At 40.8% G+C, this 65,378-nt stretch overlaps 2 protein-coding genes across 3 annotated transcripts; one reads left to right on the plus strand and one right to left on the minus strand.

Annotated features, from left to right (window-relative positions):
• Positions 1–17,513: 17,513 nt before the first annotated feature.
• On the minus strand, positions 17,514–19,618 carry LOC307039174 (nuclear factor 7, brain-like). Its single transcript, XM_079681020.1, has 2 exons — positions 19,452–19,618; positions 17,514–19,354 (listed from the first exon to the last, which is right to left on the minus strand). Exon 2 carries the CDS (start codon positions 19,335–19,337, stop codon positions 17,955–17,957), a length of 1,383 nt encoding a protein of 460 aa, XP_079537146.1. The 5' UTR covers positions 19,338–19,354; positions 19,452–19,618; the 3' UTR covers positions 17,514–17,954.
• Positions 19,619–34,822: 15,204 nt separating this feature from the next.
• On the plus strand, positions 34,823–60,609 carry sdc4 (syndecan 4). 2 transcript variants are annotated; one of them, XM_079681022.1, is made up of 5 exons: positions 34,823–35,070; positions 54,779–55,037; positions 55,367–55,410; positions 56,244–56,430; positions 57,549–60,609. In XM_079681022.1, the coding sequence occupies exons 1-5, from the start codon at positions 35,017–35,019 to the stop codon at positions 57,698–57,700; spliced, it is 696 nt and encodes a 231-aa protein (XP_079537148.1). In that variant the 5' UTR covers positions 34,823–35,016; the 3' UTR covers positions 57,701–60,609. The 2 variants fall into 2 exon arrangements, with proteins under 2 accessions (XP_079537148.1, XP_079537149.1); XM_079681023.1 differs by having other exon boundaries at positions 34,825–35,070; positions 54,782–55,037.
• Positions 60,610–65,378: the final 4,769 nt, after the last annotated feature.

Raw genomic sequence — 65,378 nt, forward strand, 5'->3', positions numbered from 1 at the left:
AGCTACAGGGGGCGTGGTCAGCTGCAGCTCACAGAATCACCCCCCTGCAAAAACAGGGCTGGAAAGAGCATATAGAGCGAAATGAGGCATGGCTAAAAAGTTATATAGGACATAGAACAAATAAAACAGATAAAATAGTGCAAGATAATGTTTTGAGATGTGCAAGTAAATACAATTAGTGCAAGAAAAGTCTATTTACAAGTAAATGGAATATGACACATTAGATAAATAATGGCTGGGCAAAGAAAAGGTCAGATTTAGAGAAACGATCGCCAACCGTAACTATGATGGTTTTACTTTGAGATAGTGGTAGGCCAGTATCGAAGTCCAGAGTGATGTGGGACGAGGGTCAACATGGAACAGGAAGTGGCTGGAGCGAGTCAGCCTTGTTCTGGGAACAGATGGTACAGGCGGACAAACTCCTGGGATGGTTTTCCAAGCTAGAGCAATGGGACCATTGAAGCACCTCAGATCGGACTGAGTTGGGGACGAACAGATAGTTGGGAGGATTATTGCCAGGGTTAGGGTTAGCAGACTGGGCTCTGGTTTCAGACAGACCGAGAGGTGCTGCAGCACAGGCTGTATGAGAAGAAGAGTTTTTCTAACAATAAAGTATGGAGACATGACCAAGTAGAGACACTACATACTGATATACACCTGAACATCAGCAGTAGAGGACTCTTTAAAGTAGAGACACTACATACTGATATACACCTGACCATCAGCAGGAGAGGACTCTTTAAAGTAGAGACACTACATACTGATATACACCTGAACATCAGCAGGAGAGAACTCTTTAAAGTAGAGACACTACATACTGATATACACCTGAACATCAGCAGGAGAGGACTCTTTAAAGTAGAGACACTACATACTGATATACACCTGACCATCAGCAGGAGAGGACTCTTTAAAGTAGAGACACTACATACTGATATACACCTGAACATCAGCAGGAGAGAACTCTTTAAAGTAGAGACACTACATACTGATATACACCTGAACATCAGCAGGAGAGGACTCTTTAAAGTAGAGACACTACATACTGATATACACCTGAACATCAGCAGGAGAGGACTCTTTAAAGTAGAGACCCTACATACTGATATACACCTGAACATCAGCAGGAGAGGACTCTTTAAAGTAGAGACGCTACATACTGATATACACCTGAACATCAGCAGGAGAGGACTCTTTAAAGTAGAGACACTACATACTGATATACACCTGACCATCAGCAGGAGAGGACTCTTTAAAGTAGAGACACTACATACTGATATACACCTGAACATCAGCAGGAGAGAACTCTTTAAAGTAGAGACACTACATACTGATATACACCTGAACATCAGCAGGAGAGGACTCTTTAAAGTAGAGACACTACATACTGATATACACCTGAACATCAGCAGGAGAGGACTCTTTAAAGTAGAGACACTACATACTGATATACACCTGAACATCAGCAGGAGAGGACTCTTTAAAGTAGAGACACTACATACTGATATACACCTGAACATCAGCAGGAGAGGACTCTTTAAAGTAGAGACACTACATACTGATATACCCCTGAAAATGAGCAGAATAGGGCCTCTTTAAGTAAAAAGTCAATAAATGGTTAACTCTCTCTGTCTGCCATGCATTGACAGTAATAACTCAGAGAGGAAGGCGGGTGTGGAGGCTGCTGATATTTAGACAGACAGGGGTGAGAGACGCTGGTAAAACCGCACAGCGAGACAGCGTCTGCCGTGAGGTTAGACCAATAAAATAAAGAGTCAATTTGTTCCCAGTCACCCTGCTTCCATAACGATGAGCCGGTGCTTGGAGACGCGTCCTGTTGTCGCTGTGGAAATCTGCTGCTGTGTTTATAAAAACATCTCAGCGTAGGGGAAAGAGAGCGTGTTTAGATGACAGGAAGGAAATATAGAATATTCACGGTTAGGCTGGACAGATGTGTTGGTGGGCCGATTTCAGTCCTGTATTTTATAATTGGAAATATTAGTCACATTATCCGCTAATATAATGGTTGCACTATAATTAGTTTTGGTTAACGGGTGTGAATGTGTTTAAATACATTTATATGTTTCTGATATTTGCTCATGTACAGACATCTTCCACTGGCAGTTTAATTGATTTATTGATACAGTGGTGCAGGGATGACGTATTTTTGAAGGCTGACCCTGAAGGCAGCATCTCCCCGGTTCAATGGAATTTCTCTATGTGATTTTGGATTATTGCAGAAAATAATCTCTGTGTCAAACCAACATTTGGTCCAGCAGGATAATCTCCACATATTAACACCACTTTATGATTTCTGATGTAAAAAGCTAATGTTGGGCTATAAAGGAAATACAGCACGGTCACATGACTTCACGTCACCACCGCTAAGCTAAAGGAGGCTAATGTTGGGCTTTAAAGGAACTACAGCACGGTCACATGACTTCACGTCACCACCGCTAAGCTAAAGGAGGCTAATGTTGGGCTATAAAGGAACTACAGCACGGTCACATGACTTCACGTCACCACCGCTAAGCTAAAGGAGGCTAATGTTGGGCTATAAAGGAACTACAGCACGGTCACATGACTTCACGTCACCACCGCTAAGCTAAAGGAGGCTAATGTTGGGCTATAAAGGAACTACAGCACGGTCACATGAAAGTTGTTAAAAGTAGCTCCACCTGTAGCACGTACAATAACATGTTGCATACTTGCATATTTGTTTTAACTACAGTAAAGTACTTACAGTACATTACTTCATTAGGAGTCCTTTGACTTCAGTAAAGGGCCTGAATACTTCTCCTACCACTGCTTCTTCCATATCGTCCGTGATTTCTCTCTTTTCTGCGGGTATTCAACATGAAATGAGCCCCCCACTTGGAAACGTTTTGAGTTCTTAAATCTTTCATTGTGCCCAGCTCTCTGACTTGTGTTTTTTTCACGGGCCTCTGTAGTCAGAATCAGAATCGAGTTTATTGCCAGCTACGTTCACTCATACAACGAATACCCATATCATTCATCTGGCTGCTACTTAGAAATTATTTATCTAATATATTGTAACATTCACAGATGGAGTCGGAAACAGGCTTTTATTAGGCTTTAATAACTCTTATTTCTTAGGATCACAGATTCAGGAACAGGTACAGCTTGGGGTTTCCACCTTACACAACTATAACTCCCACACACACACCTATATATACCCGTGTCTACGTCACAACCTCCCCGCCCTCCCCCGTCCGCTCCCCCAACCACAGGACCGCACTAGACCAGCATCCTGTGCAGCTCTGTGATTGGCCAAGAGACGGGGGATACCTGAGTGACACCCTCAGCCTCCTATACAGGGTCGCTACACTATCATATTCCAATCACTTGTATATAGGCTCTTATTGCACTATTTGACTTTTTTTCTTTTTGTATTTACCTGCACTACTTTGTTCTGTTTTTCTGTTTTATTGTGTTGCACTATTGGAGGAGCCTTCGACCTAAGAGTTTCATCGTCATAACTACACTGTAGCTATGTACGAATGACAATAAAAGCCTTGAACCTTGAACCTTGGTGTATGGTGGTGCAAACGTAAACAACTTGAAGACATAAGTTGTTTACGAGAAGAGGAGTTTTAAGAGAAGATCAAAAATAGAACGATGAAACTATTTTATAAAGGATATAGAAATGGAGTTTAAACTGAACGCCAGCGAGCTGCTGTTTCCATCCCGTCCCACCCAACCCACTCTCACGGCATTTCGTGTTATAGTCCCGATATTTAATCTATTGATTCGTGTTCACCATCACGATTTCCCCTTTTTTTCGTGCCACACAGAACGATTTTTAAAGCAATGTATTTCTATTGGTATGTTTCGTGCCTGCGTCTTTTTGTCCGTTCGGGTCTTGGAAGACCGGAAGCTGTGGGGTTCATAAAAACATCTTCTTACTCAATATCAAGCCATGTCTGACGTTTTTTGTCGTCTGTCAGGAAAATAAATGGGGCTCAGAACCTCAGAATACTGAAATCTGTATTTTTTAAATCTTTTTTTCCTTCTAATTTGTTATTATTTGGTGCAGGCACGAAACCTACCAATAGAAATACATTGCTTTTAAAATCGTTCTGTGTGACACGAAAAAAAGGGGAAAATCGTGTTGGTGAACACGAATCAATAGATTACATTTCGTGACTCTATCACGAAATGCTGTGAGACTGGATGGTCTTCCAGTTCCTTTTAGGATAATCTGGACCAGGGCCTCCTCGTGGAACAAATTGAGAACATGCATGAAGAGGAGGAGGAGGACGAGGAGGAGGACGAGGACGAGGAGGACCAGGACTGAGACTGAGCATGGAAACTGAGGCAGTTTGGATACGTGGAACAGGGTGGCTTTACTCAGGCAGCGCTGGAAACAAAATAAAATAAAAACACAGAGAGAAACAAACGTAAAATCAGAACAACTGCATTCATGTCAGCGCATTTCTTTATTGTTGTTATGAAGGTTATTGTATTTACATTGTTTCCTGGGATGTGTCTGATCTGTGTGTCGGACAGAGTTTCTCTGACCAAAGATATTCCCAGAGACTTCTTGAGAAGAAATGTTTAAGTTCAAAGCCGATGCCATGCAGACGCACATAAACTTGGTTGAAGTTTGTTTGATGTGATTGGAAATACTTCAGAAATATAATAAAATATCCGGAGCTACCTTTATTGATTAAAAAATCACATTATGACAATAATTATCAGTCTTGGTTTTCTTAGCCAACACAATCAGAAATTAAAGGCCTCTATTTTGTGAGGCCGCTTTTTTATTTGCTCGCATTATTAGCCCAGCACAAAACGGACTTATTACGGTGTGAACGCGATCTACTAGGACAGTTCCAGGGGCTAAAGAGTACAGGGGGAATAAGTACCGGGGACTAAGTACCGGGGACAAGTACCGGCTGAGTACTTGGTGTGAAAGCCGCTATTGATTTACAAACGTCTAAGGAACCATTTTCCAGTCATTAACATTAAATGGTGCTAATACAGTATAAATAAGAAACAAAATAAACCATTTTAGAAAAATGTAATCTAAAAAAACACTAACAACAGAGTGAGGGTCAAGTAACATCAATCAATGATATGATAATGAATGAAGTGATTTTACAAAAGTTTCAAGATTTTTTTTTTTTAAATGTTTCATTAAATGTTTTTGTTTTTTTTTAATGTGTATGTTTTGACATTTTTGGTGACATTTTGATCCTTGAATACAAATGTTTTTCGCTGAATTGTGTTCTTTTGGTGAAATGTTGAAATATTTTACTTTTCTTTTTACTTTGTTTTCGATTTTTTTATGTTTTGAAAACATTTCAGGTTTTTATATTCTTGTGAAGGTTGTTATTTAGAATTTGTTGTGTCTTCAATTTTTTTTATAAATGTTTCGAAAAATGTTATATATTTATATTTAATGTTTTGGGAAGATGATGTGTTATGTTACTGTTTAATGTGAGAAAAAAAAAGTGTTTTGAGAAATTAAAAAAAGTGTGTTATTTAAAAAAATATTAGTAAAATGTCGTGCTTATTTTTATGTGTGAAATGTTGTTGTTTGAATTTTGTTTATATTTTATGGGGTGAAATGTTTTTACATTTTTTCATTTCACATTTCTTTATTTGTTTTTGTGAAATGTTATTTTTTAAATGTTTTATAAATGTTTAAATGAAAGTGTGTTTAAAATGTTGTCATGTTTTAATCTGCCACAGCTCATTAAGAACGCCTATTGATTGTTGCTCTTTGTTTTTCTTCTTAATTCGACATCAGAGGGTTCAAGGTCTGTCCCGACTCTGCAGTGAATCACAGCTTTCCCTCTCAAGCTGTGTCAAGTGGCCATGTGCTGAGAGGCTTGATCGTGAGAGAAAGAGCTCCTTCTCTGCGCCCGAGAGGCCTCGCTTTTCCACCTGAGCCACAGGTGTTTTCTTAACGTTCCTGCGGTCGGAGCGGCTGCAGCTCCGACATTTAGCTTCACCCTGGAAATGTTGACTTTTCGCTCTCCTCCTCCCCGCCAGCCCGGGGGAAAAGAAAAACCCCACTCTGGCTCCTGATAAACTGTGTGTGTGTGTAAACATGTGTGTGTGAATGTGTGTTTTATGATGATTATGGTGGTGGTGGTGATTGTAGCCTATCACCTTTCCTTTGACGCACAGTGGAAACGGCTGCAGGCGGGCGGAGCTCAGTAACATGATGATGAAAAATGGCAGCGCGTGTGCAGGTGTTTCTGTGTTTTCACAGCGGAGAGGACTCTGGTGAAGCACACGAAAACTCTCTGCCTAAGTAAGAGCCGGGTCGTCGTTTAAAGGTAGAGTTCGGCAGTTTCGGCACATTTGCTTTCTTGCAGGGAGTTAGACGTGCAGATAAACAGCATTCTGATGTTTGTACAGTAAGTTCGAAAGCTACCTTTGCTAGCTTAGTTTAGCTTAACATAAAAACTGGAAATAGGAAGAAAACCAATCCACCTGAATCTCAATTGTTCCAAAGTATAAAAAAAGAAGAAGAATCCATTAAGTTACTGGACCTTCCAGAGGTAGAGATAACACGCCTGAGTGAAGTCATACAACATAAAATATTTAAACTTTCTAAAAAGGTTTGAAACTTTGATCGGGTAGAAAGTTCTGAAACATTGGATTTTGGATTATTGCTGAAAATAATCACTTTCAGACCCAACATTAGCCTCCTTTAGCTTAGCGGTGGTGACGTGAAGTCATGTGACCGTGCTGTAGTTCCTTTATAGCCCAACATTAGCCTCCTTTAGCTTAGCGGTGGTGACGTGAAGTCATGTGACCGTGCTGTAGTTCCTTTATAGCCCAACATTAGCCTCCTTTAGCTTAGCGGTGGAGACGTGAAGTCATGTGACCGTGCTGTAGTTCCTTTATAGCCCAACATTAGCCTCCTTTAGCTTAGCGGTGGTGACGTGAAGTCATGTGACCGTGCTGTAGTTCCTTTATAGCCCAACATTAGCCACCTTTAGCTTAGCGGTGGTGACGTGAAGTCATGTGACTGTGCTGTAGTTCCTTTATAGCCCAACATTAGCCTCCTTTAGCTTAGCGGTGGTGACGTGAAGTCATGTGACCGTGCTGTAGTTCCTTTATAGCCCAACATTAGCCTCCTTTAGCTTAGCGGTGGTGACGTGAAGTCATGTGACCGTGCTGTAGTTCCTTTATAGCCCAACATTAGCCTCCTTTAGCTTAGCGGTGGTGACGTGAAGTCATGTGACTGTGCTGTAGTTCCTTTATAGCCCAACATTAGCCTCCTTTAGCTTAGCGGTGGTGACGTGAAGTCATGTGACCGTGCTGTAGTTCCTTTATAGCCCAACATTAGCCACCTTTAGCTTAGCGGTGGTGACGTGAAGTCATGTGACCGTGCTGTAGTTCCTTTATAGCCCAACATTAGCCTCCTTTAGCTTAGCGGTGGTGACGTGAAGTCATGTGACCGTGCTGTAGTTCCTTTATAGCCCAACATTAGCCACCTTTAGCTTAGCGGTGGTGACGTGAAGTCATGTGACCGTGCTGTAGTTCCTTTATAGCCCAACATTAGCCGCCTTTAGCTTAGCGGTGGTGACGTGAAGTCATGTGACCGTGCTGTAGTTCCTTTATAGCCCAATATTAGCCTCCTTTAGCTTAGCGGTGGTGACGTGAAGTCATGTGACCGTGCTGTAGTTCCTTTATAGCCCAACATTAGCCTCCTTTAGCTTAGCGGTGGTGACGTGAAGTCATGTGACCGTGCTGTAGTTCCTTTATAGCCCAACCTTAGCCTCCTTTAGCTTAGCGGTGGTGACGTGAAGTTCTTAGCTTTTTACTTTAAAAATCATGAAGTGGTTTGTCTGACAGAGATTATTTTCTGCAATAATTCAAAATCACATGGAGGAATCCCATCGGCTTTTTTTTCTGATGAACCCTTGCAATGCTCACGTCTGGGTCGTCCTACAAAAATACATAATCACCACTATATATTAATGGTCTTTTTGTGCTTTAAATCCTCAATTTCCATCCTCACCCCGTCTTCAATATTTCCTCTCTGATTCAAATCGGTTTCCAAAGCCACGACTCAAATATCACGGAGAGTCAATCAGTGTTATTAGCTTTCACACTAATAGCAGAATTAAAGGTAATATTGTGCTTTTTAATCCTCACCTTTCACCTCTCTCTGTTCTCCTGCTGTCTTTTCCACCCTTCACCTGTGTGACCTCCACCTCCCCCCCCCCCCCCCCCCACCCCGTGTTCCCGTGTTACCTGGCATGCAAACGCAGCCGTTTATTTTCCCGGGGATTCGTTTTTCTGGCAATCTCTGCCAGAGACAATATTATGCTGGAAATATACAGGTATTAACTGTTAAGATTTCAGATGGTCAAATAAACCGGCTGCAACAGAGAGGAGTCTGTGTGTGGACTCTTAATGAAACACGAGGGGGAAGCTGCTCAATCACTAATAATTACTCCCACACCCCCCCTACGTCCACCAGGTGATTTCCAACCCCCTCTCTCATTTATCTTCCCGGCCTTTGATTTCAATGTGACGTTCATTTCACGCTCATTTCCTCCCAGCCGTGTGAAGGCCGGCTTTCATTCGCAGCTCGGAGCCACTAAACAGGCTCTTATGCTCTGACCTTTAGCAGGCGGGACACACAGCGCTCAGCGGGAAGCAAATGATGATGGATCTGTTCTGGCTAACTTCGGGGTTGAGTTACGCCGTTTACATCTGGCTGCATGTGTCTTTACATCCAGGGGCGAGACTGCAGACCTGTTGTTAGGTGGGAAAAGTACTCAGATCTTTATTTGCTATATGTCTTATATATTAAATTACATTTCCTTTAGCTGACCCCTTTATCCAAAGACAATACATGGATTAAATCAGGAAGAAGCCAAATCAAAAGCCATAATCCTGCAGGTACATTTCCTGTCTATAAACCCAACCAGATTTCTATTTGGGAGGCAGACGGTCTGAATCTGTGGTTGGTGTGTGTTCTTGAATCTCTGCAGACGAGACACACTGGCTGCTGATGGTCCAGACAGAAGAGTCTGAGTCTCTCAGAGTGCAGACTGCAGAGAGCCTCTGGAGGTCTCTGACCTCTCTCCAGTAAGAAGGTCTCACTCAGGTTCTTTAAAGGTCGCCTATTATGCAAAATCCACTTCTTCATGTCTCTTCTACATCAACATGTGTCCCCTCTTCTTCATGTCTCTTCTACATCAACATGTGTCCCCTCTTCTTCATGTCTCTTCTACATCAACATGTGTCCCCTCTTCTTCATGTCTCTTCTACATCAACATGTGTCCCCTCTTCCTCATGTCTCTTCTACATCAACATGTGTCCCCTCTTCCTCATGTCTCTTCATCATCAACATGTGTCTCCTCTTCTTCATGTCTCTTCTACATCAACATGTGTCCCCTCTTCTTCATGTCTCTTCTACATCAACATGTGTCCCCTCTTCCTCATGTCTCTTCTACATCAACATGTGTCCCCTCTTCTTCATGTCTCTTCTACATCAACATGTGTCCCCTCTTCCTCATGTCTCTTCTTCATCAAGATGTGTCCCCTCTTCTTCATGTCTCTTCTACATCAACATGTGTCCCCTCTTCCTAATGTCTCTTCTACATCAACATGTGTCCCCTCTTCCTCATGTCTCTTCTACATCAACATGTGTCCCCTCTTCTTCATGTCTCCTCTACATCAACATGTGTCCCCTCTTCCTCATGTCTCTTCAACATCAACATGTGTCCCCTCTTCTTCATGTCTCTTCTACATCAACATGTGTCCCCTCTTCCTCGTGTCTCTTCTACATCAACATGTGTCTTCTCTTCTTCATGTCTCTTCTACATCAACATGTGTCCCCTCTTCTTCATGTCTCTTCTTCATCAACATGTGTCCCCTCTTCCTCATGTCTCTTCTACATCAACATGTGTCCCCTCTTCTTCATGTCTCTACATCAACATGTGTCACCTCTTCTCCATGTCTCTACATCAACATGTGTCCCCTCTTCTTCATGTCTCTACATCAACATGTGTCCCCTCTTCTCCATGTCTCTTCTACATCAACATGTGTCCCCTCTTCCTCATGTCTCTTCTACATCAACATGTGTCCCCTCTTCCTCATGTCTCTTCTACATCAACATGTGTCCCCTCTTCTTCATTTCTCTTCTACATCAACAGGTGTCCCCTCTTCTTCATGTCTCTTCTACATCAACATGTGTCCCCTCTTCTTCATGTCTCCTCTACATCAACATGTGTCCCCTCTTCTCCATGTCTCTTCTACATCAACATGTGTCCCCTCTTCCTCATGTCTCTTCTACATCAACATGTGTCCCCTCTTCTCCATGTCTCTTCTACATCAACATGTGTCCCCTCTTCCTCATGTCTCTTCTACATCAACATGTGTCCCCTCTTCTTCATGTCTCCTCTACATCAACATGTGTCCCCTCTTCTTCATGTCTCTTCTACATCAACATGTGTCCCCTCTTCCTCATGTCTCTTCTACATCAACATGTGTCCCCTCTTCATCATGTCTCTTCTACATCAACATGTGTCTTCTCTTCTTCATGTCTCTTCTACATCAACATGTGTCCCCTCTTCTTCATGTCTCTTCTTCATCAACATGTGTCCCCTCTTCTTCATGTCTCTTCTAAATCAACATGTGTCCCCTCTTCTTCATGTCTCTTCTACATCAACATGTGTCTTCTCTTCTTCATGTCTCTTCTACATCAACATGTGTCCCCTCTTCTTCATGTCTCTTCTAAATCAACATGTGTCCCCTCTTCTTCATGTCTCTTCTAAATCAACATGTGTCCCCTCTTCCTCATGTCTCTTCTACATCAACATGTGTCCCCTATTCTCCATGTCTCTTCTACATCAACATGTGTCCCCTCTTCTTCGTGTCTCTTCTACATCAACATGTGTCCCCTCTGTGGAAAGAGACTCTGAAAGTTTCAGGAACAAAGATTCTCTCTCTTTTTGATCCATTTCTATAAAAACCTGTCTGAAAATGAGCTGATCAGATTTTGGCCACTTTATGATGTCATAATGATGTGTTGTCTCGTGTAACCATTAGCCAATCAGCAACCAAGGTAACCCAAAGCGCTTAATGTTACATAACAGTGTATTGTATCTAACAGTGAGTGAGCAGCTTCTCCACAGAGCAGGGTTTGTATTTTCTGTCATATCAACATGCAGTAAGGGCAGAGCGCCATCTACAGGCAGTGACTGGTCATTACAATGGCACTGTGGCTCTATTCTGCCGGGATGATGTCCTGAGTCTTTTCCTTACAATCTTCTGGACCCAGTAGTTCAAAACTTTGAATCCCTATCTGGTCGGATCGGATTTGGATTTTGGGTAGTTCAAAACCAAAAAACAGGATTAGGATAACTTTGATATCCGATCAGATCAGATCAGGAAATTAAATCCAAGCTTTAATCTGGATCAAATCTTCAAAACGGGTAGTTCAAACCGACAACACAGGATTTGATCCCAAAAAACTGGATTATCTTGATCCCACCAAAGGGCTGGATTTCCAGTGGATTACTAGAGCAAACTGTACTGTACAATTTATTTAAAAATATGTTTCAATATAAATAAGATGGCAAAGTGTGTTAATTTAAATAATACAAAATGTTTAGCCTTCATGGGAAATACATTTGATTTTTGATTTGTTGGTCACGTTTGTGGTGGCCTATTTAGTTTTCAACCAAATGTTGATGACATAAATGTTTATGTTCATAAAAGTATCACAACAAAGATTATTAATCACAAATGTAATTTAGATTAAAGTAAAAATATCTTCAACAAAAAAAAAGTCAATCATCTTTCATCACCTTTCAAATTAAAAAATATAATTAGACATTATAGATGTCTCTGCAATGTGGTCTCTTGTCTTCCATGTATAATTTTTCATATCCACTAGATGGCGATCAGTAGGATTAAAGCACTGATATTCAGTATCTAGTAATCTTGAAAAATCATAATCTGGATCAGGGCAGTGGCGAGCCGTCAGGGCCCTCTAGGCCCTCTGTGAGGGCCTAAAATATTCTACAAAATAATATTTAAAACCATTACAAAAAATAATATATTTTTTTAAATATTTTTTTTAATATTTTTTGTTTGTTTTATTTTTCATTAGTTTTACCAAAAATAACTTGATTTAATTATATTTAAAATAACATTTCCAAAGAAATAAATCCTTCGAATCTGCCTATTCAGTTTATGTTATAATGTGAAGGGTTAAATAAAAGAAGCTAGTCTCTGCAAGTTACTGTGAAGAGAGGAGCTGTTGCACGTCCAGGCGGTCCAGCTATGAATTCACAGAGGGCCCAGCTATAGTAACTGAACGAGAGAGTAATGTCAAATGACAGTACAATTGACCATCATATCATATCTTCCCTCTAAATGGGTGGGTGTTATTATCGCGGACTTTATGACAAGTTCCACCCGCTGTGAAACTGTTCTTGTTTCCATAGCAACAACAACTTTCTGTCAACAGCGTTAACTCGCCTTCAAAATAAAAGCATGCCAAATTACACTTCAGACATACAACTGCAACGAAAGTAACAAAAACAATGCAATATCCTTTTCAATTTCAAAGAACACAAATAGGGTTATTTACAGGTGTTGTTCTGTGTGGTAGAGGGTCGCTTTCATGGATGCGTTTTGCACCCCGGGCCGTTGTTTTGATATTCTGCTGAAGTATACGCTGTGACGTAATAACTCGAGGGAAGGGGTGGGGGTCAGAGGGCCTAGGTATAAAAGTCACGGCTCGCCACTGGATCAGGGTGATCCTACTTTGAACTACAGGGACAAAAATGAAAATGGGATTTCAAAATCTGATCTGATCTGATTGAGATTAAAAGTGTTGAACGACTGGGCCCTGTAGATAGACTAAAAGTATGGCTGACATCCAACACATTCAGCGTTTATTACTCCCTGTTCGTTTAAAAGAATAAAATGTAATTTTTAGCTGGCCAACGTTAGCTATACAGCTTGTGGTGGTTAGCTATTTAACAAGTGAGGGTTACTTATTTAACTCGTGGTGGTTATCTATTTAACTAGTGAGGGTTAGTTATTTAGCTGGTGGTGGTTAGCTATTTTACAAGTGAGGGTTACTTATTTAGCTGGTGGTGGTTAGCTATGTAACTAGTGAGGGTTAGCTATTTAGCTGGTGGTGGTTAGCTATTTAACTAGTCAGGGTCAGTGTTGGGTGTAACGCGTTACAAAAGTAACGGAGTTACAGTAATATATTACTTTTTGCTGTAACGAAATAATGTAACGCATTACTAATGAAATGTGGGTAATATATTACCCGTTACAATGCTCAGTAACGCAGTTACAACACATTTTAACCCGAAATTAAATGGTGTTTTGTTTTTTAAGAATGTACTAACATAGCGAGACATTCCGACACCGGACAAATTGTGCGGGTAGATTAGTAAACCTGGTGTTTACCCTTCAGGCTTCGCGTCGAGATCTTCGGGGAAGTTGAACGTTATGCAACCATTCAAAAAAGAGAACGTAGCGAAAAATACAAACAACACATTGTGTCAGGTGCGCGTGACCTGCTCCGCTGCGCGTGCATCATTTCCAAAGTGCTTCCACAGCAGTGACACACATCTGATCTGTGGATAATCATTTATACGAAAATGGTTAAACCAACCATCACTAAACGCCAGCAACACTGCATCTACTGCAGACAGTAGCAACAGGTCAGATGCGGACATCACGTTACCCTCCGTTGTGGACACTAGCTTACTCCCGCCTGACTCGCCGGCTCCGGAGCAGCAGTCTTCGTCGCCCAAAACTACGCCGCCCCTCTGCGGCCCGCAGGTGCCAGGTATATCTAAACAACTACCCGCCTGTACAGTGGGGTAAGGCGGTCATTTTGCAGCTTGTGGTATAAAAATAGACAATGGCTAGAATATTCATGTGAAAATAGTACCATATTCTGACATGCCTGTAGAAATGTTGGGTCAAAAATAATGCATACAATAGCACAGATGCCTTCACCACGAATGGCTACAAAAATATCTCATATCCCAAGCTTATTATCAACGAGCTGATGTTGCAGCTGAAATGTTCTCCAGGTCACAAAGTCAACCTCACATAATGATGTGATACCAGTTTTCAAGCACAGTAAATACTCTCTTCCCAGCGTATATGATGGGACCAAGCTGATGATGTAGTAGGCTACATGGTTTTAATAATACTTTTGCCTTTCAATGTTTGCCATTTCAAACCATGAGCATGGTTTAAATAATATTTGCCTTGATTTACAATATGTTAACCTTCATTATAGTCCTTGACAGCGGTCTGTACTGCTGTATTAACAACGTGTCACATGTTAAGAATTTACAATCAGAATCGAGTATTCAACTAAGCCCTGTAATACAAGTTGTTAGTAGCCTTAAGGGCCTACACAGTTGTTATGCTATACCACATTGCCCTTCACTGGATGCATAATGAGCTGCACTAAAATACATTTTAGCATTTAAAATACCTAGCTATTCTTTTGCGGTTATTTTGGTGAAAGTAACTAAAAAGTAACTAAAGTAGTGTAACTCATTACATTTCAGAGAAAGTAATATTGTAATGTAACTTATTACTTTCGAAAGAGAGTAATAAGTAATATGTAATATATTACATTTTGGAAGTAACTTGCCCAACACTGGTCAGGGTTAGCTATTTAGCTGGTGGTCTTAGCTATTGGTTAGCTCTATTTAACTGGTTGTGGTTAGCTATTTAACAAGTGAGGGGTAGTTATTTAACTGGTTGCGGTTAGCCATTTAACTAGTGAGGGTTAGTTTTTTAGCCGGTGGTGGTTAGCTATTTAACAAGTGAGGGTTATTTATTTAGCTGGTGGTGGTTAGCTATTTAACTAGTGATGGTAGGTTATTTAGCTGGTGGTGGTTAGCTATTTAACAAGTGAGGTTAGCTATTTAGCTGGTGTTGATTAACTATTTAACTAGCAATCGTTTTCTATCTATCTACATAGTTAGCTTACATTATCTACCCATCTAACAAGCTAGCTAGTGAATGCTAGCTATCTAGCTAGCTGCTAGCAGTTCCTCACAGCTCCAAACGACAGCTTAATACCTCCAATATATGTTTTTGGGATAAATAAATCACATATTCCTAACCCTAACCTGGGAAATGGTTATAACTTAATGACAGAGTTTATTGAAAAGCTTTAAAATATTTTCTTTGGCAAGTAAAGGTTGATAAAGCTGGCTAAGCTATGCTAAGTAAGAGTAATAACGCTCTAACAGAAGCGCCCTAGAGCAGGTGAAGCATAAGGTGAATGAGGTTTCAATTAAAATAAAATACAAGGAAGTAGTTGCTAAACCTCCTGTTTACTCGTCCACATGAATCCCAATTAGTATGATTGTGTGAAACTATTTGAATAAATTATGCAATGAATATGTACATAATCCTCTACACATCTATTTCTGTGCATTTCATCCCTCAAAGATGTTGAATTACACTAAACAATCAGTAAACACTTAAAACTTTATTTGGTTCTTTTACAGAAATAATCCTGACATTCATATTTATCCTTTTGCTTTAACATATGGTTGAAAGTTCAAAACATATATCAACTTTATTGCGTTTTAAATGTAATTATTCTTAATACCATATTAATGACAAGAACAATAATGTGATTAAGGGGATTATGTAATTGAGTAACTAGGGTAAAATATGAATTAGATTAAATGAATAGGAAATCATCATGCAATATTTAAAACACAAGTTAAACACACTTTGATCAGCAGAGGGAGATGAAGCTCCATCCAATAAATCCTGCTTTTGGTTCATAACACATTACATTAAAAAATAACCTCCAGACGAGGAGGAACAATACAAACTGAACACCATGATCAGAAATACTATGTCCAATCATCTCACAGTCCTTAAAGGTGGGGTAGGTAAGTTTCAGAAACCGGCTCGAGATACACCTTTTGTTATATTCCATGGAATGCTCTTAAAGGGATGACACTCATTTTTAAATAATTATCATCCGATAAAACAGACCAGTCTTTTTTAATCCGATGACGTTATCAGTGATTTTAAGCTGATTAATTACCGAAATAAAATCAACCCTGTGGGCGGCGCCATTTTGACGAGTCACATGACTTATTTTACCGGACGTGACTTGAACTGTGCGTTTGGTGTCGAGGACGTATGTGCTTTGTGCATGTTGTTTACTGTAGTTACTCTCAACAATTATATTTAAATATGCCTCATTGTATCGCGAAACATTGCCACAATTCGGATAGGAACAATCCACGGAATGCTCGGTTCCATCTATTGCCAACGGGTAAGCGTAGGAAGTAAGTTCGGAGGCAGTGGCTAGCGAAATGTGCTCGGCCCGAACCGAAAGATCCACAGGCGCGTGTATGCAGCGAACATTTCAAGTTTCCGGACGACTACTCTGAGAGTATGGTGAAACATCAAACCAGTACTTAATGGGGATGCAGTGCCATCGGTCTTTCTGGTGTCATTACCGACCAGGACACCAGTTCAGCCAGTTGAGAAATCGCCCTCTGCAAGTGTGAAGCGACGGAGGACCAGAAGTAGTGCTAGGAGTAAGAAAAAGGTAAGGTATGTTATGGCGCATTTCCACTGCAGCGGGTAGCCCCGTTTAAACGTCCTTTAGCGTCCTTTAGCGTCCTTTAGCGTCCTTAAGCGGCCAGGCCAGTTTTTGGTGGCCTTTCCATATAGCGTAGTACCGGCTAGCGGGTACTTGTTCCCAGTTTTTTCCGGCTCCATAAAATCGTGGTTCTAGGGCCAGGGACAACGAGGCTGAGTATGCTAAACTCGAGAGGGAATCGCTAGCAAGGGTAGTACTACATGCATACATAACTAGTAATCAAAATCAAGTAGGCCTAAATTGGGGTTGTATTGTTTGCCTGTATTTGGCCTTTTAATTAATAAAATATTTGAATTTGAAGTTTTGTAGATAGGGATCTTTTGGAATGATCTTGTCTTTGTAATTGTCCGGCGACGTTTCTCAGACTGTCCAGACTGCTTTAATTCTCTAGCCTAAATCAGTAAATGTTCTAAAATGTTTGCTGGGGCCCTGACAATACATTAGCCGACGGTTCTGGCCACTTGGCTCGAACCTGTATGGCTGAATTCCCCCATCCAATCTCTCCACATTGCTCAGAACTTCTTCCTCGGCTGACGAGTCCGAACTCAAATACTCCGCCATGTTTTCGTGTGTTTACAAAGTGAACGCACAGATGACGTCACGACCTAGTTTTTCGGATCACGTGACTACTGAAAATGGCCAAAATGGCAGCTGCCTGACGGAATATACAGGTTTTGATCAAAAAGAGCTATAAAATCATTATTTACCGGGGAATATCGCTGATTTCTTCAGGGTATGGTTTAAACATAATGTTTCACTAAATACTGAAGTTTTTATAAAATATCTAATGAGTGGAGCATTCCTTTAACATCCCGATAGCAATGAATGCCGCTCTGTCTGTCAGCCTTCCATCTCGTGCACGCACAAATGTATCTCGTGCCCTCATTGGGCGTGCATTGCAGCAGTACTTCAATGACTTGCCAGCAACAGGCGGCCACTTTCACCATGGCAGAGTTAGGTTCCACATCGTCTACTGGTCGCAAAAGAAAAAATGTATGGAGCAAATGAAGAACAAAAAGAAAGTGGAAACTAGGAGAAGTCAAACCAGAGTCGATATCGGAGTTGCTTTGGCTGTGTAGTATTGCTAACCTAGATGTGTTTAGCTTTGCCTGATATGTAACGTTACTGCAGCCTGCTCTCGCGGAGGAGGTGCTCTGTAAGGAAGTCTGAAGGAAGGGGCGGATTCTTTTTGGCTGTGTACTTTCACATGTTAGTGCACTCGAGCCTGAAACTTACCTACCCCACCTTTAATCTAACCTAAATATATGTCAAACTAAATAGCAAGAACATTAAAAAAACATTAAAAAGCTAAAACCATCCTCTACCTGCTCTGATCCACTTTCACACACACCTTCTGTGGAATTACCTTCACGTTGTTCACAGCGGTAATGTATGGAAACATCCGTTCAGTGAAAGTGTGTGTGAAGGTGTGTATGTGTGTGTTAGTGTCAGGATCAGAGAACGACAACTTTCCTCTGTTCCAGTCCAGATTCACTCTGACCCTCTGGAGCCTCTTCTTCAGGCTGAGACTTTCTGGACCTGATGGTGACCGTGCTGAGTATTTACTGTCATGTAAACCAATAATCCATGATCCAGACTGTATGATTCCCTTCCTCTGGACAGACTCTACTAACACACCCAGAAACCAGTATATACTGTCTGTAACCTGGACATCCCAGCTGTGAGTCCCTGAGTCAAAGCCCTCAGAGCCCAGGACAAAGAGGTATTTATCAAACCTCTCTGGATTATCAGGAAGTTCCTGTCTCTCTCCTCGTCTCACTCTGGTCAGATCTTCAGACAGGATGAGTTCTGGATGAGCAGTGTTTGGGTCCAGGATGAGAGGAGAGTAGGACACCATGTCCTTCATCTTGCTCCAGATGTTGAAGCTGAGGTTGCCCAGGTGTTTGGCCTGGTCTATCAGAGCTCCTGAGGGCAGCTGTGGATCCTCCAGCAGGGGGCGCTGCAGCCTCTCCACTGCAGCCTTGTAGTTGAGCAGGAAGGAGAAGTCTTCAGCTCTCAGCTCCTCCTCTGTGGCTCTGACTGTGAGTGAAAGAGCTGCTATCTCTCTGCTCATAGCCTCCATCTTCTCCTCCATCATCCTCCTCTTCTGCTCCTCTTCCTCCCTCAGTGCAGCCATCCTGGCCTCCTCTTCCTCTTCTAGAAACTGGTGAAGCTTCTTGAACTGCTCCTTAATCTGCGTCTCTGTGTGTTGAGCCTGGACCTTCATGTGTCCTGCTGTTTGATCAAACTTCACTTTAACTTCTTCAAAGAGCTTCAGTTTCTCCTGAAAGGGCTGCAGAGCTTTCTGGAGCTCCTCTCTGAGATCCTGAGCAGCTTCATCCATGGGTCTGAATCTGTGGTTGGTGTGTGTTCTTGAGTCTCTGCAGACGAGACACACTGGCTGCTGATGGTCCAGACAGAAGAGTCTGAGTTTCTCAGAGTGCAGACTGCAGAGAGCCTCTGGAGGTCTCTGACCTCTCTCCAGTAAGAAGGTCTCACTCAGGTTCTTTAAAGCCAGGTTACAGGGAGGTTCTATCTCTGAATGTTTTGTCTCACAGACTGGACACTCTCGTGATGGTTTCTGTCTCCACCAGGTCTGCAGACAGGCTTTACAGAAGCTGTGGCTACAGGACAGAAGAACAGGATCTCTAAAGACGTCCTGACAGACCGGACAGCAGAGATCTTCCTCTAACCTGGAAGCCATGTTGTCTCTGAGTGAAGCTGAAACACAGCAGACAGGAAGTTCAGTCAGTCATGGCTCCCCTCCCCCTCCTCTACTGACTTCACTGAAATTCTCTCTGAGTGTTTGGAGACTCACCTTCAGGGGGTGGAGGGTCCTCAGGTTGAAGCAGCAGGGCTGTAGTTTCCTCTTTTCTCTCCTGTAGCTGAACTCAGAGGAAGTTGTTAGTTTGGTCTGAAGGTGAATCTGATCGTCTGTTTTTCAGTCCGTCTGTCTCTCTGCAGTGAGGAAGAGGAACAAACTGTTTCCTGGTTTCACTTCTCAGTGAGTCAGTGAGGGGGGAGCTCTGTCACGCCTCCTCTGCTGAACTCTGTGTCCTCTTTTGTAACACAGGAAGTGTCTCAGTGCAAAGGGCTGATTTATTGCTGGATATAAAGATTGAAAGTGTGCAACAGTTGTGTTTGTATTCAAAGGTTATTTGAACAAATGCAGGGCCGCCGCTTGCGGACAAGCAAGGCAGGCAACTGCTTGGGGCCCCAGACCAGTAGGGGGCCCCCGAGGGGCGACACATCTTTAAACAGTGTCGTTTTTTTTTTTTATGCAAAATTCAGAACAACAAATTATATAAAAAATACAATTAAACAGACATCATAGATTGCCATAAGCCTTCATCAAATTCAGTTAATCTACAATAATGGGGGCCCCATTATAATAACAGTAGGAGACCTCCCTAATGGGACCCCACCTTATCCGGGCTCACTCCGGTCAGTGTCGCAAATCGCGTGCATGATTGTTTTAAAAATAATCCCGATGACAAGGAAAGGCACTGAAAAATGAAGAGACATTATCTTTCTGGAAGCGAAAAAAGGAATAAGAAAAAAGATGAAGATGAGAGAAAAAAAGAAGACAGTGGTAAGTAAGTTGAGTAGATAACGAAGAAATACGAAATAACTAAATGTTGCTAGTCTAGCCTTAACTGTGGGATAGAGAAACTTGAATTACGTAACTTCCACTAGAATCAAATTATTTATTTTGTTTACTTTGACATTTAACATGATATGAGTTAACCTAGCAGAACAGTCTCTGCTCTGCTGGCCGTGACATTACCGAGTCAAGTGTGCGCAGCCGGGTCGGTACAACGCCGTTGACCTATTAGCTTAGCTTAGCTAGCTGGCTGAAAGAACGTAGAAGCTAGAAATTACAGTTACCGTTGACGTGTTAGCTTAGCTTAGCTAGCCGGCTGAAAGAACGTAAAAGCTAGTAATTACAGTATTAACACGTCTTCATTCATCTTTTTGGCATTGTTACTGAAATAAACATGGTCTCTGCCATTTCTACATTAACGTTTCACCCGTTGTTTAATGGGACACCAGTAATGGAGTAATTTGGAGGGGGAAGTCAGCTAACTTTTTCTGTAGGCTAGTTAACTGATGAAGCTGTGTCCGACTGAGCTAACTGTCAAGATATGAATGTTAAATTAGGAAATTTAGATGCAAGATATTTGGACAAGTGTACTCTAAATAACTTATTGTTAAGTTAGTGTGCTATGTGTTGAGTGTATTTTATTGTATTTTCCTTCTCTGTAGTGTACTCCTCGTGGTTTTATGATGATACTGAAAACTGTATATTTCAACCTTAGTAGCCATAGTGCAGGCTCCAGCACAGTCCTCTGTATTGGAACCATGTTCACTTACATTGTCCCTTTCAAATGAAATGGAAATAGTAAATAATGAAGAATAGTGGAAGCTATCCCCAAGAACAACATTCGAAGCTGAATATGAGGAATTTGAATTATATCAAGTGAAAGCATTTTGAATTGTTATCATGTTACTGTTATAAGTTTCACTTTATTATCTATCCTCAGGATCCTTTCTTAAGTTTCTGGCACCAGCAGCAGCAACGTAAAAGGATAAGGTGCCCCGTCCAAATGCTGATGATGGTAAGTTAAGTATTCCACTTTTAATTGTTTATACTGTGCACTCCAAAGATTCCTTGTAACATGATATTCCCTGTTTCTTTTTTGGTCATAGCAGTTCAGTCAACCTCTGCCTCCAGTGAAGCGTCAACATCAGCCTCCAGTGGGGCCTCAACATCAGCCTCCAGTGGGGCCTCAACATCAGCCTCCAGTGGGGCGTCAATATCTGCCTCCAGTGGGGCGTCAATATCTGCCTCCAGTGGGGCGTCAACATCTGCCTCCAGTGGGGCGTCAATATCTGCCTCCGGTGGGGCGTCAACCTCTGCCTCCAGTGAGGCGTCAACATCAGCCTCCAGTGGGGCGTCAACATCTGCCTCCAGTGGGGCGTCAACATCAGCCTCCAGTGAGGCGTCAATATCTGCCTCCAGTGAGGCGTCAATATCTGCCTCCAGTGGGGCGTCAACATCTGCCTCCAGTGGGACAGCAACATCTGCCTCCAGTGGGGCGTCAACATCTGCCTCCAGTGGGGCGTCAACATCTGCCTCCAGTGGGGCGTCAACATCTGCCTCCAGTGGGACAGCAACATCTGCCTCCAGTGGGGCGTCAACATCTGCCTCCAGTGGGACAGCAACATCTGCCTCCAGTGGGACAGCAACATCTGCCTCCAGTGGGGCGTCAACATCTGCCTCCAGTGGGGCGTCAACATCTGCCTCCAGTGGGGCGTCAACATCTACCTCCAGTGGGACAGCAACATCTGCCTCCATTGGGGCGTCAACATCTGCCTCCAGTGGGGCGTCAACATCTGCCTCCAGTGGGACAGCAACATCTGCCTCCAGTGGGACAGCAACATCTGCCTCCATTGGGGCGTCAACATCTGCCTCCAGTGGGGCGTCAACATCTGCCTCCAGTGGGGCGTCAACATCTACCTCCAGTGGGACAGCAACATCTGCCTCCATTGGGGCGTCAACATCTGCCTCCAGTGGGGCGTCAACATCTGCCTCCAGTGGGACAGCAACATCTGCCTCCAGTGGGACAGCAACATCTGCCTCCAGTGGGGTGTCAACATCTGCCTCCAGTGGGACAGCAACATCTGCCTCCAGTGGGACAGCAACATCTGCCTCCAGTGGGACAGCAACATCTGCCTCCAGTGGGACAGCAACATCTGCCTCCATTGGGGCGTCAACATCTGCCTCCAGTGGGGCGTCAACATCTGCCTCCAGTGGGACAGCAACATCTGCCTCCAGTGGGACAGCAACATCTTCTCACCATGAAGATGACTCGTCCACCCCTACCTCCAGCAGCACTACCACGACTACAAAAGGTTTGATCAGGCGACCGAGCACAACGGCCAAGTGTCCTAAATGATAGTGGAAAGTGTGCAGAGTAACAAGAGGACCAATACAAGAAACAGATCTAGTCTTTCCGCAGAATACTGAAAAGATTTCACATAGATTTACAAAGGAAAACTATTCTGGTTTTAATTGTTCTTTATATTTATACGTGTGATTTATTGTCTTCTATATTCATATAACTAATAACTCACTTTGAAAATAACAAAAATGCAAAGTTGTTAAATAAAAAACTGTTTACATTTAGCAATTTTTTTGTTGGTGTTGATTATTTATAACACAATGGTGATGAAAGCTGGTTCGAGGGCCCCCAGTGAATTTTTGCCTAGGGCCCCCACAGACCCTAGAATCGGCCCTGAGAAGGAGTTAAAACTTGTAAAACCCCCAAAGTATTGTGGGATTGGGAGACCCTGGACCTTTAAGGAAACCGGGAATATCGTTGCAGAGAAGTATGAACTGTAGCTTCCAATGGAATAATGTCTGTAAGAGGTACAATTGAACATTATAGGTACAGCGTGTTGTCAAATATTATCTGAAAGGGTATGGAAGTGTACCGTAGAGTATTGTATAAACGGTAACGGGTAACACTGTATAAAAGGCAGGTTACCATTCACTATTGTTTATAAGTACAGAGGAATGTGTTGAAATTGTCTACAGGTTTATGATAGATGGTAAGAGTTAGAACGCTTAAAGAGCTGCGTCTTCAGCCTCAGATTGCCCCAACTGTCTCTCTTTATTTGCTGTGGCTCTGCGGGAATTGTAGTGCTACTTTTTATATGGGCTCCAGAGGTCACCACTAGATGGCAATATTCTTTTGACTATACACACACACACACACACACACACACACACACACACACACACACACACACACACACACACACACACACACACACAAACAAAACTGTCTCTAACAGTCACTCTCTGACTGTTGGCTCCTGGCCTTTAGGACTTCCTCATAGATGAAGTTGCAGAATGTCACTTCTCTTATCTAATCCCTCTGGTATCACGTGACCTTTCTAAATGTCATTTCAGATATGAGTGTGTTTGCATACCGGCCGAAACCCACATAAGAAAGTGGGTCTTTCCCTATCGTGGTAGAGTGGTATTTCCTTTTATTGTAACTTAAACTAGTTGAGTTTTCCTTTTAGCTTTGACCGTGTAGTCGGTGCCATCTGTGGTTTGCATGTTACAATAAAATCTAAAAACACACAAAAGACAACACAAGATCAGTGAATGTAAAACATACAATAGCAACCCAACAATACCAGCGAATCAATATGAAAGGAGACCTCGAAGAGTTTAACATTATATATATAGGACAGTAGTTTCCCATGCTTCTGCTTAATTTCACTGATGCTTAGAAAATATCCCCTCTAAGTGATTAACGTGAGATCTATAAACTTTGTGAGAGCAAATGACCTCATCATCCTTGTCTGCAAGAAGGGGCGCTCCAAGACTCAGAGAAGGGTGTACGGACCTGAACTAAGAACACCCATAACATTCGCCTGCTTGCAACCTACAAATGATGTATCACTTGTAGACTCTTATGGCACTACTTCTATTGTATTTTATTGTATTTACTTGCACTATTGTATCTGTGTTATTGTGTTGCACTGTTGGACGAGCCTGGGACCTCAGATTTCCATCGACATAACTACACTGCAACTATTTACACATGACAATAAAAGCTCTGAATCTTGAAATGGAGTTGAAGCACATTTTAGAAGTGGCCAAACGGCGGTACTACACGTCTGTGTAAGTCATGTGATGTCATTGGGCCCAAAATCGACTTACATTGGGAAAGAGACGTCTGTAAATCAGAGAATATATTTGTTTTGAGGTAAATGAAGTTCCCAATACTAACACTCTAATAGCCCTAATTTCAATTGTTGGATCCTCAAAGTAAAAAAATGTGCTAATAGAGGAATCCATATCCATTACATAGCGACTATGGGAGGCAGGGTTTGACACTGGGAGGCGGGGCTTAAGGAAAACTTAATATCCAATGAAGATTTAGGGAAAATCTAGGGAAGATCAGGCTGTTTTTGTAAACAAGTCAGCTAATTCTGTGGCCGTTTCTCAATCGCGAGGTTACTGGCTTGGTAGTCGCATACTTCCAAGTCACTTCCTTCAGAAACGAAGCAAGTATGCTTCCAAGCCACGGCTTCAGAAAACAAAGAAGAATGGAACAGGCTAACAAGTGTGCCACTCTCTCTAACGGTTTCAACATAAACTGTACCGAAAATAAATACCTCACGATGTCTATCTAATTATGGACTTGCTTTACTTTCACGGAACACATTTTTGGTGATAACAAATTTAACAGTCACATATTTACCAACACATGTTCTACGCCACTACATACTTACATTTAATGTGTTCTGCGTCGGTTCAGCCCTTCTCCGCAAGGGTTTTTGAAATTGGTCCGTGCGCAAAGCATTGTGGGATTTGAAGGACGCGAAGTATACCCATGTGCAGCCTCGAAATTTCCCCCAAACCAAGAACGCGGCCTCGGTGGAATTCCAAGTATACTGGAGATTGGAACAGTCCTTCGGCGGCACTCGATGACGTAGCATCCTTGAAATATTGGCTTGGAAGCCAGTATCCTCGAGATTGAGAAACGGCCTGTCTCATTGAGCCACCAAGCAGCTTCCATAGAATACATGGGAACCCGCCCCAACGGTGGCGGGGTCAGTTCTCTTCACTCATCCGACTGCCTATTTTCCTGTTTCGTTTTAGACTAAAGTACACTTGGTGGCGAATGAACCTCTAGCCAATGCCAAGAAGAAGAAAAAGAAGATACCAAACTGAAATTGTTTTGAAGGGAGGATAAAGCGGCACAAATCATAAAAAATAGAACTCAAAACAAATCAAAGGCACCCGTCAGAGAATCTCACGCATGGGTTTAATAAAGGTTCGGGCAAAAGTCATTTTTGTGCATTTTATTTTCTTGATTCCAGATCATACAATAGTTTCTTATCTAGTTTCCAAAATATATAATCACCAGATCTCCCATCCCCCTGCTGATGACGATGACCGTAACTTTTCAAAACTTTTCTCTGGAAGTTTTTCCTTGTACGATGTGAGGGTCTAAGGACAGAGGGTCTAAGGACAGAGGGTCTGAGGACAGAGGGTCTAAGGACAAAGGGTCTAAGAACAGAGGGTCTAAGCACAGAGAGTCTAAGGACAGAGGGTCTAAGGACAGAGGGACTAAGGACAGAGGGTCTGAGAACAGAGGGTCTAAGGACAGGGGGTCTAAGGACAGAGGGTCTGAGGACAGAGGGTCTGAGGACAGAGGGTCTAAGGACAGAGGGTCTAAGGACAGAGGGTCAAAGGACAGAGGGTCTAAGGACAGAGGGTCTAAGGACAGAGGGTCTGAGGACAGAGGGTCTAAGGACAGAGGGTCTAAGGACAGAGGGTCAAAGGACAGAGGGTCAAAGGACAGAGGGTCTAAGGACAGAGGGTCTGAGGACAGAGGGTCTAAGGACAGAGGGTCTGAGGACAGAGGGTCTAAGGACAAAGGGTCAAAGGACAGAGGGTCTAAGGACAGAGGGTCTAAGGACAGAGGGTCTAAGGACAGAGGGTGTCGTATTGTCATCCTGATATTCTGTACAAACTGTGAAGTCCACTGAGACAAATGTAACATTTGTGATATTGGGCTATATAAATAAACATTGATTGATTATTGTTATTGTTTGTTTTGTTTCTAACATGTTCAATAAATTGACTAATAATAATAATTTTTAAAAAACAAGCACTCAAAACCCACCTCCTCCAACTTCTGTCAAACAACTAAACAAACGCGTCTGGACCGCAGGTTGGATCTGGAAGTGTGGAGGAACGCCAGCGGATACATCATGATTTATATAATTAGTTATCACCGCAATAAACCCTATTTAATTTGGTCTTAATGTACAGTATTTCATTTCATATTCTGTTCTTGTACATATCATATTCTACTTACATGCATATAGACTTCTTGCACTGTTTTTTATTTGTATTTTTGTATTTCATTATGTTGCATTGTTGGAGGAGCTCAGGTCAGAAGAATTTCATTGCCATTTCTACACTGCACACACACACACACACACACACACACACACACGCACACACGCACACACGCACACACACACACACACACACACACACACACACACACACACACACACACACACACACACACACACAACCTGTCCAACTACCTGCTTTCTGTCACTGTAACCGGAAGACACCCACCGGCACCGAAGAAGGCCGGTCAGACAATTCACTAGCACCCCCCCCACCCCCCCCCCCCCCCCCCCCCCCTGTTGACAATTGACTAGCGGTACCGAGTTGGGTCGGTCGAGTTTCCCGGGTTGATTTTTAGTCCCAGTCCGCCCGTGCCTATAGGCAAGACAAGTTTATTTATAAAGCACTTTTCAACACAAGGCAATTCTTTACAAAGTGCTTTACCAAAATGAAAGACATTAAGAGCATACGACACATTAGAAACATTAAAAAGCAAAGATAATAAAACATGAATGACACATGAATACAAGTTTCAGTGCAGTGTGAGATGTGAATAGTTCAATTCAAAGTAGCGGCAGAAAGGAAAGTTCTCAGATGTAATCCTCTGTAAATGTTTCCATGACACCGTGTGACTGAGGAAGTCCTTAGCCTCTGTGACCAATCAGGAGAGGGGAACAAAGAGCAGCTGGAAACTCCCACTTCCTCTTTGAATAAAATCACTTTACGAAGTGACCTCATGAGATGTGCTACACATCATTGTTGATGTCACAAACAAACAAACACATATTTCAAACTATACAAGCGCTGGAAAGTACAGCTCCAGTATAATGTTTTTGTTCCGTACTTGTATACGCTTTGTTTTCCATACTATTTAACTGTTTACTTCTCCTTGTATACATTCCAGAGGGGTTGTACTTTCCACTTTATAGATTTATTTTAAAGCTTCAGTTACTATTTATTTAGATCTAATAATGATTTATATTAGATTATTAAAATATTATATAATCAACAAATGTGGATGTATTATTATCAATCAAGCTTTATAACCACCTTTAATGCATCAATAATAATAAATACACCTTCTGACATTAGTCCTACTGAATAAGTGCTTTAACTTCTGGTACTATATTTTGATTTTTAAACATTTGTATTATATTTAAACTGTGATATTAAGCACAACCTCTCAGTATTTATGTTATCATACACAGTACACGCTGACTGTGCACATGTACACTAACACTCACACTTAATTTCCTTTCATGTTTTTACACATTTTACTCAGCTGGTACTGAAAATATACGTAAAAACAAAGAAAGACCCAATAAGAAACCCACACACACGGCTTTATCTGGGGTTTTCCGTATGCCTTATCTTCTATCTGTGTGTGTGTGTGTGTGTGTGTGTGTGTGTGTGTGTGTGTGTGTGTGTGTGTGTGTGTGTGTGTGTGTGTGTGTGTGTGTGTGTGTGTGTGTGTGTGTGTGTGTGTGTGTGTGTGTGTGTGTGTGTGTGTGTGTGTGTGTGTGTGATGATTGATCATGAAAGTGTTCTCAAAGCTGGTAAAGGTGCAGCTAGTCTGAATGACTTTGTATACTGCAGGGTAGCTGGTGGATTTACTCCAGGTGGAACTAAAGTCTGATTTAACACTTGATTAGATTTCACATCATTCATCCAGATCTGTGAAGTAACTAAAGAGATTGAAATACTAAAGTAAAGTACAAGCCTCAGAATTGTACTTACGTACTTGAGTAAATGTACTTAGTTACTTCCCACCTCTTATGACTTGTTGGAGTAACATCTCAGAGAGGACCCCCGTTACTCCGAATGAATGTTACAACACTGAGTGCGTTAGATCCAGATGCTCCAGAGGATGATGCAACTTGGTGAAGGGACCTGGAGAGGGAAATGAAAGCAGGAACGCAGTGACTCATGTTGTTCTCAATGTGTGGAGAGTGAAACCAAATGGAAAAGGGAACCTGGTAAACACAGAAGAGTGAAAAGAGGGGAAGGACCAGAGAGAGAGAAACTTTTTACCGGAAGATGACGTCAGGAAGAAGAATTTCTAAGAAACCCCGGCAGGCATGCAGCTTCACTTCTACTGAAACAGCTGCTGGAAATCAGAGGAGGGAAGTAACTAAGTACATTTACCCAAGGTCTGTACTGAGGTACACTTCAGAGAGGTACTTTTACTTTACTTGAGTATTTCAATTTCATGCTACTGTGTACTTTTACTCCACTACAGTTCAGAGGTACATGGTGTACTTCTCCTCCACTACATGTATTTAATCCCTTCAGTTACTTCTCAGATGTGGATGAATGATGTGAAATATAATCAAGTGTTAAATCAGACTTTAGTTCCACCTGGAGTAAATCCACCAGCTACCCTGCAGTATAGACAAGTTTACGCGCCAAACCACGGGTAGCGCCATAACCCTACACAAATGCACTTAATTTCCGCCGGAAGTCTTTTGCACAGCGTCTGTCGGTGTAAACCGATGTAAACAGTCAGACGGGCACTGGTGTAAACACAGCGATTTCGATGCTAACAGTGATGCTAGCTTGGGAACACGATTCTACTTCTTTGACTGGAGATGGCGTTACTCTCCCCCACCCGAATTCAGTGCAAAACTGGGAGGATAACATGACGACGTGGCCCAGCATAACGTACAGCAAAATTTGCTCCTACTTCGTTCAATCCATGGCAATAGATGGAAAAGCAATGGACAGTCTGAAGGCATATCATAAGGCTGCGCACATTCTACTTTGCCCACATGCTCCCGAAAATTGTTGACGATTTTGTTGAGGGAAGGTTACAGTTCTGCAGTAAATATCTCAGCATTTTAAAACCAAAATAAACTGCCTTATTTAGGTCATGCCCACAGGAGCCAACAGTTGTCTGTTGTTTACATAATGCACAATTTACATGATCTCTTTATGCTGTGCAATATATCATATGTGCCTGTACTGTTTGAGTGAAAATAAAGTTTGATGTAATTTAATTTCATTATTGCACTGTTATTGCATTATTGCATTTCATATGTTCCTTAGAGTGCTACAATTTCTTTTAACACAGTTCATCATTCATATTAAGCTCATACTGTACATAAATAACACTGAATTAATTAATTGTTGAGAGGAAACTAAAGAAATGGCTTCAACAAGAAAGATCACATGTTTAATCCTAACAGGTATTACAAATTAAAATATAAAAGCAGCCCACACAATTACATCACTATGAAAATATTCATATATAATATTAAAAAATACAATGCATGCAGTATTTGTTGTGTTTATCTGTATTTAATGAACAACATGGCTGGGTGCTGGGTGCTGGTTTGTGGTCGTAGCACTCTCTATCTAACCACTCGTTCAGGTGCTTTCTCGAGTGATTGCAACCAACTACCGCACACGTAGTTCCCGAACCACTTTTCTTCATGTTGTAATTGTTATATCCTCTTTGTCTCTGCGATATCATTGCTTTGTCGGCACAACGGAGCTAGCTAGCAAAACAAACCCAGTCCGCCAAAACGGAAGTGCATTGCATCGAAGGGAGGAGTTCAGGATGTAGAGCGAAAACGGCTCAATAACTTGTGTATACAAAGTCATTCAGACTAGCTGCACCTTTACCAGCTTTGAGAACACTTTCATGATCAATCATTATAAAACATATCATATCTATTATTCTGAAATGGACCAATCTGCACAATGACTACTTTTACTGTCTTTCACTATATTTTGATGAGAATACTTTTCTACTTTCACTTGAGGAACATTTTGAATGCAGGACTTTTACTGTAACAGAGTATTCCTACACTCTGGTACTTCTACTTTTACTCAAGTACAAGACCTGAGTACTTCTACTTTTACTCAAGTACAAGACCTGAGTACTTCTACTTTTACTCAAGAACAAGATCTGAGTACTTCTACTTTTACTCAAGAACTAGATCTGAGTACTTCTACTTTTACTCAAGATCTGAGTACTTATACTTTTACTCAAGAACTAGATCTGAGTACTTCTACTTTTACTCAAGATCTGAGTACTTCTACTTTTACTAAGTTCAAGATCTGAGCACTTCTACTTTTACTCAAGTACAAGATCTGAGTACTTCTACTTTTACTAAGTACAAGATCTGAGTACTTCTACTTTTACTCAAGAACAAGATCTGAGTACTTCTACTTTTACTCAAGAACAAGATCTGAGTACTTCTACTTTTACTCAAGAACAAGATCTGAGTACTTCTACTTTTACTCAAGTACAAGATCTGAGTACTTCTACTTTTACTCAAGAACTAGATCTGAGTACTTCTACTTTTACTCAAGATCTGAGTACTTCTACTTTTACTAAGTTCAAGATCTGAGCACTTCTACTTTTACTCAAGTACAAGATCTGAGTACTTCTACTTTTACTAAGTACAAGATCTGAGTACTTCTACTTTTACTCAAGAACAAGATCTGAGTACTTCTACTTTTACTGAAGAACAAGATCTGAGTACTTCTACTTTTATTAAGTACAAGATCTGAGTACTTCTACTTTTACACAAGTACAAGATCTGAGTACTTCTACTTTTACTCAAGAACAAGATCTGAGTACTTCTACTTTTACTAAGTACAATATCTGAGTACTTCTACTTTTACTCAAGTACAAGATCTGAGTACTTCTACTTTTACTCAAGAACAAGATCTGAGTACTTCTACTTTTACTCAAGTACAAGATCTGAGTACTTCTACTTTTATCAAGTACAAGATCTGAGTACTTCTACTTTTACTCAAGAACAAGATCTGAGTACTTCTACTTTTACTCAAGAACAAGATCTGAGTACTTCTACTTTTACTCAAGTACAAGATCTGAGTACTTCTACTTTTACTCAAGAACAAGATCTGAGTACTTCTACTTTTACTCAAGTACAAGATCTGAGTACTTCTACTTTTACTCAAGATCTGAGTACTTCTACTTTTACTAAGTTCAAGATCTGAGCACTTCTACTTTTACTCAAGAACAAGATCTGAGTACTTCTACTTTTACTAAGTACAAGATCTGAGTACTTCTACTTTTACTCAAGTACAAGATCTGAGTACTTCTACTTTTACTCAAGTACAAGATCTGAGTACTTCTACTTTGACTCAAGTACAAGATCTGAGTACTTCTACTTTGACTCAAGTACTAGATCTGAGTACTTCTACTTTTACTGAAGTACAAGATCTGAGTACTTCTACTTTTACTCAAGAACAAGATCTGAGTACTTCTACTTTTACTAATAACAAGATCTGAGTACTTCTACTTTTACTCAAGAACAAGATCTGAGTACTTCTACTTTTACTCAAGTACAAGATCTGAGTACTTCTACTTTTACTCAAGGACAAGATCTGAGTACTTCTACTTTGACTCAAGTACAAGATCTGAGTACTTCTACTTTTACACAAGTACAAGATCTGAGTACTTCTACTTTTACTCAAGTACAAGATCTGAGTACTTCTACTTTTACTCAAGTACAAGATCTGAGTACTTCTACTTTTACTAAAGTACAAGATCTGAGTACTTCTACTTTTACTGAAGTACAAGATCTGAGTACTTCTACTTTTACTCAAGAACAAGATCTGAGTACTTCTACTTTTACTAAGTACAAGATCTGAGTACTTCTACTTTTACTCAAGAACAAGATCTGAGTACTTCTACTTTGACTCAAGTACAAGATCTGAGTACTTCTACTTTTACACAAGTACAAGATCTGAATACTTCTACTTTTACTCAAGATCTGAGTACTTCTACTTTGACTCAAGTACAACATCTGAGTACTTCTACTTTGACTCAAGTACAAGATCTGAGTACTTCTACTTTGACTCAAGTACAAGATCTGAGTACTTCTACTTTGACTCAAGTACAACATCTGAGTACTTCTACTTTTACTTAGTACAAGATCTGAGTACTTCTCCCACCTCGGCTGAAAATGCACATATGTTAATATTCCTGCTTTATAACATCAGTGGATGTTTTATTAAATGATATGAAATGGAAAACAGTGTGTGGAAGCTTGAGTGTATTAAGCTGATCCTCTGGTGTGAAACCAACCCTCTCATCACAGTGAGGTGAGAGAACACCCTGTGGTGCTGGTGGCCGACGGCAGGTGGAAACCACCCACTATTAGCTTCAAGTGATTAATGAAGATAGCAGGCGTCGGTAACAACACTAAACTCACAGATTCACACACATATTTACAAGTACATGTCATTAAACTACGGGATTATATAATACAGTTTAAAATATATAGTGCATTACATTTATATCCAAAATACTATACTTTTATCTTTACGTTATCTGCACCAGAGGTGGGAAGTATGGAGTACGAATAATAATAATAATAATAATAATGCATTACATTTTTAATTCGATAAATACTTTGTTTCTGTACTTAAGTACATGTTTCTGGTATCAGTACTTTACTCCACTACTCATTTTTCTGATTACTTTTTACTTTTACTTCTTACATGTTGAACCCAAATACCTGTACTTTCTACTTCTTACATGTTGAACCCAAATACCTGTACTTTCTACTTCTTACATGTTGAACACAAATACCTGTACTTTCTACTTCTCACATGTTGAACACAAATACCTGTACTTTCTACTTCTTACATGTTGAACTCAAATACCTGTACTTTCTACTTCTTACATGTTGAACTCAAATACCTGTACTTTCTACTTCTTACATGTTGAACACAAAAACCTGTACTTTCTACTTCTTACATGTGGAACACAAATACCTGTACTTTCTACTTCTTACATGTTGAACACAAATACCTGTACTTTCTACTTCTCACATGTTGAACTCAAATACCTGTACTTTCTACTTCTCACATGTTGAACACAAATACCTGTACTTTCTACTTCTTACATGTTGAACTCAAATACCTGTACTTTCTACTTCTCACATGTTGAACACAAATACCTGTACTTTCTACTTCTTACATGTTGAACTCAAATACCTGTACTTTCTACTTCTCACATGTTGAACACAAATACCTGTACTTTCTACTTCTTACATGTTGAACTCAAATACCTGTACTTTCTACTTCTCACATGTTGAACACAAATACCTGTACTTTCTACTTCTTACATGTTGAACTCAAATACCTGTACTTTCTACTTCTTACATGTTGAACTCAAATACCTGTACTTTCTACTTCTTACATGTTGAACTCAAATACCTGAACTTTCTACTTCTTACATGTTGAACACAAATACCTGTACTTTCTACTTCTTACATGTTGAACTCAAATACCTGTACTTTCTACTTCTTACATGTTGAACACAAATACCTGTACTTTCTACTTCTTACATGTTGAACACAAATACCTGTACTTTCTACTTCTTACATGTTGAACTCAAATACCTGTACTTTCTACTTCTTACACTTTGAACACAAATACCTGTACTTTCTACTTCTTACATGTTGAACACAAATACCTGTACTTTCTACTTCTTACATGTTGAACACAAAAACCTGTACTTTCTACTTCTTACATGTTGAACTCAAATACCTGTACTTTCTACTTCTTACATGTTGAACTCAAATACCTGTACTTTCTACTTCTTACATGTTGAACTCAAATACCTGAACTTTCTACTTCTTACATGTTGAACTCAAATACCTGTACTTTCTACTTCTTACACTTTGAACACAAATACCTGTACTTTCTACTTCTTACATGTTGAACTCAAATACCTGTACTTTCTACTTCTTACATGTTGAACACAAATACCTGTACTTTCTACTTCTTACATGTTGAACTCAAATACCTGTACTTTCTACTTCTTACACTTTGAACACAAATACCTGTACTTTCTACTTCTTACATTTTCAACACAAATACCTGTACTTTCACTTCTTACACTTTGAACACAAATACCTGTACTTTCACTTCTTATACTTTGAACACAAATACCTGTACTTTCACTTCTTATACTTTGAACACAAAGACCTGTACTTTCTACCTTCAAACTTCATGATAAACGAGCTCCAAAGGGAAGATAGTATCTGATACTACAACAAAGAAATAAAAATAAATAAGAAATATCTGTGCTTTGATTGTGAAAAATCCACCGGGTTGTTGTTTTGTTTTTTTTCCACTCATCCGGGCATCATCCAATCGTCAGGGAGGGGCGGGGCCTGTGAGGGGTTTACCGTAAATTATCGAGAGAAGGTAGCGAAAGCGTGACGTCGCAGCGCGTCTCTGATTGGCGGAGAGTCGGGGGGCAGAGTTCGCTTCTCCCAAATATATAAACGCGAGCACACGTTGGAAGCTCAGAGAGAAACACCGCGTGAAGAAGGAGATAAAAGAGCTTCCGTTGGACTATACTGAGAAACCCGAGGAAACACCGCTGCTTTTTAATATCACTTTTACAACGTTAAAGCTACCTAAACTCAGGAGAGCCATGCTGACCCTCGGCCTCGTGCTGCTATTATCCGCCTCCGTCTTCTCAGAGTCGGTAAGTTGACATTTCTGACGAAGTTTGAAAAAGTTCCAACGGTTACTAAAGACGTTACTACCCGTGTTGAGGATTAACGTGCTGGGTGTGAACTACTTTTACTCAAGTACTGTACTAGTACAGGTCTGATGAACTTTACTTGAGTATTTCAATGTTTTGATACTGTGTACTTCTCCTCATCTACAGTTCAGAGGTAAATGGTGTACTTTTACTCGACTACATGTATTATACCATCAGTTGCTTTAATTGATGATGTGAAATATAATCAAGCGTTAAATCTTTAGTTCCACCTGGAGTAAATCCACCAGCTACCCTGCAGTATACAAAGCCATTCAAACTAGCTGCACCTTTACCAGCTTTGAGAACACTTTCATGATCAATCATTATAAAACATATCATATCTATTATTCTGAAATGGACCAATCTGCACAATGACTACTTTTACTGTCTTTCACTATATTTTGATGAGAATACTTTTCTACTTTCACTTGAGGAACATTTTGAATGCAGGACTTTTACTGTAACAGAGTATTCCTACACTCTGGTACTTCTACTTTTACTCAAGTACAAGACCTGAGTACTTCTACTTTTACTCAAGTACAAGACCTGAGTACTTCTAATTTTACTCAAGTACTAGATCTGAGTACTTCTACTTTTACTCAAGAACAAGATCTGAGTACTTCTACTTTTACTCAAGTACTAGATATCCTGAGTATTGTGTGTCAACATCTGAATTTATAAAGTAAATACGACTGCAAAATAAATGCAGTGGAGTAAAAAAAATACTAAATTGGCTTTCAAAATGTAGGAGAGTAGAAGTATAAGGTATACACTGAAGAAAAGTAGGCCTACAAGTACCTCAGATGTGTACTTGAGTTAATGTACTTGGTTACTTTCCATCACTGCAGATTTGGTTTATCTTTTGAACGTTTAAACTTGTGTTCAGAGTGAGATGGTTTGTTGGACTATCTTCAATGTTGTTAGCCAGTTAGCTTCACTGCCTGAGTGGGGTTAGAGTCCACACACACACACACACACACACACACACACACACACACACACACACACACACACACACACACACACACAGCTATTATCCAGCATGGGGCCCAGATGGGGGGTAGCTGGAGTCACTTTCCCTCTGATGGCCAATCACTGCGACGTGATCTTTACATGAATGACTCTTTGATTAATTAGTCAAATAAAGATTGCCCACCTCTGATTTGTGTGTGTGTGTGTGTGTGTGTGTGGCTAAAGAACAGAACAAATGACATTAAAAGTATCATAAAATATATATGTAACCATGCGATGTCCAAAAAAAACTACAAAAAGTTGGAAAAATACTTTAAAATGTGTTCAGGAAAGAAGAACAACATATTGTAACATTTGTGCAAAACAACTGTGGAAATAAATACTTAAACAAATAACAAAACATGGAAAAAAATGGTAAAACTGACTCTTTGGACGTAAATATAAAATACTATTAAACTATGCAAGACATATAACACAATACTGAACATGTAAATAAATCAGTTGTTCATATGAAGTGCGCCTCAGGTTCCGATATGAAGCCTAAAGAATGTGTGAACACTCATAGTCCAACATGTTTTAACGTTATGACGTGTTTTCTGTGGAGGTCGCGGTCGAAATGATCCCTCCTCTGATTGGGCAGATAAGGTAAACGGCGTCTTGCTGTGTTGTGGAAAGCTAAAGGCTGACTTAATCCTGGAGGAATGTGAGCGGAGGAGCGTCACTGAGCTGGAGGTGGCTAACATTACACACACGTTATTTCCCAGGGACGCATTTTAAAGAGTCCCGTCCTGTAATTACTGCGCCGTAATTCCCCTTTTTCTGATTTGTTTGTATGGGCTGTTTAACACAGCGTCACGTCTGCTTTCCCTTTGTTGTCCTGTATATTATTAACACGTTTACTTTACCTCCACCCAGTTTCATCATTGACTCTTTTATGAAAGGAGAAAAGTAAAATGTCATGTGACGGTGGTGTGTTTAGAGTAACGTGTGGAGGATGGGATTAGATGGTTATTAAATGGATTAATAATGGCCTAATGCATGCAATCACGTGACAGTGTTTGGATGATAGCTGGGTTCGGTTAGCTCTCATGCAGTGTAGATGGAAACAGGAAGTGGTCTATCCAACAGAAACCTGGGGTCATATTTAGGCCTGAATTAAAGTTCATTAATTCAGTGATTTGTTATGAATTAAAAATAATTGTTCCTTGGAGATTATTTAGCTTTTCTTGATTTATTTTGAGCATAGTTGGAAAACGTGAGAATATATCTGATAATGTTGTTTGCAGAAAAGTAAAGAACACAGTATGACTTCGGTCTTATTTGGGGAATTTAGCATCTCTTTCTGTATTTACTCTAAAACAGTAGATTCTGGGACGTTTAGATACTTGTGATTTAGTTTGTGTGTACTGGAGTGCTAACTGATGCAGGCTCTCTGGATGCCACCCACCCTGCCCCCCCCCCAGTCAGCCCAGTTGGTCAGTACAAATGGTGTTAAAGGGCAACAAAACACTGGCTTTACCAGTCCTTCCAGACTGGAGTGCAGGCCTGAAATAGAGGGCTGCAGGAATGTGTCGTAAAGCCTCGAAAAGTATTAGCATTTAGCCCTTCCAGTTTGGAGGAACAACATGTTTTTGGTTGTTATCCTGAAATAAGGTCTGTGGTCAACACAAGCTGAAGAGATTTTTATTCTACAACATAAAATACGTCGGTAGATGCCCCACTGGTGAATTAAAAAAACAGTTAAATTGCTAACAAGTGCCTAAAAGAGACAACTAAACGCCATCAGGCTCAACATTAGCCTCCTTTAGCTTAGCGGTGGTGATGTGAAGTCATGTGACCGTGCTGTAGTTCCTTTATAGCCCAACATTAGCCGCCTTTAGCTTAGCGGTGGTGAGGTGAAGTCATGTGACCGTGCTGTAGTTCCTTTATAGCCCAACATTAGCCTCCTTTAGCTTAGCGGTGGTGACGTGAAGTCATGTGACCGTGCTGTAGTTCCTTTATAGCCCAACATTAGCCTCCTTTAGTTTAGCGGTGGTGACTTGAAGTCATGTGACCGTGCTGTAGTTCCTTTATAGCCCAACATTAGCCTCCTTTAGTTTAGCGGTGGTGACTTGAAGTCATGTGACCGTGCTGTAGTTCCTTTATAGCCCAACATTAGCCTCCTTTAGCTTAGCGGTGGTGACGTGAAGTCATGTGACCGTGCTGTAGTTCCTTTATAGCCCAACATTAGCCTCCTTTAGCTTAGCGGTGGTGATGTGAAGTCATGTGACCGTGCTGTAGTTCCTTTATAGCCCAACATTAGCCTCCTTTAGTTTAGCGGTGGTGACTTGAAGTCATGTGACCGTGCTGTAGTTCCTTTATAGCCCAACATTAGCCTCCTTTAGCTTAGCGGTGGTGACGTGAAGTCATGTGACCGTGCTGTAGTTCCTTTATAGCCCAACATTAGCCACCTTTAGCTTAGCGGTGGTGACGTGAAGTCATGTGACCGTGCTGTAGTTCCTTTATAGCCCAACATTAGCCTCCTTTAGCTTAGCGGTGGTGACGTGAAGTCATGTGACCGTGCTGTAGTTCCTTTATAGCCCAACATTAGCCTCCTTTAGCTTAGCGGTGGTGACGTGAAGTCATGTGACCGTGCTGTAGTTCCTTTATAGCCCAACATTAGCTATTTACTTAAAAATCATAGTAACAAACACTTTTGTTTGACACAGAGATTCTTTTCTGCTAAAATCCAAACCCACATGGAGAAATCCCATAGTCTTATGATGCTAAAAAGAAGTCGGCCCTTTTTATATACATTGTTTACTCTCCCTCCAGAGTTCAACATGCTTCACTGTCACGTACTTTAACACCGTGAAACTTCCCACATGTTAAACCACAAACTCTGGGGACATTAATCCGGATTGAGGAACGTCAGGCACTTCCCAACTAATCGCTCACAGTTGATTGATCCTCCTCGTCTTTAACAAGCTGCCACATTCCTCAGAGCCTTGTAGCTTCTGCTGCCTCATCTCGTCCCCCCACTTCTTCTTCTTTTTTGATTTCCTCTCTGGAATGTGACCTTTGGTGACCTTGACCGGCCCTCTTGGGGATTTTGCACACTTGGAGGGTTCTCAATAGGGCCCTGGGGCCTTTTCATCAGGGACACTCTAGTGCGGAGACACCTACAGCTTTCCCACCAAGATGTGTTTCTATTACGGCTTTCTTACTTTCTAGATTTCGCCTTTTTTAGTTTTCCCGTCGGTTCCCACTTTCTGCTTCTCTGATCTATTGTCATTCCTGCTTCGGCAGCTTTCCTTTGATGGATACTTAGCCTCTGAGCTATGACAATCCTTCCCTCCCTCCTCCCAGCCCTTTCTTCTTCTCTTCCCACTGAGGTCATTATTGGTATGTGGGCTTGGCGTTCCCAGCTAATCGATAACAATGTTCTGCTACCTGACAAAAGAACATGCTCTGAATGCAAGTTTGTCTCAGAGCCACAGGCATGATTGGAATTTTTATACCAATGGAGTTAGATCAAGTAGATGCCAAGAGGAGACTTGTCTAATCCTGGGAAGTTATTGCTTCATTTAGCAAAGCCTTGTGCAGCCCGAGGTAGAACAAATCTTCTTCGGTCCACCTTTCAGATTTCTGTTGGTTATGTCTGTGGTCGCGCCGAGGCCTTATCAGTTTGTCCACACGAACCCTGTTCTTCTTGCTTTTCTTTCTTTCCAATGGCCTCAGCGTTTCCTGCCCATGCACGGGAGCACACAGCTCCTTCATAAGCAAGTTTTAGGTGAAGGTTAAAGATAAGAAGGTACAGTAACTGTGCTTGTCTCAAATAAAGGAGGCATTAGAGCGGAGTACTCTCATACTTTGCGTTGCTTTCACATTCCCAGGGTCAAATCCCCTTAAGTTGCCAAATGTGCTTGTCCTGGCAACTTGCCGCGTAATCAGGGTTCAAAACAATCCTCTTCGCCCCGAGTTAATCCATGTTGCTCCTCCAAACCTCAGCTTGTTGCCTTTGGAGCCGTGGGGCAGAGTCCATTCGTTATATCTTGTTGGAATGTCTCTGGTTTTGCATTTAGGCCACGAACCATTTGCTCGATAATGAGTGAAGGTTTTTTTTGTGTCTCTTTTGCATGATGGGCTGCACTGAAGGCCTGTGTGGGGAAAAGAGTGCAGGGAAGGAGGGAGCATGATAAATAGTATCGTTAGGATGTAATAATGGTTCCTTCATTGCTGTCCGCTGGCCTATCAAACCCCTTTGGGTGGAGGAATGTTGGCCCGGAGAGGGGAGGGCTTCTTTCCTCACTGCCTTCGATGGAGCGCTGTGGAGAACCTGATTCCCCCCCTCCATTTCAACCACTACATATTCTGGCACTTGTAACGGGAACTATATGAATACATTAAGGGCAGAAGTCGACCATAACCCCCCCTCCTATTCTGGTTATATCACTTTCATCCAACTTTTGTGTAACTCTTTGTGTGCTGGATCCACTCTTTTTGTTTTTGTAATAGCCTATAAGTGACGGCAACTAACTCACATTTTCTATTACTCTTATCAAGATGAAAGTTAATGGTTCTCTGAATGTGTGTTTGCTTGTTAGCCTGAAATGATGTCTGTGGTTAACACAAGCTGAAGAGATTTTAACATGTTGTGCCACGACATCAAATACATCAGTAAGTAACACCCCACTGGTGGATTAAAAAACGGAGGTGGCTAACACGTGTCTAAATGAGACGACTGTATTTCCTTCATAGCCCAACATTAGCTGCCTTTAGCGGTGGTGACGTGAAGTCATGTGACCCTGCTGTAGTTCTTGAAGCACTTCAAGTTGCTTGCAAATATATCACGTCAAGAAATCCAGGCATTTTGAGAAACTGGAACAATTGAAAAATAACAAACAACCAATTAGTTTCCAATTATATCGATTGAGTTATCGAACGTGGTCAGATTTGTATTCGCTTTAAGGTTAAACAAAGCAACTAAACTCTCCTTGACACACTCAACGCTTTCTGTGTCGAGTACAACCCAACATGTGCCAATTAAGAACATCTTCATCACTACAACATATTTTCAGTCCAATATATCCACCAGCTGCTTCAGGGCTACAGGTGAACAACACCACCTTCCGCTTAATGCTGCAGTTCTTCTCCGGCGCCTCCCCCCCCATTCTTGAAAAGAAAAGCCTTTGTGGTTTGGTGGTGGAGTAGTACAAATATATAGAGGCCACGGCAGAACATGCAATATGAGCCTGGCTGTGTTTCCTCTGGGAGATGTAGCGCCTGCAGGGAGGCTGTTTGATGTCGTGTCCCATGATACCCCGTCATACTCTGACAGATGGTTGTTCCAGGCCTGAAGCGGGACGCTCCAACTCTCAGCGCTCATGCACTTAGCGGTTTATTCCCCCCCAAGCACAGCAGATGTATCTGACTTTGGAGGGAGGGGTGCGTCAAATATAATAATACAAAATGGTTCCACCCTAAGGCTGGGAAACAAAATCAGAACTCCCTATAATGTTGACTTCATATCTCCGACTGTAGCGTGACTAGTTCACGGCTGGTTTCAAACACTTTCAGAACATGTGCACTGAAGGAAGCGGTTGAAGTGTTGTGGACCTGAAGGCTGATTCCCCCGCCCTATGGCTTGCTTTCAGTTTCACGTTATTTGATATTTGGACTTAACCTGCAGTGATTACGCAAACTACACTTAGCATTTTCCCAAGTATTTTCTGGCTTAAACTCCTTGAGTGCTTGGATTTGTGTTTGTTGTCGTCGTGTTTGACCGTGAAGTAAAAAGTCTGACGTTTTTGTACAGTCGCATGGAAGCGAAAGGCAAAGTGAGCATTAGTCCATAATCAGAATAATCATTAGTTGCTGCCCAATGTGGGCCTTTAAACCATCAAATTAAAGATGGCTTGTTTTTCATACGTTTATAAATGTGGCATGGTAGAGGCCCATCGAGAAGCATACGGTTTTTACTGGAAATAGAGCATTTATTCTAAAGATGTTTATTGTGGGGGTTTTTGCAGCTCTTCTGGTAAATACCTATTACGTACAATTGTTTCTGTTCTCTGGGAATTTGTCTCACTGCAACACACGCACCACAGCTCATACAGTACTCATTGTTTTGTGAGGGCTTCCCCTTATTTGTGTGTGTGTGTGGGTGTGTGGGTGGGTGGGGTGTTTGAGCAGAGCCATGTTGTTAATTGTACAAAATACCTGCTTATCAAGATGAAAACCATGAGAAATTGGCAATCAGGTTTTTCTTATGCATAAAATATGGCTTCTCAAAAACATTTGGAAAGAAGTAATGAACACAAGATGCCAGTTTCTTTGCCGCAGGGTTAGTTGTGCACTTTTTAATTATACAGCACCATGCCATTATTTTTAATTAAACACTCACTATTTAGCGCCACAGCCCCCCCACACAGAACCACAGGAATAAACTCACTTTTAACAACGACATGCAGAAAGTTGCTGATGTGTGGATTTACCAAAATGAAGCACTGTTTAAAATATCAGCAGTATAGGACCTGTGATGCATCAGGAGCCACGCCTCCATACAAGGCTCATTTAAACACACAGAGGTGGGCGATGTACTCCTATTGTTCAGGTCTGGTACCTGAGTAAAAGTAGAAGTACTCAGATCTTGTGCTTGAGTAAAAGTAGAAGTACTCAGATCTTGTACTTGAGTAAAAGTAGAAGTACTCAGATCTTGTACTTGAGTAAAAGTAGAAGTACTCAGATCTTGTACTTGAGTAAAAGTAGAAGTACTCAGATCTTGTACTTGAGTAAAAGTAGAAGTACTCAGATCTTGTACTTGAGTAAAAGTAGAAGTACTCAGATCTTGTACTTGAGTAAAAGTAGAAGTACCAGAGTGTAGGAATACTCTGTTACAGTAAAAGTCCTGCATTCAAAATGTTCCTCAAGTGAAAGTAGAAAAGCATTCTAATTAAAATACAGTAAAAGTAGTCATTGTGCAGATTGGTCCATTTCAGAATAAGATGAGATGGATTTTTTTTAACACTCAAAGGACATGTTGGACATTTTGCAGAGTTATGATGAGTATCTCTCTCATGTGGTTAGCCTAGCTAGCCTTGCTCTGTTCAAAACTAAAATACATGGCATGAAACCAGCCGGTAAACAAATCACATTTAAAGTGTCTTTAGTTCGCTTTTAGAGGTTTCCATAGATGCATTGTTCTACGTCCTTGAACAGAGCCTAACTTTTGTATTTGAGTCCTAGCTTCTCTTTTGTACTTTTGCTTCAAAGTGACTGAAGTAATGTACATCGATTGTTTAAATAGTTTGTGGTTAGTTTCTTCGTGGTTTCCGATGCGTATGTGCTGACGGCTCACTGTAAAGTCAAAGCGCCCGGCGGCTGCCTCAACAGGTTCATCAGAGATACAGCCGTTCAGTCTGTGAGTCATCATGTGTTGTTGAGCTCATGCATCGATATGAAGCAAGCTGAAGATTAACAATAACATCTCTTCGTCACCCGTTGGTCAATGTCTGGAGAACATTTCATTCGTCTTGAGCAGTCGTGTGGAATAACTACAACTTGTTCATGTTTCGTCCAGCCCTTTTTCTCAGTTTGGGAAGTGCCAAAGCCTGTTTATAATCTAAATGAAGCCTCACTCTAAGGTTGCTAACATCTTTACGAACCAGAAGTTAGACTGATCCAGCATTACAACGGAGAAAGTTGATCATCTCCACTTTCAGATGAATCAGAGTCTTTGTGACTGATACCCAGTATGAATGAATAGACGTCCTCATGTGTCCAAAAGAACTCAAAATGATAAATATCTGGCCTGACTTGCAGACTTTTCTTAAACACTGAGTTGATTTGTCTCAGAGGGATATTTCCTGTTTTGCTGCCGTTCTCTTATTACTTCCTGCCGCTTGCAGCCTCCAGCCGATCTCCCGGCTGATAATAACTTACATTTAGTCTATTGGGCTGTAACGCCTTTTGATGTGAGGCGGCGATACGCCCGCCTGAGGGACTGACATCAAACACCAGAACATGGGAAGAAATTAGAGAGGCATCTGTAAGAGTTCCACTCACTCCAGGCTTTCGGATTATTTGTCCATCGGTCTTGGATGGCGGGGAATCGTCCGGCCGACATGGACTCATCGGTAGGAGGAAGTGACCAATAAAGGGCGTTACGATAAGACTGGGGACGTTCCCCCAGGAGGGGCTCATCAAAATGTAATTAGGCTGATCATTGTGGACTGAATGCACCGTGTGTTCTGCACGGCCTTATCTCCAACAGACGGAAAGAAAGCCAAACACAAAGCCAGCGGGTCACAGTCAGGGCTGAATGCAACCGAATGACTCGCTCTGCAGAGTCCTGTTAGTCCTGCTGATAACGATCGACCCGCCCTGATTGACTCAACAAGTTCATCACGTAGTAGTTGTGTACTTATTACGTGCAGGTAGATGAATGAATGCTGGAATGTGACCGACATGTACTGCACCAAAGTAACATTTGAGGTACTTGTACTTCAATGGATTATGCCACTTCATACTTTTACTCCACCACATGATGTACTCTTTACTCCACTACAGGAAGTACTCTTTACTCCACCACATGAAGTACTCTTTACTCCACCACATGAAGTACTCTTTACTCCACCACATGATGTACTCTTTACTCCACCACATGATGTACTCTTTACTCCACCACATGATGTACTCTTTACTCCACCACATGAAGTACTCTTTACTCCACCACATGATGTACTCTTTACTCCACCACATGAAGTACTCTTTACTCCACTACATGATGTACTCTTTACTCCACCACATGAAGTACTCTTTACTCCACCACATGATGTACTCTTTACTCCACCACATGATGTACTCTTTACTCCACCACATGAAGTACTCTTTACTCCACCACATGAAGTACTCTTTACTCCACCACATGATGTACTCTTTACTCCACCACATGAAGTACTCTTTACTCCACTACATGATGTACTCTTTACTCCACCACATGAAGTACTCTTTACTCCACTACATGATGTACTCTTTACTCCACCACATGATGTACTCTTTACTCCACCACATGATGTACTCTTTACTCCACCACATGATGTACTCTTTACTCCACCACATGAAGTACTCTTTACTCCACTACATGTATTTCACACCATTTGTTACAGATATACTGTGTTTGATACTAAATATCTACCTATACATTCTGATAGAGGCTTAGCTAGCAAACGGTATAAGGTAAATCAAATGTAGGAGGAAATGGAAGATTACATCAGTTAGTGCTTTTACCTTCGGTGTATTAGTATTAATGCTTTAACCTAAGTACTTTTTATACAACAAAAAAGGAAATGATTCTTATGGAAAGTAATCCCCAGATGAATTGATAATGACAATAAATGTTTGTAGCAACCTGAACTAAAACTATACATCCTACGGCCTCTCCCTCTGTACGGTGGGAAGACTAAGGCGTGTATCGTCGGCGTAGAGTCTCACACGGTGCTGGTAGGTGGAGATGCTGCTATAGATAGACCGGGCGTAGGTAGAAGGAATCTAGAGCTGGACTGTCAGAGCAAGTGTGTGTGTGTGTGTTTGAGTTCCTGTAAAGACCAGCATGCAACATGTCATAGGTGTTTATCAGCGGACAAATGAGGCCTCCAATGGAAAAAGCCAACGGGTCGTTTTCAGATGAAACCCTTCATGATGTCAACAAAGTAATGAGCCCTTATTACGAGGCCCTTTGGACAGTATAAAAGTCAGGAGGGAGTGAGTGGTCGGAAGTTTATCTAAAAAGTTCAAAATGGTGCAAATCCTGCTGGTTAAAGTATCCCCATCAGCAGGGGGAGGGGAGAAGCTGGAAAGCCGGATGGGAGGTGGAGTTGGAAAAAGGGAAGTAAGATAAGGACAGACTTTTGTTTCAGGTAACGTTCTCATTTAGTTTCGAGCCAAACATGTCAGTTGAATGTCTCAGAAAGTAAAAAGGTCAGGAGACGCCACAAAGAATAAGGAAGCACATTCCTGCGAGCTGGTGTTTCTTTTCTGTCCTGTTCACCCTCTGTACCTCCTCCTCCTCTCCACCGTGTGAATGGAGCAGATGCCTCTCAGTGTGCCGGCAGATGGAGGGATTGTTTCCCCGGTTTAATGAAGGGGAGGCTGCTGGAGGCTTACCCCCGGCTACCCTCGGTCATTGATATGCTCTTGAGGAGTCCAGAGGCATTGTTTGGTGTCAATGCGAGGGACGGAGTCCGAAGGCTGGGTGGCGGCTGTCTTGACGAACTTTCTTTTCAGGGAATAGGTGGGGCAACTGGAGAGTTTGGGACCTCCAGGGTGGATGAACAAGCCCGGGACGGGACAAGAGGCTAGACTCGGGGCTAAGTGTGCCGCAGGACGGGGAAACAACACCAGGGCTGCACCATTCATTTACATTTAGTTGAAAATCACAGGATTCACAATATTTAGGGATGTCCCGATCACCTTTTTTTGCTCCCGATCCGATTCCGATCATTTGATTTTGACAATTTGCCGATACCGATTTTTCCCGATCCGATAAAAAAAAGCATTCAAGTTGTCCCTTAAGGTTATTTTTTTATTTAAATTGGATATTCTATCCAACAACAAAATAAAGCTTTCAGTACTCGTTAGCTTACTGCTACAATTAGACACTGCGCCCACTCTGTTGCCAGATTTGAGAGAAATAAGCAGGTCTATGAAAACAAGCCCCAAAGAAGCAACACATACATGATGTTGTGTCATTTGAAACCAAAACTAAGGCCTCAGGATGACTTTAAGACTTGAACATGGTCATTTTTGTTTTGTAACATTGAATACAACATTTAAAAAAAGTATTCATCATTTTTTTTTTTTTTTTTTTTTTAAAGAATCCCGATCCCCGATTTTTTAAATCCCGATTCCGATCTTTTGAAAATCACGTGATCGGCTCCAATCCCCGATCACGTGATCGGATCGGGACATCTCTAACAGTATGTGTTAAACCCTAATGGACTTTCTCCCCTAAACAATGGTTAGCAGAGATGCTAATCATAAGCTTTTAGGATATACACATTCTTGGAAATCTAAATTATGCATCTTGGGGATTTTTCTGTGCCGTGATCGGATTGGTTTAGTAAATTCGTAAGACTTCTTATCGGAGCTGATTTCCATGTTGATTTTGTGGCACGACCCGGTCTTCTTCCCCAGTGAGAGCCTTTTTAGTCGTACATATTTGTTATTAAGATAAGATGCACTGGCGGCTGTCTTGACGTACTCAACCTCCAGGGGGGATGAACAAGTGTGCCGCACGACGGGGACACGACACCAGGGCTGCACCCTCATTAGACATTTCATTGTGACTCGTAGGATCCACAACATGTGTTAAAGGCTAGATTTGGACATCTTCAAGTCAATACTAAAAGCTCACCTGCTCCCCATGGCCTTTGACCCCGAACCCATCGCAGTCCCCCTGCTATTTATTTAATTTGGACTTTATTATTTGCCCTTCTTGTTTGTTCACAGCCTTGGGTCCCTTGAAAGGCGCTATGTAAATGTAATCTATTATTATATGTGTATAAATACCATTTTGATTGAGTTATTATGAAGCTGCCGGGATAGACCTGTAATCATTTACAACATGATGTCTGGTTGGTGCAGATCAATGAAAAGGATCAGATTGTTAATCGTATCCCAATATCAGTCAAACTAATTGCATTTTTAGTTATCTTTTTCCAAATGGTGCTGCCCTCAACAATGCTCTTTGTAATTTCAGAGTTTTGATGAACTATAGAAGGCTTTCATTCATCTGACAGGAGCTTTCAGCCTGATCTAAAGTGTGAATAAGGCTTGTTTGTGTCCTCAGACTGCCGTCCTGTGAGTGTTTGGACACAGCGAGGCCGAATGAGCTCTGTAATTAAGAGGCTTCCCTTTTTAAAACAAAGGGAAAGCAGTTTGATGCCAAAGCTTGTACTGACTGGGTCCTTCATGCTTTAGTCACAGAGGGTGAAGTCCACTGCTGCCGCGGTTCAATACTCGATTGAAACGCTCAACATGGCGTGCGTCACGACCACAAACGGAAATATTAGTTCCCAATGCTCTCCATTAAATCCATTTGGTTTGGCTCTAACCCACATCCGGCTGATACGTTTCACATTAGCAGAATATATGATTGGGGAGGACAACATGTTGATTTTTTAAAATATGTCCGACAAATAATGCAGTCGAGCAAAACATTGAATAACATGCTTTATTTCAAACCCTAAAGGACTTTCTCGAGATGCTAATCGTGAGCTTTTAGAATATCCAAATTCTTGATAATCTAAAGAATGCATTTTGGGAAATGTTCTGTGCCGTAATCAGATTGGTTTGATAATTCGTAAAACCTCATATTGGAGCTGATTTCCACGTTGACTTGGTTTCCTTCACCAGGTGAGCCTTTTTAGGGGGAAACGTTTGAATTAAAGCTCCCCTGTCATACTGTCTCTCATCAATATATCACAGCTCTCAGATATATCCAGAGCCTGTCTCTGATTGGCTGAAACACCAAACAGACATTACCCATAATCCCCTCGGTTTCAGCCCTGTTTCCAAAGTGCTGATTCTCTGTCTGTTACTTTAGATGAAAATAAGGAGCCCCTCCCCACGCCCCTCTGAGAGACATTTGGTTACAAAGAACTCAATGGAGCTCTAGATGAGATTCAGGTGATAAGGGGGGGGGGGGGTTACCTTGGTTGCTGATTGGCTAATGGCTACACAAGACAAAACATCGTTATGACATCATAAAGTGGCCAAAATCTGATCAGCTCATTTTCAGGTTTTTATAGAAATGGATCAAAAAGAGAGAGAATCTTTCCACAGAGGGGACACATGTTGATGTAGAAGAGACATGAAGAAGAGGGGACACATGTTGATGTAGAAGAGACATGGAGAAGAGGGGACACATGTTGATGTAGAAGAGACATGAAGAAGAGGGGACACATGTTGATGTAGAAGAGACATGGAGAAGAGGGGACACATGTTGATGTAGAAGAGACATTAAGAAGAGGGGACACATGTTGATGTAGAAGAGACATGGAGAAGAGGGGACACATGTTGATGTAGAAAAGACATGGAGAAGAGGGGACACATGTTGATGTAGAAGAGACATGAAGAAGAGGGGACACATGTTGATGGAGAAGAGACATGGAGAAGAAGGGACACATGTTGATGTAGAAGAGACATGAAGAAGAGGGGACACATGTTGATGTAGAAGAGACATGAAGAAGAGGGGACACATGTTGATGTAGAAGAGACATGAAGAAGAGGGGACACATGTTGATGTAGAAGAGACATGGAGAAGAGGGGACACATGTTGACACATCTTTTGTTAGTCACCTGGGTTCGGTGACGCAGATACTTCCTGTTTCTCCGTGTTGTTCCTGAACACATTCCTGGGTTTGAGAACACGGTGAGTTTGTCTTTGTCCGCGCAGACGGAGAATTGGCCTGAGTCCCGTCCTGGCTCTGCTTCCTGGGAGAATGTCGTAAAGACAGAATGTCCCCCGAGTAAATCATAAGAGAAATGCTTCATCTCTTGATCCTTTTCTTCCGGCGCTGCCTCGATGAGTCGACCTGTTGGGGCAGGTCCCGCTCGCCCTGCGTCTCCAGAAACACAAACGCTGGAGTTTAGTGGGATCTTCTTTTTTCTGGGGAATGAATGAATGTCCACACTTTACCGTAGGTGGGTTTAAAGGTTGAGGACAGCCAATAGGGAGGGTGTGTTGACCCTGAAGGACACATTGCCTCTTCGTGGTGTTAGCCCTGTTGCTCTCTGCTGATCAGACCCTGGCTGGAAGACAAAGCACTAACAGTTCTTCTGTTTTTACAAGTCTTCGGCTGAACACAAAATATGTTGGCAGTGAAATGAAGTCTATTTTCAGACAAGGAAACAATTTGACAGAATAAACCTTTCAATAAAATCTAAATAAGAACATTTCCTGAAAACCTGATTTGCCTTTAATTAAAACCAAATGAGAAACGAATCACTAACTACAGACGTGTGAAACAAAGTGTAATGAAACAAAGTTGATGATTTTTTATTTATTTGGGTTTAACATGTGGAGCAAAACCTCAGCTTAGTCGTAGTTTGGTTACATACGCTTTAAAGAACATTTCATTTAAGAGCTTTGCTAAACCTTTAATGGTGCCTTTCTTCTAAATAAGTCTAACGCACTTCAAGCTAGTGAGAAAGAAACGCAATTATAAATATCCATAACGAAATGTTGTTTTTAGCCATTATGGAAATAGAAAATATGTATTTTTTTAAGCTTCTTAAAGCTTAAAGTAACACTTAGAGTAAAGCCTTCCTCAGTTAAACATGATGGTGTTGACCGGATGTGACTCACGCTGACACGATTAAACCAGCCTGACTCGATCCATAATATCACCTGAATATAAAGTGACTCAGCAGGCAGCGGATTAGGATTACACACACACGCACGCACGCACGCACGCACGCACGCACGCACGCACGCGCAGGCACACACACACACACACACCATGTATGGGGTTTAAATGAGGACATAATGGAGCAGTGATCAGTAACCGTGCCGTCCTGAACAGCAGGGGGTAACTCCTAAAGTCGCCGGGGAAACCTGGAAACATTCTGAAAAAAGTTCAACTAATTAAAAAAAGTTAGTTATTAGTTTTAAAAAGACTGTGTGAACTTACTCGATATGGAAACACTGACATTGTGGTTACAATGAACAACAACAATGGTTAGTTTGAAGTAAACAATAGAACGGGCTAACTATAAGTAAACATTCAAAACAGTTGGCTTTAAAAGAAACGACAGATAAGTAACAAAGCTTTTTAGATAGCGAGGTTGCAGCTGTGGTAAAGGACAGAGGGAACTAGGGCTGCTCAATTCATCGTGTTTGAATCACAATTCCGATTATGGCTTTCAACGACTACAAAAACAACGTAATCGAAATAAAACAATTATTACTTTTATTTATTTTTTTGCATTGGTTTCTCAGTTGAATTCTACTTAACGTTCGGGGTAATCAACCGTTAAAAATATACTATTCAAATGTTTTTCTCCAATAAATGGATGTTTTCAAAGTAAATGGATAATCGTTTTTAATAATCGTGATATCAATTATTGACCCAAATAATCAAAATTATGATTTTTGCCATAATCGAGCAGCCCTAGAGTTAAGTGATTTAATAAATGAAGCCTTTCCAAACTAAACATTCCCAGTTTATTGAATAAAACTATGTCCGCTTTTTATTTAAATAACTTCAGTTGAAAAGAGAAGATGTTAAAGTCCTCTAGATGTTCCTTTGGTTTCTGTGTTTGAGTCACGCTCACAAGGCGGCACAGGACCGATAATGAAGCGGAGGGAGAGAGAGGGGTTTGGAATCAAAGGAGACGTCGTCACCTTGTTGCTCGGAGGGATCACAGGAAATGGCCGCCCTTGTTTGAAGCCTTTCTGCAGTCACAATGGAGCCCCCACCCCCCCTCCTTCTTCTTCCCCTCAAGCAGCCCACTTTTTAACAGGGATTACCTTCAAACACACACCGTTACTATGCCAAGTATTTGAGAACACACACACACACACACACACACGCTGAACCACAAGCTAACACTTAGAATGAAGCCACACTCAGATGGAAGTAATTATGAGGAGAACTCATGACGTGTGTTTGAGTAAGTGGGATGGCAGTGATGGTTTCCAGTGTAATTTGTGGTCTGCTTTTGTTCTCGGTGGATTGCTTAGAAAGAACCATCTCTCTCTCGCATCTTCAGTTTGAGTTGCACAACAACGTGAAAACATGTCGTCCTCGTTGCGTGAGGCCTTTTATTCGTAGAGTAACCCTAATGTCGTGCGTCTATAGTTCAATTAATTGTAATGAAAAGAGACGAAATCTTTGTATCAATTCTCTGGAGAACATGACGCCCGTATGCAAGATGTCTCCTGACGTAAACAGCAGTCTGTCTGACGCTCGGTTTGATACTCAGATTTCTGGAGTAATTACATGAACGAACAGAAATCTTGTTTTCTGGCATCACGTTGACATTGTACGGGGGGCTCCTGTTACCCAGTGCAGAGACACCCCTGGGTAATAATCATGTTGGTCACTAAGCCGTCTGTTTTTATAAGCTTATATCTTTAAATGTCTTGTTTTGTCAGTTGAAAACCCAAAGATATTCACTTTAAATTAGATAAACTGGAGAAGATCTTGATATTTTAAAATCATTTTCACTTTAAATAATGACTTAGCATCAATGGATGAGCCTATAAAAGCAGTTTTCAGATTAAATTAGCTGTAAATCGACTAAACGTCTAACTAACTTGTAAAGAACTGATGCCAATGATGTTCTTTAGGTGATCAATTAATTAAAGCAGAATTAAATTAGACCATCAAGGGGTTCAGAAAGCAGAATTAAATTCACCGTATTTACCATTTTTATTGCCATTTCTGTGTCGGTTTGGTCTCTTTTCTCTGGTGTCTTCTAATTGTTGAAAGCATGGAGTACTTAAACACCAGAAGCTGATTGGTTGAAATCCTGTTTGTCATGTGACGTTACTTTTAGGGTGGGAGGAAAGACTTGAAAGACCTGAAAAGTGTGTGTGTGTGTGTGTGTGTGTGTGTGTGTGTGTGTGTGTGTGTGTGTGTGTGTGTGTGTGTGTGTGTGTGTGTGTGTGTGTGTGTGTGTGTGTGTGTGTGTGTGTGTGTGTGTGTGTGTGTGTGTGTGTGTGTGTGTGTGTGTGTGTGTGTGTGTGTGTGTGTGTGTGTGTGTGTGTGTGTGTGTGTGTGTGTGTGTGTGTGTGTGTGTATGTATTAAGTTAAATATGTAATCAGGTTTATTAGCAGGTTGGGACACGTAGGAGGAATTTGACTTTGTGGTGCATACTTGAAAGCAAAACAAGAATAAAAACACAGAACTATTTTAATACAACTACAATAACATTAAAGAATACAGCAGTATTTACATTGAAATCAAATGATGTAATAATTAGCATTTTCAATTATTCTGCATCGTTTTCCCCATCTTTCACTTGATCATTGAGTTTAAAGAACAGTTTGGAGACGCTGGTTATGAGTGTCACCATTCAACTCTATATATTCAGAGATGCCAGAAGTACACACACTACTTTGTCAAATAGAAGTACAGATACTCGTGTTTAAAAATACTCTAGTGAAAGTAGAAGTACTGACTAAACTTCTTCACTCAAGTCAAAGTAAAGAACTTTGAAATGTACTTCAGTAAAAAGTACCCATAACTAGCAGCTGTTTTAAAGAGTACCTGACCTCCCTTTATATTAATAGAACAATAATGTCATTGTTAGCTAATGAATGTTTCCATGGTGACCAACGGCAACATGACAACGTTTCCATTGGTCCCTCTTCTTTAGAGAAGACCAGGAAATGATGGATACACGGATCGTATTCAAATCAATAGGCACGCAATGACTCTAAATAATAATGATCACGCCACCAAACACACATTCAGACTAAAGGAACCAGCCTGTTTGGAAAATGAGAGAAGTAGAAAGTACAGGTATTTGAGTTCAACATGTAAGAAGTAGAAAGTACAGGTATTTGAGTTCAACATGTAAGAAGTAGAAAGTACAGGTATTTGAGTTCAACATGTGAGAAGTAGAAAGTACAGGTATTTGAGTTCAACGTGTAAGAAGTAGAAAGTACAGGTATTTGTGTTCAACATGTAAGAAGTAGAAAGTACAGGTATTTGAGTTCAACGTGTAAGAAGTAGAAAGTACAGGTATTTGTGTTCAACATGTAAGAAGTAGAAAGTACAGGTATTTGGGTTCAACATGTAAGAAGTAGAAAGTTCAGGTATTTGAGTTCAACATGTAAGAAGTAGAAAGTACAGGTATTTGTGTTCAACATGTAAGAAGTAGAAAGTACAGGTATTTGTGTTCAACATGTAAGAAGTAGAAAGTACAGGTATTTGAGTTCAACATGTAAGAAGTAGAAAGTACAGGTATTTGAGTTCAACATGTAAGAAGTAGAAAGTTCAGGTATTTGAGTTCAACATGTAAGAAGTAGAAAGTACAGGTATTTGTGTTCAACATGTAAGAAGTAGAAAGTACAGGTATTTGAGTTCAACATGTAAGAAGTAGAAAGTTCAGGTATTTGAGTTCAACATGTGAGAAGTAGAAAGTACAGGTATTTGTGTTCAACATGTGAGAAGTAGAAAGTACAGGTATTTGAGTTCAACATGTAAGAAGTAGAAAGTACAGGTATTTGAGTTCAACATGTAAGAAGTAGAAAGTACAGGTATTTGAGTTCAACATGTAAGAAGTAGAAAGTACAGGTATTTGTGTTCAACATGTAAGAAGTAGAAAGTACAGGTATTTGAGTTCAACATGTAAGAAGTAGAAAGTACAGGTATTTGAGTTCAACATGTAAGAAGTAGAAAGTACAGGTATTTGTGTTCAACATGTGAGAAGTCAAAGTAAAAAGTGGTCAGAAAAATAAGTAGTGGAGTAAAGTACTGATACCAGAACAATGTACTTTAGCGAAGTATTTGTACTCCACTACTTCCCACCACCTGTATAGATATGATGGGATGGTGTCTGTGTATATGTGATATGATGGGATGGTGTCTGTGATATGATGGGATGGTATATGTGATATGATGGGATGGTGTCTGTGTATATGTGATATGATGGGATGGTGTAGTGACGGTGCTCTGCCAGCAGGTGAGGGAGACGGAGACCTGGATGCCCATGAAGACGACGCAGACGGCGGCCATGTCGACGCACATCGAGTCTTCGGGAGATTCGCCCAACGGATCAGACTTCGGATTCACGGACAACGAAGACGATGATGATGATGATGAGGAATATGATGTCAACGATGGCGAAAGTGTTGATTATGAGGATGATTATTACGATGATGAAGACGATGTAGAAGAGAACGAAGACGACGACGAGTTCTCCGGGTCTGGTGACGGAGGTGAGTCCCTTCAAATACTTTCACTATCCATTTAAACTAATGTACGATTTTTTGATTGTCTTTGATTCTTTCTTCTTTATATCAATCACACTTTGTGAACCTTTAGCTTGTGAAAATGTTTCTATAAACAAAGTGCTTCAATATAAAATAAAGACCGAGCTAAAGTATATTATAATCAAAATGAAAACAGTTAGCCGTTTAACAAGTGATATTAAACAAGTGATATTAAACAAGTGATATTAAACAAGAGATATTAAACAAGTGATATTAATGAATTAAGTGATATTTAACAAGTGATATTAATGAAATGATCTGCTTTCTCTCCACAGCAACAACAGCCACACCTGGTAGAGAGTCCAAGCCGTCAGTTAAGGTGAGACATTTCAATATTCTGCAATAAAAATGTAAAAAGCTGGATTGAATTCCATTTCTGATATGGGTTATTCCATCTACTTGTAATTCTGCCTTTGTTAAGATATTTTCCGGCACTTTTCCTTGTACGTGTGATTTTGTTTTGTTTCTTTCCGTTATCTCTCATGTGGGAAAAGTCAACATTTTGATAAAAAGGTCCAAATCGGAGGGAAAAAATGACATTTATTATTAAAAGAATTCAACAAATCTGAGAAAGTCAAAATTGTGAGACCTTTTGTTAACAATTATTATACATGAAGTTTTGCATACTATAGATGAGAGTAACACATGCGTCACTTCCGGATGAAAATTACGGCCCCGCCCACTTTTGGGGAAACCAACGCTGTCATTTGAACGGCGATCGAGCCTGAAGCCACAGAGCTCTTCTGTTACTGCCCTTTGTTCTTAGAGGAAGTTCAGAAACACGTGACTCTGGATTTGATTTAATGTTTGAGGAGCAATAAACGACACAGCAGCTTTTTGGCTCGTTAAAACAATTATGTTCTGCCTCGCTCACAGCTGGCGAAATTACAGCCTCGCCTACTGATTTTAATGTAACCATATATCGAGCCCGATCGTCGAAGACTGAATGTATTGTTTGCCTGTCTGGCCGTCGTAACCTGACTCTTTGAAGATCCAAACATCCACGGTTTTCTGACATTTCTGATCGGATTGGCAAAGACAGACACTTTAAATGAAACGAAAATATTAGACGATTTGAAAAGCCGTGTGTTGCTCCTTGAGCTTCTTTGTTTGTTTTTGTATTTTTTTTAATCCTTTCTCTGCATCTTTCAGCCCGATGTGAACGACAACAAGATCCCCGAGGTGGAGCGGCCGACGGTCAACGAGGCGGACATCGTGCGGGACACTAACGAGATCCTGCTGCGAAACAAGGCCGAGACCAATGAGGAGTTACCGTCCAACGTCCTGATGGCCCACGCCAGCGAGGACAGCATCTTCAACAAGACCGAGGTCCTCGCAGGTCAGTACTCTCTCAGGAACAGACTCGCAGAGAGACAGACGTCATGGAGGGATGTCGTGAAAGTATTTTGTCGACATCTCAAAACCAACAGTCTGTTGTTGAGGCTAAAAAAAAGAGTTTAAGAGTTTTGACGTAAAAACAAATGCATAAAGGGAATATTTGTGCAGCTTTTTGAACTTGTTTGATTCTAAGATTGTGGAGAAAAAAATATTCAGAATAAAAATAATGACATTTTTGGTTGTGTTTGCACGAAACATGCACAAATGAATCTCTAGAATTAATGTTTTCTTTACTGGACTTCATAGACTTTATTCCTCATGTGTCCACCCACCTCTGTCCTTCTTTAGCTTTCATTGTTTTCTACGATATCCTATATTTACATTCATGTCTTAAAAAACAACCGTATCAAGAAGAGAGGAATTCTTCAAGGAAACAAACCGATCATTTCCTCGGCTCGTAGGATTCCCGATCGTGTCTATATGTTGATTTCAGTGAAGAATAGAGCGGTGGGATCAGTAACAAAAAGATAGAGAGAAACGGTCACACTCTCAGGACAGGTGGAAGTTTGTAGTCAAAGTATTTTGTATTTTCGACGACGTCTCAAACCAAACAGGCTTTTGTTGAGGCTAAAAAATAATAAATCTTCAACAGCCTTTCTCAAAGGACCTTGAAAATGTGTTTTGTTTTCTACGATATCCTGTTATACATTTACATCCAGGATAAAAACTACCGTATCAAGAAGAGAGGAATTCTTCAAGGAAACAAACCGATCATTTCCTCAGCTTGTAGGACTCACTAAAGCACTTCACTTAATACTTGGAGTCCAATCTGCACTAAAGGAAGGATGTAGTTGGGTCAAATGAAAGAAATAGCAGGGATGCAATGATCTGTCTGTAACGATGTACCCGAAACAATTCAGCTGATTCTTTACCTATATTCATTCATATTTAACGTTTGCCTTGCTCAAAAATCTATTTCAAATGAAAATGAATCAGAATTGCAAAATCGGTCATTATATATTTTACCCAAATCGTTCTTAAGATTTTGACATAAAATAACTAAGATGGTTGCATTCTTCTTCTTTTTCTTCTAACGTCTTTCTTCTTCTTCTCTTGCAGCTTTGATTGCGGGCGGTGCCGTTGGTCTGATGTTCGCCATCCTCCTCATCCTCCTCCTCATCTACCGCATGAAGAAGAAGGACGAGGGCAGCTACGAACTGGGGAAGAAACCCATCTACAAGAAGGCCCCGACCACAGAGATCTACGCATAAACCCTGACCTCCACACACACACACACACACACACACACACACACACACACACACACACACACACACACACACACACACAGTGCCTCGAATCAGGAGAGAAGCCCCGAAAACTCAATCGATTGACTGACTCCTCCTCCCTGACGTTAGCTAATATTGGTGCTGCTCTCTTAACCAATCAGAGGCTTTGTTTTGGTCCTCTCGTACCGGAGGAAAGGGAGCGACAGGATTGGACGATTTCAGCCGCGGTACACAGTGATCATTTCATGTCTCGTTTTTTATGATTTTGTCCCCACGTCAGGAGTTAAACGTCCTCCGAACCCTCCCTTCTTCCCGTTAAAACACTAAAACTGTGCAATGATTCTCTGTCTCCGTACGGTACACATTAACAGTCCGGTTATTTATTTCCCCCCTTCTCCGTTATGACTCTTCCTGGACTGCAGCGTCTCACGTACTACTGTAGCAAATGATTTTTTTATGTGAACTTTGTTATTTTAATTTTGTTTTTGTTTTTAAAGAACTCCTTGTAATGCAGAGAGATTTCAGAAATGTCTTTTTTTGTTTTCTATTAAAGATCCCGTCATGATGGGAAAGAATTGAACTCATGTCGTTCAAATTCCTTTTTCTTTTTAAAAAGAAGATATACATCACTATGTAGTTTAATTTATGTCATCCAATAATGTTTTTTTTTATCTCCAATTACAGCGAGAGGAGAGACAGTCAAACCAGGGTCAAGAAATATTTTTGCACAACTCACTAAACAACTTGCTGTTGTGTTTTTAGATCTTTAAAACAACCTAAAAAATAGTCTTTATTTTTTCTATTTAAACCTTCTGGCATGTTTAGTATTGCCTCATGTTGGGGAAACCCCATCTGTCTGGCATGTAGCGCCTTATAAGTAAAGCTAAACTAATCCAGGAAAAGGAATTTGCAATTACTGTATCACACACACCTTCTTGTTTTCATGCATTTGGGAGGACCATGACTTGTTGCCCAAACATTGGTCCTCACAAGTAGGCAAAACAAACACACAGTACCTTTTTTTTAAAAAAGCCTTGAAGATGTTTTACCACTAAAATAATAACCGCTGGGTTTGTTTTTCTTTATGGTGAACTTGACTGGACACGCTCCTACAGGGTGACACACCTATTCCTCACACATGTACACACACACACACAGAGCTGAGTCACATGCCGACTGAAGCTGCTGACCCATGTTCACAGTGAAGCTCAACTAAATAGTTTCATTTTGGGCCCTATCTGTGCGATTTAGTTAGTTTAGCTTAGCTTAGCATAATGACTGGAAACGGTGGGAAACTGCTAGCGTTCAAATATCTCAAAACATTGAGTTAAATGTACTGCACGCTGACAATAGACCGTTATATCCAATGAATCTTGGGCCAATTTTATCACACGGATTATCAGGTTTGTCCTTATTATATAGGAGAGACATACTTTATATGGTAGGTTTCCAGATGTAGCTACCTGGTTGTAATAACGTCAAAAGACTATCTTGTTTGTTAAACATGTAAAAACCATTCTGAAAAAAGAAAATCAGCATTTTTACAGAAGGTTACTAAACTACATCAGAAAGCTTCCAGTAAATAAATACGTTGGTCCATGATCCGTTTAAAACGCAGAATTGTCGTTTTTACACTTCTGTTTTTGATAAATCTTGTTATTTAGTGACTTTAAATTTAGCTACTGCATGGATTTTGTTACTCTTTCGACTCCCATGCTCGCAGTTTCCCCCCGTTTCAAGTCTTTGTGCTAAGCTAATCAGCCGCTGGCTCTAACTTGATGTTTGAATTAAAAATGAATATCCCAACATGGCAAACATTCCTCTAACTACATGCTTATTATCCATAACTTGTTAAAACGTTAATTGTCGTCCAGTGAAAAGTCATTTTATGCTCGGAGAAACTGGTAGTTTTGGTACTTTCTGTTTTGATGCTTCCTCAATAAGCTATGCTGACAGTTTGTTAGTTTTATATATTGTAATTATTGGGTGAACCGGTACGCTTACATTTCTTTAGCTGAAGACAGCAGCACACAGCCTGATCTACCAAGGATTTGTATATAGATTTAAAAAAAAAAAAAAAAAAATTGGTACTTAGCTACAAAAATATCTACCAAATATTTAAATGCCAAATTGTTTTCCTGTTTTCCCGCAGCAGTTCCATGTGATTTACTGCCAAATGTTTTTCATGCTAACTCTCATCCAGTAGATCAACTTGTTTTTTATTAATTTAACTGTCAAATTGTTGTGTTGCCTTCTTTCAGGTCGGGGTGTTTCCCCCTTTTTAAGCTGTTGTTGTATATGTGATTTAAAAAGTTTTATATACACTAGTTTGAGATTTTTTCAGAGGCAAATAGTTTTGAAGCTTTTTATTTTATAAGAGTTTCTATCTTTTATCTTTTTAGACATTTCTGTATTTATGTTTTTGTTTGTAGAAGGATGTGTGGTTGGTGTTCGTCTCTGCTGTCAGACCCGGCGCCATTACTAGATGTGTTTGCAGCCGTAACGGAGGAAGATACATTTGCTAACATGTTTTTGCAAATTCAAGGTTGCTCCCACGCAGTTACAGAAACATTTCAAGGCTTTTTACCTCCCGAGAAACAAGAATAATCTGCTGCTTGTTTCAGCTAACAGAGGAGGAACTTTATTACGTTTGGTCACAAAGAAATTCAACCTCCCTGTGTCCGTTTTTATTGCAGTAATTAAATACTTTTCTTTGTTGGTAATGGCGCCCCGGTCTGTTTTCTGGGTGAGCGTTTGTTCTGCTGCTTAATGTCACAAACACCACATGTGAATCCCCAATGGAGCGGAGGAGCCAATGAATCATTGGTTTCTGCAGGTTCTGATTTATTATTGGAAATAAAGCTATTTTTATGCACATTAACATTTTAAAACGCTGTCTCTGTTTTTTGTTTTGAATGTTTCCTGAGTGAGAGTCGTGTGAAGAGTCCAATTAGAGACATGTGACAAAACAGGAAATGTCATGAATAATTATTTAAATGACCGGCTTAACCAATAACAAGTTAATAATACAGGATTATTATATTTTTGAATGGCGCGCACAGCGTAAAGCAAAACTCCCCGACGTTTCAATGATTCGTACGGTTTGGACACGATATCATTTCCTTTTTGGAGGGCATGCATAACACGGCATAACACCGGAGCCTCGCTGCGGGGAAACTTTTGCGCTGTTCCAAATTTGTTCTAATCTGTCAAAATGACAGACTGCTTTCAGATTTTTCCGTCATTGTTAAAAAAAAAAAACAATGACGGAAAATATTCTGTTAACGCAACCTCTCCCTCCGGGCTACGTTTGGGTCTACGTCAACCATAAAAGCGGAGGTGCTGTGGACGCTAAATAGCGTAGCTAAACAACAATCCTACAACAGCAACGATGACAGATTGTAGCCAAGGCAGCAGAGCTCAGAAGATCGCTCTTGTCACACACACACACACACCTTCACGGTTAGGCAGTTCTTTTTTTCTGGTTGTTGGCTAACACAGTTCTGTGTGCTGTTATGTTCAGTCATCTTTCTTATGTTGATTGGAATACATTTACTTTGAAAGTAATTATGGGATGTATTTCTTCTTTCAAATTTCCTTTCATACTTAAATTCTGTTCAAAGTTGTCTTAAAAAGGTCTTACATTTGAGTTGGTGAAACCTGCAGGAACCCTGTTAATATTATTAGTGTTATTATATACCATGAGTCATTGGGTACAGCAGGTTCGGATATATTATTATTGGAAATTAAGCTATTTTTATGCACATTAAAATTTTAAAACGCTGATTATGTTTTTTATTTAAAAAACAAAAAGTCATAAATAAGCAAACACATGTCAGACTCTGCCAATAACAGTAAACATATTATTAAGAGTTAATTAAACATGATTTGGTTACCTCTGGCTCTATGTTGATACAAATGTAATAATTAGAATACATGTGAGTTATTCTTTCCAAAATGCTCTGCCTTTGATTTAGAAATACTAGGTTGGCAAATAGTAAATCTCATGTGTTTATTTAGAGATGAAACAGGATGTATCTTTAGCACACGAATGACAAACCATGCACAACAAACAAACAATAACAAATACATATAAACGGGTAATTATATCCGTTTATATTATTATTATTATAACTGGACACTCAGACAGCAGCAGCTCCAAACATCGCTTTAATACCTGGAAATATTTGTTTTGCGGATAAAGTAATCACATATAGGTAATCTATAAAGTTAGTTTCTCACCTGAAGTGTTATAACTTAACAGTTTATTCAAAAGTTTATTTTACAGTTTCCTTTTCAGGTAAAGGTTGATAGAGCTGGCGATGCTAAGCTAAGTGATAGCATACACTTCAAGCAGATAGCTTACACATCTTCCGGCGCAGACTGAAAACTCATCTCTTTGGACTCCACTTCGAGAGATAGAATTACTAACAAAGCACTGATACACTAATAAAGGGCTGGCTGATCTAAAGCCAGTTGAGTAGCACTTGAAATGTTTGGCTCTATGAAACCTGATGAACTTATATCATTCTGTTTTCTTCAAGGTTGTATCTTCTAGGTCGAATGCACTTATTGTAAGTCGCTTTGGATAAAAGCCTCAGCTAAATGTAATGTGATGGGGTGTGTGTGTGTGTGTGTGTGTGTGTGTGTGTGTGTGTGTGTGTGTGTGGACATTCACACTGAGTCATCGGACATGCTGCAGCCTGACGGCCTCTGCACACACACATTCCAGCGCTAACATATTCATACCCACTTGTTTGTTTGTTCGGGATCTGCGGAGCAAACAGACGAGGGTTGAAGTGCAAGAGAGACATTTAAAACTGGTTAGGTTACTTATTTCTTGATTCACTTTCACAACACACACTGCTGAGTAGTACTTATTGTGTGTACGAGTGTGTGTTCATATACTGTGTATAGTATGGTAGTATTCATAGTATGATCACCCTCTGTATAATGTGTACTACTCAAATATTATCTCAGAATCAGAATAAATCTCAACAGATTTCACATAACTTTATTAAGTTAGTTGAACGCAATAATATTAATTTGAACCTAATATTTGTGAATCTGTTGACATAATACATTTCATTAAAGTAATTATTTCAGTTTTTTCGTTGTACTTTTAGCATCTCTGTTGGTGACTGGCCTATATAAAAACTTTTATCGTCTTCCCAGCAGCAGAATGGTTCTGTGTTTGTTGTTATTGACGCTGTTACAACACACACAGTCAACACACTGTCTGTCAGGACACACAGGCGCCGACACACACCTTCACACACCTTCACACTGTCCGGACTTTCTCTTGGAACGTTTTTGGGACTCTCCCGAACGTGTTTCACCTGGCAGGAAGATCCTCGATCGCTCTCTGCTTCTCTAAAGACAGAAACTCAATCTGTCAAGACTACGCCTTTCGCCCCGGGCGCTGAAATCACACCACAAACAAATCAACACGGTGGAGAGAAAACAAAATAACAAATGAAACCCAATGAAATCCTATTTTATTGTCTGTTTAGAGACGGTATCTGAAATCAGCTCATTGATTTATGGCTGTTCAGACGTAGGACATGCCAGAAGATGAACTAAATCACTATCAAAGATTTATCCTGCAGGAAAAAATCTGATGAAATCTTTGATGACATTTCTTCTGTCAACGCTGATTTATTTAAAATGTGTTGTTGGTGTTAAACAGCTCACTTGCTTTCACACCAACGCCATTCCCATTCTAGCTCCGTGCTAGAACTTTTCTGGTTCAGAACCGGTTTTTATTTTCAGCCCCCGCTCTGTTCACACCGCCCAGAGCCCGACTGGTGCTGCCGCTGCTGCGTCATGACGTCACCGTTTACGTCGCTGATTTTCTCCCCAGCGGCGCTCACTACAACAACAACGGGGGACTGCGTGGGGTCGGTGATCGTGTTGCTTTTAATCACGAAGTCAGATTCAATTAAATAACGACTTCTCCAACCTTATGCTTTTCTCCAGAGTGCCGTGGTTCATTGTTTATGAATGTGTTTCAGCGGCATGTACCGACCGCTGCAGTGCTGCTGCTCGTCCACTGGAGTTTATTTTCCCGTTAGCTCCCGGTTAGCTCACACTGCAGCGGCCTCTCTAAAGTATTCACTGTCTGACTGTCACACAAGCAGCTGATACATATCCCCAGTTCCCCTCAAGTGAATGTGTGTCAGTCTGAATTGACGCTGTTTGGCATCACAACGCTGTTATTAAAGTGTCTCTGGTATAAAATGGGTGATGTTAGCATAGCAACCGAAACTAAACTGACTACTTGTTGCTATCCTATTGTGGCATAAGCCGTTTTCTACAGGCACATTTTACCGGCGTATTTTTCATTATGATTCTACTTGTGATAGTGGGACACGACAACCTGTGCAGCCCATGTATTGATTCCATCCGATAGCTGCTATAATACAAAACGTCTGCCTCTCTCCACAATGATCAATAACAGCGAACGGGTGGTCAAAGTAAGGTGCAAATAAACAGAATCACACGCAGCCTGGTTAGTGTTGCCTGACTTTAGTGTGTGGTTGTGTTCTAGTCACTTTGCTCAGCGCTACTGCTCGCTACAACTTTAACTGTTAGCTCAGGTTAATCTCTACCCCCTCCGACGTAAGCGTGACGTATGCGGTTCTTGCTAGACCGTACATTTGTTGGTGCTTGAAACGAAATGGATTCCGGAGCTTAGAGGTATATCAGTATGTAGTGTCTCTACTTTAAAGAGTCCTCTCCTGCTGATGTTCAGGTGTATATCAGTATGTAGTGTCTCTACTTTAAAGAGTCCTCTCCTGCTGATGTTCAGGTGTATATCAGTATGTAGTGTCTCTACTTTAAAGAGTCCTCTCCTGCTGATGTTCAGGTGTATATCAGTATGTAGTGTCTCTACTTTAAAGAGTCCTCTCCTGCTGATGTTCAGGTGTATATCAGTATGTAGTGTCTCTACTTTAAAGAGTCCTCTCCTGCTGATGTTCAGGTGTATATCAGTATGTAGTGTCTCTACTTTAAAGAGTCCTCTCCTGCTGATGATCAGGTGTATATCAGTATGTAGTGTCTCTACTTTAAAGAGTCCTCTCCTGCTGATGTTCAGGTGTATATCAGTATGTAGTGTCTCTACTTTAAAGAGTCCTCTCCTGCTGATGTTCAGGTGTATATCAGTATGTAGTGTCTCTACTTTAAAGAGTCCTCTCCTGCTGATGTTCAGGTGTATATCAGTATGTAGTGTCTCTACTTTAAAGAGTCCTCTCCTGCTGATGTTCAGGTGTATATCAGTATGTAGTGTCTCTACTTTAAAGAGTCCCTCTCCTGCTGATGTTCAGGTGTATATCAGTATGTAGTGTCTCTACTTTAAAGAGTCCTCTCCTGCTGATGTTCAGGTCTATATCAGTATGTAGTGTCTCTACTTTAAAGAGTCCTCTCCTGCTGATGTTCAGGTGTATATCAGTATGTAGTGTCTCTATTTTAAAGAGTCCTCTCCTGCTGATGTTCAGGTGTATATCAGTATGTAGTGTCTCTACTTTAAAGAGTCCTCTCCTGCTGATGTTCAGGTGTATATCAGTGTGTAGTGTCTCTACTTTAAAGAGTCCTCTCCTGCTGATGGTCAGGTGTATATCAGTATGTAGTGTCTCTACTTTAAAGAGTCCTCTCCTGATGT

The sequence above is a fragment of the Notothenia rossii genome, assembly GCF_949606895.1.
Source record: "Notothenia rossii genome assembly, chromosome: 5".
NCBI lineage: Eukaryota > Metazoa > Chordata > Actinopteri > Perciformes > Nototheniidae > Notothenia > Notothenia rossii.

Excerpts from the sequence above, each read along its gene's own strand:
- sdc4 (XM_079681022.1), top strand. The coding sequence starts at position 35,017 with ATGCTGACCCTCGGCCTCGTGCTGCTATTATCCGCCTCCGTCTTCTCA. Across the intron at positions 35,071-54,778 it reads CCTCCGTCTTCTCAGAGTCG|CAGGTGAGGGAGACGGAGAC; the intron begins GTAAGTTGACAT and ends GTGCTCTGCCAG. Across the intron at positions 55,038-55,366 it reads CTCCGGGTCTGGTGACGGAG|CAACAACAGCCACACCTGGT; the intron begins GTGAGTCCCTTC and ends TTCTCTCCACAG.
- LOC307039174 (XM_079681020.1), bottom strand. The coding sequence starts at position 19,337 with ATGGCTTCCAGGTTAGAGGAAGATCTCTGCTGTCCGGTCTGTCAGGAC.